Source organism: Gopherus evgoodei, chromosome 13 (genome assembly GCF_007399415.2).
Source record: "Gopherus evgoodei ecotype Sinaloan lineage chromosome 13, rGopEvg1_v1.p, whole genome shotgun sequence".
In the NCBI taxonomy this organism is placed as follows: domain Eukaryota; kingdom Metazoa; phylum Chordata; order Testudines; family Testudinidae; genus Gopherus; species Gopherus evgoodei.
In genome coordinates this window covers 32293439-32355455 of record NC_044334.1, presented here as the reverse complement: position 1 = coordinate 32355455, position 62017 = coordinate 32293439, and the positions used below count along the sequence as shown (strand labels likewise).

The 62017-nt window shown below is 52.2% G+C and overlaps 1 protein-coding gene across 2 annotated transcripts; it reads left to right on the top strand.

Annotated features, from left to right (window-relative positions):
• Positions 1-1357: 1357 nt before the first annotated feature.
• Positions 1358-37513, top strand: TBC1D10A (TBC1 domain family member 10A). 2 transcript variants are annotated; one of them, XM_030583122.1, is made up of 10 exons: positions 1472-1559; positions 10651-10811; positions 13293-13392; positions 22339-22446; positions 25132-25238; positions 26718-26832; positions 28825-28890; positions 30865-31054; positions 34004-34158; positions 35461-37513. In XM_030583122.1, exons 3-10 carry the CDS (start codon positions 13348-13350, stop codon positions 35839-35841), a joined length of 1167 nt encoding a protein of 388 aa, XP_030438982.1. In that variant the 5' UTR covers positions 1472-1559; positions 10651-10811; positions 13293-13347; the 3' UTR covers positions 35842-37513. The 2 variants fall into 2 exon arrangements, with proteins under 2 accessions (XP_030438980.1, XP_030438982.1); XM_030583120.1 differs by lacking the exon at positions 10651-10811 and having other exon boundaries at positions 1358-1559.
• The last annotated feature ends 24504 nt before the right edge of the window (positions 37514-62017 follow it).

Below are 62017 nucleotides of genomic sequence, written 5' to 3'. Positions count from 1 at the left end.
AACTCAGGAGCAAAACATGAGTCCACTAGGGATAAGGTGAAAGGAAGAGTCTCTCCAGAGTGCCATAAGATTTTGGTGGATCTGAGCATTGTTTCCCCTTAACACATCCCTGATTCCATCCCTTTCCTTCCCTGCCCTACTTTAACTATGCAGTTGTTGGAACTTCTGCTTTTCTTGGGGAGAAGTGGGAAATCCCCACCCCCTGATTTCCCTTGCACTACCTCCACTCCCCAGTGTTCAGACAGCAGTAAATCTTGCCAGTTTAGGGGGGCTAGGCTGTGAATGGCATTTCTGAACAGAGTAAATGGGCTGCCACAAGATGAGGTATTGTGTCTCACCCCCTCAAAGGCTAAAATTGCAGCCAGTGAAATCTCAAGTTCCCCTCCCCGGACAGATGTTTTATATTCCAACTGGAGCGCTGCTAAAGCCTCAGCTCAGCCTGCCTAGAGATAACAACATCACGTTACTGATGCAGGGCCTTCCCTCCGAGTATTTCACAGCACCTTCCAAACCCAAATACTCATTTAGCCTCGCAACAGCCAGGCCAGGCGGCCAGGTATTAGAACTAGTTCACCTGTAGGAACGCATAGCACAGTTAGTGGTGAGGGGCAGCATCCGGCTATCCTGACTCCTCGTCCTTTCCCCATCACCTTTCATGGCAGAGTGCCGGTCAGACCCTAGAATTCAGGGCTCAGCGACTAACAGCAGGTGTGGCTGATTTCCAGAGGTTTCCTTTTCAGAACGTATTGGTTTGTAAATGCTACTTCTGAAGTGTCAGGGGTGACGCCACTGGGTCCAACCCCAAACCATCAGAGCCAAGGAATTACCTCTCCCCATGCGGCCTCCAGTTTCAGCGGCTGCTCTCTTCCCCCGGCTGCTAAACAGCTGCCAGGTCCCACCCCAGAGGCGGCTGCATTTCAGCGGGGGATGAGAGAAGCTTTTCTGCAGGGGCCCCTGCGCCCCAGCCATTCACAGCCGCCCCCGCCCACGTGCCACCTCTCGCCCCCAGCCCTCGCTGCCAGCCGGGCCTACCCCGGCTGCTGGTGACGGAGAGGGGATGGAAGGTTTGTTGATTGACACCCAAATTAGTGAATGATTGGTGCGAGTCCCTCTGAGAGTGACCAATCAGAGTCCCGCAGAGGCGACCCTGCTCTCCTACTGGCTGGTAGTGGCTGAGGAGGCGTGTGCAGAGCGGGTCCGGCGAACCCGCCCCCTTAGTCGCCACCACCCAATGGGCACATCGGGGTGGGGCGCCGACTCCTCCGGGCCACGCCCATTGGCCGGGGGCTGGGGTGCTGCGGCGGCGGCCGGCGTGGAGCGGCGTCTCTCCGGCCGCGGAGGGCCGGGCCGGGGCCGGGCAGGGGGATGGCGAAGAGCCGCGGGGCGAATGGGCTGGGCGCGCCCGGGAGCCGCGAGAGCCTGGCCGGGGCCCCAGGGGAGGCGGGCGCCGGGGACGAGCTGAGCTCGCTGGGCTCCGACTCCGAGATCAACGGCGGCGGCGGGGAGCGGCGCGTGGACAAGTTCGGCTTCATCGTGGGCAGCCAGAGCGCCGAGGGGCCGTGAGTGCCGGGACCCCCCCCGGGCCGGGACACATACACACCCGGGGCGGTGTCCCCTCTCCCCATCCGGCCGGGACCCCCTCTCGCCCCCCTACCGGGCCGGGACACACACACACCCGGGGCGGTGTCCCCCCTCCCCATCCGGCCGGGTTCCCCCTCTCGCGCTCCCCCCCCCCGGGTCGGGACACCACCTCATCCTGCCAGGACCCCCCCCCCGGGCCGGGACACATACACACCCGGGGCGGTGTCCCGTCACCCCATCCGGCCGGGTTCCCCCTGTCGCTCCCCCCCCCCCCGGGCCGGGACCCCCCCTCTCGCCCCATCCGGCCGGGTCCCCCCTCTCCTCCGGGGCCGGGAGCCCCCCCATCCGGCCAGGAGACCCCCTCTTCCCCCTATCCGGCCGGAACCTCCCCTCATACTTCCAGGATTCTTCCAGGCCAGGACACATACACAAGTGGGGCCAGGCGCCCTGCATCCGGCCGGGACCCCCTCTCCCCCCTCCAGGGCCAGGACACCCTCTCATTCTGCCAGCACCCCCCTAGGCTGGGACATATACACACCTGGGGAGGGACCCCCCAGGGCAGGTCCCCCCTCTCACCCCATCCGGCCTGGACCCCCTCTCCCCCCTCCAGGGCCAGGACACCCCCTCATTCTGCCAGCACCCCCCCCCAGGCTGGAACATATACACACCTGGGGAGGGACCCCCCAGGGCAGGTCCCCCCTCTCACCCCATCCAGCCTGGACCCCCTCTCCCCCCTCCAGGGCCAGGACACCCCCTCATTCTGCCAGCACCCCCCCCCCAGGCTGGAACATATACACACCTGGGGAGGGACCCCCCAGGGCGGGTCCCCCCTCTCACCCCATCTGGCCGGGACCCCCTCTCCCCCCTCCAGGGCCAGGACACCCTCTCATTCTGCCAGCACCCCCCCCCAGGCTGGAACATATACACACCTGGGGAGGGACCCCCCAGGGTGGGTCCCCCCAGGGCCGGGAGCCCCTTCCCTGGGGGGTGCTCAAGGGGCAGGAGTCCCGGGATCACTCCTCCTCCCATCATCATGGGGATCCTCCTCTCCAGCGTGCAAAGGGGCCGCGAGTGCTGGGACTTCCTACTAGGGGGGAAAGGGTGCTGAAACCTTTGTAGAAGTGGGGGGCATCATTGCTGGAGCCAGGGGGCCATGCCCCCACTTTTTAACATGAGTGTTGTTTGGGGGAGGGACAGCGTTGGCCTCCCAAACTGGAAGCCTCGTGCAGGTGAGGAGTAGTACTTTGTGGTGGCAGAAGAGCTCTTCTCTCTCTTCTCCCCCCCCCCCCCCCCGTTCCGGCGCCATCCCCCTGAACGCCCCGCCCTCCCCCCGTCTCCACCCTACCAAATGCTGAGGAGCACAGTGCTGGTCCTGGGAGAAAACCCTTTCTGCCTCACCTGGTGGACCCCTACACCCTGCTCAGCCTCTGCCCCGAGGGAGACTACTGCGGGGAGCACTTTCCTGGACCTCAACAGGGCCCCCATGTTGCCCTCAGCATTGTCCTGGGGTGGTTCTAGGTGGGCCTTGCCGCTTGCACATGAGGGACCTCCTCTGTTCTTGGACACCCAAAGCCTGCCCATAACCTCAGGATACTCCCGCACAGGGAGTCACTCTCTGCTCTCTCTACTGCCTGCATGGCCCTGTGGCCAGGGCTCCTCCTGAGACCTGTTCCCTTTGGTCAGTAGGGAGAAGTCCCCTCGTGTGTGTGTAAGGGGTGGCGGGGGTCTAGGTCTGACCTGGGTTTGGGAAACTGGGATTCCCTCTGTTCCTGATCATGATAGGCAAGGGAGGGGATGTTGTCCCCAGTTGGCAGAGGCTGATGTTATTGTGGGGGTGTAACTTAGGAAGGGGCTTACCCGTCTGGGGGTGCGGAGCTCATGTCTGACTGGAGGCCGTGTAACCCTCAAGGGTGCAAGGGGGATAAGTGACCAGGAAGGGGGGGGGCATGTAACTGAAGAGTGGGAGGGTGGCTTATGTCTGGCAAGGTCTGATGTTGGAAGGGCCTGGTGCGAGGCTGAGACAGGCTCCAGGAGAAGGGGCTTGTCACCAAGGCTTTCTCTGGGTGGTGAAAGTGCATACAAATGCCTGCAAAGAAGAAGTCTGGAGCACGTAACAGGAGATAAGTGAGAGCCAGGGAAATAAACAACAACTTCTGGTATTTGGGGAGGGGTGGAGGAGCGTGAACCCCACCTGTCAGCTTTCTTGCCAGCGGAGTTGGGTGCTCCTGTGCTCTGGGTAGTGGAAAGGATCTTGGCTGTCTTGTGTCTCAAAGATTGTCCTGGCTTTATTTGAGCAGGGGGCTCTTGGGAGCTTGTCTCAGATCAGAGCACAATCCCAGGACCGACCAACTGACCGACCGACTAACTAACCAACCTGCTAACTTTCCTGTCTTGATTCCTATCCTGGTAAAGAGGGAGAGTGGGAAACAAAAGGAGTGTGGGGCAGACGGTAACATCTGTAACATGATTGCAGGTCCACAGGCAGCATGCTGTCTTTGGCAGCCCTGGTTTATAAAATGGGGAAGTAAAACATCAGTGTAGAGTGCATTGGAGGAAGCATGGATCCTATTAACTCTGCAGTGTGCGTCTGCAGGGCTGTTCTAGAGGCTGTCCCCGAGCAGAAAGGGAACAGCCCTTCTGCGCAGTTTTGGGCCCAGCTGCTTTTGAACTATAATTTGCTTCTAAGCACATTGTTTCCAGAAAAGAGACCGATGAACTGAAAGGAGTTAGGGCAGCACCAAATAAAAGTTCAGGGGGCTGAATGAGCTTGGCTGATTGCCCAATGGAAGTGACGGAAGCCCCAGCTGTTGGGATGCTTTAAAACTAGACTGGACAAAGCACTAACTTATGGGGAAACCTGCTGTAGGGATGAATCCGGCACTGCCCTTGCAGTGGTGTAATAGGTGCTTTCTATCTCCAATCTGGGTGCAGGGATTGGAAGAAGCTGATTGATTGCGGGTATCTGAGCTCTGTACTGGAGCGTTTGAATGGTCAGAGCATGGCCCCTGCGGTTCTGCTATGCAGCCCCTCTTAGCCCTCTGACAGAGAGCTTGAATCAAGCCTGACAATCATGCAGTAAGGCAGAGGTGGGCAGAGTACAGCCCACGGGCCACATCCAGGCTGGGGGGGGGTGGGGGGGGGGAGTCAGACTGTTTGAGGAGCCTTCTCTCCCCGGACTGCCATACAGTTTTGCAACCCCAGTGTGGCCCTCGGGCCAGAAAGTTTGCCCACCCCTGCTCTAAGGCAAGCAGTTTCCTTTAGCTGCACCTTGTATCAATGCAGCCCCTCATTCAGGGGAAATTCAGTGCAATTCCCAGTCTATGGGAGCCTCCCAGGACCTGCCTTGGGAGATAGCATGTCTAACCCAGGTGCTGTGAAACCAGCCTGCTGTGACCCCCATGCTGTGTCCTTAGAAGTTGTATGTTAGGGGCACTACCTTTAGGGGGTCTGGAGTTGGCTCATACTTGGCCTTTTGGGGCAGCTCCTTCAGACAAAGGATCCTGCTCAGAATGGATGCCAGCCACTTCCTCTGTTTTGGAGCTGGCGGTCCTGAGTGGATAGTTGCACTGTGAGGGTCAGTTCCTACCCCCACCCCCACCCCATCTTGGCAGTGTTTTCCTGAGGATGTGTCTCCCTCATACTTCTAACTCCATTGATGTTAGTGTTTCCTTGTCTATGGGCTGTTCCTTACTACTTGCATCTGGATAACTAGCTGCTTTACTTGGCCTTAAAAGGACTGAGTGGATCGCTCCATCTTGCTGAAGGAGCCTGTGTGATACTCTGCTGTTTTCCAGGAGGGACAATCTCTCATTTCTGACATATCAGAAATAAATAACTAATAATACTTTGCCCTTTTCTAGCACCTTTCACCTACTTTGCAAACACAACTTGCACCTTGACACTCCTGCAGGGCTGGTAGAATCACATGCATCACTCGGGCGGTGTTTTGCCAGCTTTTGTGACACTTTGTGCTTTTCTTAAATCCCCTGCTTCTGGGGTCATGTGATCACCTGAGAATCTCAGCTTTTGTTTTTTTAAATAAGACTCTAGGTTGCAGAGAAACTTCAAAAGCAGAAGACACAAAACCCCCACATATGTGCTATTTTTAAAATCTCCTGACTTTTGAGTGCTTAAGGCTGGCAGTGCTGCATGAGAGGTCTGGAGAACTAGGGCATAGACATTAAGTGTCTTGCCTGAAGTCACACAAGTGAGTCAGTAGGAGTCTGGAATTAGAATCCAGGTCCCTGAATGCTTTCACTGATGCAGAGGGGTCATGTCACTAACCTCCTTTAACAAAGACTTAAAGATCTTACATCTGGCATTGTGTAGGTGTGTGTGGATGTAGTTGGCTTAGCTGGGAGAGTACTTCTAGGAATCCATAGCTCAGCCACCTGTTAGCTCGCTCACCGCCAGTGCCATCCGATGGACTGATGTTTAATGTTTACGGTCAACATTTAAAGCATCCAGGAGGCTCTGCCTTTCCCTAAGGCTGGCTGCTGTTGCTAGCTGGCATAACAATGTAACACAGTGGCCCCCGTGGTTTGATGGAGTGAGCTTTAAGGCCGTGGTAACCACACGTCAACTGAATTTTTAGATCTAGCAATGCTGTTCTTGTCTTTACACGTAATAATGCTTTGCCCAGTTCCTTCAGTCTGAGGAATTCCAAGCCTTTTTCTAAACATAGATGGACTAAGCCACACATTGCCCCTGTGAAGTTGTATTGCTGTCTGACAATTCTGCAAACAGATGGTTTAACATGCCCAAGATCACAGAAGCAGGCGTAGACCCCAGGCATGTGACCCCATACCTGTGCTTTAACCATTAGATCGTCCATCCTTCCTTGCAAATGCTTTAAGAGAAATGTGAGACTTAGTGAAGCTCCAGCGATAGCTCTGTTGTGGCTGGTATTGTTGTGCAGACAGTGCTCCCAAGCGCACCCACGTTGCAGTGCAAAGAAGGGTCGAGCCTTGAAAAGATGGAATAGGAGAAGTTGGGAGATCAGCAAAGGCTGTGAAGGAGAAGGTGCTCACGGAGGAGGTTGGCCCTACGTGAGAGGATGGCGTGAACTCAGGGAGGGTCTTAACAGTAAAGTATTGGCCCTGCTGGAATAAGCTGGGAATAGAGGAGGCTTCTGTTAAATTTGTAAATAATTTCAAGGCCTGTGTGTTCCCCTTCTATCCATGATGGCAACCTCTGGCTACCTTGAGGCCTGTTTTGAATTCTGAGCACTAGATGGCTGTATATTTTTGGCCATAGTGTAATCGGGGAAAGTGTCCTGTCATCTGGTTTCCGTGGGTTCTGACTTCCTGTGATGGGAACGGAACATCTGTAGCTGTTAAAATAACCTCTGGCTCTTACAAGCAATCCAGAGGGGCTGCGGTAATGGGGAAGCAGACAGTCAATCCCAAGAAAGATTCCGCAAAGATTCAATCCCAAGAAAGATTCCGCAAGCTGACTCCCTGCCTGAACCCCCCCCCCCCGAACTCATGCAGCTGATCTACCACTAGGAAGTCTGGCTACTGAACTCTGACTTAGCTTTCTTCAGAAGCCGCTCAAACTTTGCCCAGCTGACAGCTTGCTGGCAGCCCAAAGGCTGCATTTAGTTTGTATAGAACAGGTTGGATTCTCTCCTGTTTAGCAGAGATGCACTCCATATCCCAGCGTGCAATGTGACCTCTGCTAATGGTGGAGTGTTGCAGGCTGCGGGCTACACCTCTCGTAGAGATGGAATGGCCCTGACTGCTGTAGAATGCTAAGGAATGTGCTCTGCCTGCCCCACTTTAATTGGAATCCGGTTTTGCAGCGTGATTGTTTCCAGAGTTATTTCTGTGGCAACACCCAGAGAAAGTGAGCCGGGCAGGATCTGTTAGTTGTGACCTCATTTGGGGCGGGAGTGGAAATTACAGCATGTTCCTCTAGCTGGCTACGTAGCTACCTGTGATCATAGCTACCTGTGATCGGCATCTCTGTAATTTGTGGGCATGAGATAAGCCGCTAGCAGCCCATTTGTTTTGAGCCGCTGTGCCGTTGCTGCTGATGGGGTGGCTAGTGGGTCAGCGAGAGGGCCGCTCTAGCCTGGCACAGAGTCAGCCGCTAGGGTGTCTGGTAAAGTTGTTTAACCACTTGGTGCGAGTGTATCCTTAGTACTCTGAACATGAGTGTAAAGTTCTCTAAAATGCCAAGCAGTGCAGTCTAGTGGGTACAGCTGGGAGTTGGGACCCTCAGTTCCTGTCCATGTTCTGCCGCAGATTCACTGTGGCTTGGGGAAACAGGCAGAGCAGTGATTTTCGCATCTGTAAAACGGAGGTGTGTGTGTCCTCTTGAGCAGTAAGGGCATGCCTAATACCCACACATCCTCCTCAAGCTGGTAATGGGGGGGGAAGGTCTCATGGGCTTTTTTTTTTTTTAAACAGCAGCCCATTAGATCCTTTCTCTCTTGTTAAGGGAATCCTGGCGCAATGCTGCTGTGAATTCAGTGTGCCTGGAGGAGGGTGTTCGTAGAATATCAGGGTTGGAAGGGACCTCGGGAGGTTGTTGGACTAAGAACCCCCTGTTCACAGCAGGACCAATTCCCAGACAGATTTTTACCCCAGTTCTCTAAATAGCCCTCTCAAGGATTGAACTCGCAACCCTGGATTTAGCAGGCCAATGCGCAAACCACTGAGCTATCCCTCTCCGATGTTAACTCATTGTTTAAAATCATCCTTGAGCCTGACCTCTGGCCATCAGTGTGCTCAGCGCTGTACCAGCTGCATCCAAGAACTTTCGGTCTGAGACAGTGATCGAGGCTGCTGAGTTGTATGAATCCCCATCAGAATCAGCTAGCCGTCAAGGAGTGCTTCTGCAGGTGACTGACATACCGGGAAGGTGCATGGGCGGCTCCAATAGCTCTGCCAGCTGGAGCCAAGGGAATTAGAAGTGCCTTGTGCTGGATCAGGCAGTGTGAGGCATCACCTCCTCTGAGAGGTACTACGTCCAGGATTTCGAGTTCCCTTCCCATGCGTCCTGGTGAGGGTAACTGGCATGCCTGATGCTCTGCTGGCTCTGGGCTTTACAATTCCCCCTCCAGGTGACCTGATCAGCAACACTGCTGCTGAGAACAGTCAGTAGGGCTGTTGTGACTCTGCCCATGGCTGATGGCATTCTCGCATGCACTTCCTGTTTCCATACAGGGCACTTTCTCTGCTTGTGGCACATGGCTGAATTCCAGTAACTGTTTTCTGTTAATCTGCTTCAGCTAATGCTCTGTTCTCCTGGTCCTTGGCCCTCCATTTGGTGCAGCCTTGGCCCTGTGTTCCTGACTTGCTGGGATTGTGGGTGAGAAAGGACTGATGTCAGTCCAGAGCTGTTTGTGTGTTAGTTTCTGGGCTAGGATACAGTAATCGAATGAGTTGGGAACAACTCATGGGGTCGTTATTTTGGGCTGGGGGATACGTGGGATTCATTGCTTCCTCCCCTTCAGATCCCCACCTGCAGCCTTTAGGACCGCTGGAGATGCTTCCTGCCTATCCTCAGTGCTGCTCCTTCAGTCAGTGTCGTTTGGGGGTGGTGGTGAGGGGCTCACTCCTCAGGGAAGGAGCTGCTGCCTCTGCAACATGCTGTGGGAGCAGCGAAACGGGACCCTGGGCTGGTTCATGGCAGCATTTCATGGACAGGCTCCTCTGCCATTCCAGTGCGTGCCGGTGAGAGGGGAGTGCCCTGGCCTGTAAAGGGAAGCGTGGCTCTGAGTAGTGTAATCCCTCTTGGAGGCGAGGGGAGCCCTTATGTGGGGCAGCGTTCAAGCCTCCAGGCTAGGAGTGGAAGAGCTCTTCAGTATGGAATGGAGGCTGGCACAGAGTCAGGGCAAAGGCTGATTCTTAAACCATCCAACCAACCACCTGCCAGGTCACACTGACCTGCCCTTTCTCATATGCCCATCCCCATGGAGTCCGGGCTGTGCAAGGACCCTTAGTTCTTTCCAGGAGCAAAGCTTCCCTCCCCCACAAATTAATGCTTTTTAAGAGAACTGTAATGGAGGTGGCTCACTTCCTCCTGTGCACCCAGCAGGAGGCTGCTGCCATGTGCAGGAGGCCCGGCAGTGAGGAGCTGACATTATACATGGCAAGGAGCACTTGCAGACACATTAGCCCAGGTCAGAGGCTTATGGTTCAGCTGGAGGGGCTCTTCTGTAGGGAGGGTTCCAGAGCTGCTGCCCTGTAATCTAGGCTTCCCCGTGCTGCATCCATGTGCAGGGCAGCTTCTAGAGCAGCAGGGAGGCAACTTTGCTGGGGGGTGATGGTTCTCGACAGTTCCTGAATGTCAGCTGGTATCAGGATGGGCTGTGGGAGGAACTTTGGGATCCCCTGGGCTGGTAGCTTGGGCAGCATGTGCTATATCATCCTGGTCCAGCAAAATATTGACATGCGTGTAGAACTTTAAACCTGTGGCCCCGTCCCATTGGTGCGGCTCCTCATGGTTGAAGTGCTGTGTACTGACGTGCTGGTGTCGGGGTCAGGCAGCCATGGAGAAGCAGATGCAAAGGCAGGAATCACTGAGTGCGCACAGCTGTGCCAGCTGCCTTTGGGGGACACCTGAGCCTTCCAAGGGGCCCAGCCTACAGAGCGTTCAGCAGCAGCTGCCAAGTCCTCCCCTCCCCTGCCCACCGTCCTGACCTTGTGTGGCGGGTTCCTTGTTGTGTGAGATGGGTCTGGACCCTGCACCCCCTTATGTGAGCTTGTGCCAGCTCCATAGACAGAGCCCAACTTCCTGAGCACACTCCTCACCCCTGGACTTCATTGGGTGCTGCGGGCCAGCTGGCCTGGATAACTGGGTTGAATCCCCAAGCTGGTCCAGGTGGACTCAGATGGCAGCTGGGAGCAGGGGTCACCCACCATCTCCGGGGTTGACCCTTCCTCTTCCATAGATGCCCCACTTGGATCAGCGATGCCATCTGTTGCTGTTTCAGGGGCCTGTCAGCAGGGCCCTGGGCTGGGTTGTGGTCACAGCACCACCCGCTGGATGGCTGGCTGAAGTGAGAGCCCACGGGATGAAGCTGTACGCCAGTGGTCCCCAACCTTTTTCATCTGACAGGAGCCAGATGACGAGCCACAGAGGACTGTGTCGGCGGACAAGCATCCACCGAAATGCCGCCGACAAGCTGAGCCAGGGTCTGTACGGCGCGAGGCAGAGGCACAGCCTGGTCATGATGGTTCTGCACTGAAAGCAGAAGTGAGGGTGTGACCATGGCTGTGGTGAGCGTGGTTCTTGCAGAAGGTTAAAGGGGGACATGCTCATTCCACACGGACTGGGACTGTAGCTGCTGGCTCTGCGTGGTGACCGAATTGCCTCCCTTCTGCCTGAACTTGTGTAGTATGAGGGCTAAATCAGACCTGGGCTGAACTCGGATTGTGCTGGTTTGAGGTTTCCAGTATCCGCTTTGTAGCTCAGTGCTATTAGGTGACACAGGCACTAGCATTTCGAGTGTCAGTACTGCACTGTATCGCTTGTAGGAAGCCATGTACTGTAATACTTGGTGATGGGGGAAGGCTGCATTACAGGCTGTGGTGGGCTGTCACTTTCCTGATGTGATTAAAAATCTCCCCCAGGGTATCGGAGCTGAATTTCTCATGACATGCTGCTTGTTCCCAGCCCAGCGCCTGCTGGGCTCCATCTTTCCTGAGTTGGTGGAGGTGCACACAGCTGTTAAAGGATGGTGCACGCCTGTGGCAAGGAGCCCGTGTGAAAGGCCTGTCTCCCCTCCGTTGCAGGTGCCATCCAAGTTGCATGTGGATTGCTCCTGTGGGCACAGCACAGGCCGTTCCTGGATGCAGGGTCTAACTCAATTTCTTGCCTCTCTGCGCTGTGGGTTGGTGCCAGTTCTTTAGCTTCCCGGGCTCAGGGCTTGTGCTGCACTGAGGGATGATATCTGAAGTGCTGGCTGGTCTCATTGGATGGGGGCTGGTCTGGGAGGAAGAGGGCTGTGGCTTTGCTTTACATCCAGTAAAAGTCTTCATACCGGTGGAGAGTGTAAAACCGCTGCCAAGTTCATGAGCGCTCAAGTCCATCTTGTCCCAAGCGCATCCTCTGAACCAGGGCTGATCTGCCATCGGATCCCAGGCCTGAGCCCAGATGTTGCTATTGCTCTGTAGGACAGTCTGGGGCTGGTGGGAGGTAGATCTCTGGCAGACCTGGACCCTGGCTTTGAAGCATCCCCTTGGCAGTACTTGAAGCTGTTAAGAGGGGGTTGGGGCGATGTCTGGAGCTGGCTTTGACTCCAACCCAGGCTCTTGAAATCCATCCCCCAAACGCAGGGATCAGAGGCAGTGCAGAAAATGACTGGTATTAATTGTAGAGGACCTGGAAGGCCTACTGAGCTGCCGAGGTCAGGATCTGGCTAGTGGCTCCCCGTGAGTAACACCCAGCTTGGGTAGACATGCACGCGCTAACTTGGATCCAGCTAGTGCACTAAAACCCGCAGTGTGACCACAGTGGTATGGGTGAAGGCTCGGGCTAACCACCCAAGTCCAGTCCCTATTGATGGTTAGCCTGGGCCACCGTGGCCACGTCACTGGTTTTAGAACACAGGCACAATCAAAGCTAGCACGTTCCTCTACCTGACCTGGGAATTGCGTCTCCCTGCTGCAGTGTAGATGCACCCTAAGAAGCTGGTGCTGCCGGTTGTCACTGGCTGCCAGTCTAGAGTCTGCTCGTGCAGCACCCTGCCGTGGTTTGTTCTTCAGAGCTCTGAAGTTAACGTTCCTGCCCAGTAGAACAGGGCAAGGGCTGCTGCCTGTGTCTGTATGCAGAGTGGCCCACATGCTCCAGGGTTCTGGAGTAGCTTAATGGCGCCTGTATCTTGTTCTTTCTCCTGCTTCTGGCTCAGGAACGAGACACTGACTTACATTGCTGCTGTTAAAGGTTTAGTACTTGGGGCCTAATCAGGCCTGGGCCCCCATTGTGTTAGCTGCTATATAAATCTGTCCAGACGCAGTGCCTGCCCTGCTTAGCTTACAGTCTGACTAGTGGCAGCTGTTCCCCCCCACCCCCCAGGCCATCGCTGGCCAGTGTCTCGCAGAGACACGGGGAGCTGGCTCGGGGTGAGTCAGGAAGGGTGTAAGGAGAGGAATGGGCAAGCCAGGCTGGTGTCATTGCTGGTGCGGTGGAGGTGGGGGGTTTGCAGGATGCAAGACTAGATAGGGAAGGGGCACCTGGGAGGGTTCTTGAAGGTGGGGCCAAGGCGCTGGCATCTCCAGTGGGGAAATGATGGGAGCTGGTGCAGGTGGCAGAGCAGCAGGCCGGGAAGAGGAACCTGCATGCAGACTGGAAGGATGAGGTGGAGCACCAGGGGTCAGGACAGAACAGCCTGGGCTGTAGGAATGCAGCAAAGTGTGATGCTGCCGGGCTGCAAGGAGAGGGCCAGGGGAGTCGAAGCTGAGCCCAGGTTAGAGGTCTGTGTCGTGAGCATGCAGAGTAGGAGGGTTGTATGCGAGGGGGATTCTCAGCAAGCACTTGTCCCAGGGAGCCTGGGCGAGTTAGAGCCATTCCCCGGGCGCTCCAGGTGGCAGCAGCAGCACGGGGGGATGAGGCGCATGGAGCAGGTGTTCTTGTAGGTGAAATCCTCTGAAAGGGGCTGCAGGCTCCCAGTTCCACTTGCTGTGACTGGAGCGATGCTAAATCCCAATTTGGTGGCTTTGCCCCATGTGACATGTTCTCTTCTCTCCCCCATCCCCTAGGCTGGAGGAGGTGCCACTGGAGGTGCTGAGGCAGAGGGAGTCCAAATGGCTGGATATGCTCAATAACTGGGACAAATGGATGGCCAAGAAGCACAAGAAGGTAAGTGCACCTGAAAGCTCCAGTGCTTTTCTCCCAGCTGTCCTGTAACCCTGGCTCTGGCAGCTCTCACTTTGGGGTGTTGGGACCCAGTGGGTCTGTGTAAATGCCCCCGGGACTGGGGGTTTCCTTCCTTGGTGTGAGTTCCCTCTGCCTAACCCTCTCCAGACCCTCAGCTGTGCTCATCCAAGCAGGGCGCTCAGAGGTGTGAGCAGAAGACAGATCGTGAGCTGACTCATCCTTGGAGCTGGGTAGGGAGTTTTCTCACAGGCCTCTCTCATTCAGGGAGAGAACAGTGGGGCTGGGTGGTGCCCTCTCTGCCTTTCTGGGAGCTGTTTGGCTTTAGCTGCCGTGGTGTCACTGTACTGGAGCAGCTAGTGGTGGGGCAGCTTGGCCTTAGCAGAGCCTCCTTTTCCCCCTCTGGGGGGTGTCCTAATGTGAAGGGGAGAGGGGCCTGGCCCACTTTGTTCCCATCTCCCCTAGGTCTTCAAAGGCAGAGTCCCACGTTCAGACATCAGCTCTGGGGAGCCGAGCCATGGCCCAGTCTTAGCATGGGGTTGGGGGGTGTGGGGGGAGAAGGGGAGCGTGCTTAAAGGTTAAAAGCAAAATTCCTTCCCAGTCTAACACCTGACTTAATCCTGAATGTTTGAAATCCACGTTTCCTCACTGATGCTGCTTGCTCCGCTGTGTGGTCTTCCCAGACAATGGAAATATACTAGTCAGTTTCACTTCTAGCTTTGTTCCCTGTGCCTGTGCTGAAATGTTTGCATTGCAAGTACAGAGCAATGGGAACACAAACTACGTTTCCATTGACACCTTTAATTTCATTGGCATCATGGGAATCTCAAACTCTGAGCTTTGTGTGTAATGTTTCCCTTTTGGACTTGAATGGACGTGGCTAAGGGCTTGGTGGCAGTATAGCCACTCACTGGCTGAACCCCTCTCAGAGGAGCCATTTCCTCTTGTGCCAGGGTCTGTTTTCTCATTACTAGGGGGGAATCAAACTTTTAAAAAATGAAAAACAGAACTGCAGAGTTCAGTGCAGTGTCTTGGCTAGGTCTGTGTCCGTACTGCTGCAGTGCCCAAAGGCTCAGTGACCATTGGAGCCCTGCTGAGCATCGCCCAGCTCAAACGCAGACTGGCTCTCTGCCCTGAAGTTAGATTCCTACGTTATCTCTATTTAGGTCAGTGAGGTTTCCCATAGGTTGCTAATCTATATCCATCCCTGTTACTGGGATCTAAGAGATGGGTTCTGTTGTTACTCATGGGCTGTACAAGGGCAAACCAGATTGTCTTAGTCTCCTTTTGCCCCTTGATAGCACAGTTCTGTCTGGAGTGCAGAACTCACCTGGCTCCTACTTGTTTCTCTGTTACCGTCCCTAATAAAACCAGATGCAGCTGAGGATGCTTCTGGCAGCATCTTTCCTAACTCTCGTGCTGTTCCTCTGAGCAGAGCAATCACTCATTCTACTGCTTGAGTGAAGTCCGCAGAGCTCCCAGGAGAAGGCAGGTGAGCAGGCCAGGCGAGCTCCTGGGCAATCAAACTGCTTTTGCTAAGGCCTCTTGCTAGTAACGCAGGTTCCAGCCCTGCAGTGGTGCCCCACCTGCATTCTCGCAAGCCTGAGAGACTGCTTGGTGCTTTCAGTCAAACCCTGGGCACAGTGCTGCAGAGATCCGCCCAGGGATCAGTCCTAGCTGCAAGGAGGAAGTCGAGTGTCCGGGGCTAGCAGTCAGGAGCAAGAGAGTCCTAGCTTGCTTCCAGGCTGAGAGCGGTTCTTTGGCCGCACCACAGCTGTCCAGTCTGTGCAAGGCTGTTCTGGGGTAACTCCCTTCATGCAGACCTCCCTATCCTGAAGCATCAGGACTGAACAGCTCTTATTATCTTTAGCTGCTGATGTCAATGGTCCCTTATCCTGGCCTGTTGAAATCCAACTGTGCACATGTTATGCTGTGCGTGCCTTGGGCTTCAGCATTCCCTTTCAGTGTCACCTCATTCTCACCTTGTGGGACTGGTTAAAGGGAAACGTGATCATACACTGACCATGTGCATTACATGTGTAAGGGTCCCCTCAAACCTCTCCAGACTAACCGATCAGCCCGGGCATTGTACATGAGCACTGCCTTCCTGTGCACTCTTCCAGGGTGGGACAGCCTGAAATGGACAAGTCCTACTGGAGAGTGAGTCCCATTGCTTTAGTCCAAAGCCTGCCCTCCCTTCTCATCCCAGATTTTTCTGCTGCATTTGGAGAAAACAGGCTGCTCAGTCTCTACACCATTCGCAGGCACCGAACTCTCCAAATCCTCTCTTCGATTTTGAGGTTGGGCAAGGGCAGTCGCACAGGCAGGTCTGAATTGAGCTCCCATTCCTTGCTTCTGCCTGACCTGTCCGTTCTACTGTTCCTCTGTACAGAGCAATCCAGGGAAGGGGAACTTCTAATGCTAGTGCCGTGAGATGATTGATTGGAGCCAGAGCATGAAGCCAACAGCCAGGCTCAGCATTTCTGGGTCTGCCGCAGCCCAGCGAAGTCACGTGTCTCCATGGAGCAAACACTTGTCCAGATCCCATTTCAAAGGACTGATAGATGATTGATAAACCCAGGGTCTCTGCTGGGAACGCCTCACTGGGCTTACGCAGAAGCCAATTCCCATCTGCACTGCCCCAGAATATGTGACACTTCCCCTCAAGCCGACCAAGAGGCTCTGACCTGTGTTCTATGAATAACAGAGGGCTGCCAGCACCTCTCGCTGAACGTTGGTGGCAGGACTAAGGCTGGGGGGGAGCAAGTCTGTTCCTGGGGTGGGGGCTTCCTGTAAAATCCCAGTACTGGAGCCCCTCACTGCTCTGCTTCTGGGCTTGCAGCCTTCTGTCAGGTGTGCGTAGAGTTGGGGGGTGGGGTGGGGAGTGCGAGTCACCGTCACCAAGACTTCCCTGCTGGCGTTAACCAGGATTCCCTGTCTCCGGGCATGCCAAGACTCCCTCCTGGGCCTATTCCTGCCCAGCCCTTCTCAGGTGCTCTGGAGACTCTGCTCAGCAGCACACCCCAAGCACCTGCACCCCTCACTTCTGCTTCTCCCTGCTCTTCCGTCCTGGTGGGCCCTCCAGACACACAGCTTTGGCACATTTCTTCGGCTTCACCTTCTCCCTGCTGTGCATCGCTTCCCACCTTGTCAGATTTTGCCCACCAGGTATTTGATCCAGAGCCCCCTCCTGTCTCTCACTGCCCCCAGAAAGGATCAGGACAGGTGACCCAGGGAGAGGTTCTCTTTCTGCAGATACTGCTTGAACACTGGAGTTAAAGTAACAAGTGAAACTGGCAAGACTTCTTCAGCAGTGATCCTGAGAAGGGAGGTTGGGCTGTTCCCGAGGGCACGTGCTGCAAAGGAGAAGGCGCTCTCCGGTGGCAGGGACAGGGCTTGCTGGTGCCTGATTGGTTGAGCGGTCAGGAAGGAGAGGGGCGCTGAGTTCTGCTGAGCAATCCCAGCAGGGGGTGATTTTGAACTGGCTCCTGGTCCGAATGGGGAAGCCGCGGACAGGCCCACGCTCTGTGGAAGAGGATGGCTGGTGGAGCTATGCACAGGTTGGAGTGGAGAGCTGGGACTCGGAGATCCTCACTGTGTGGGGCAGTGGGCTGAGGTCAGAGGAGGTGAAGGCCTAGCTTTGAGCTGGTAGCACTACTGAGGGATGGTGCAAGCAGGCGGCACTGGTGCTGGGAGATGTGGGAAGACAGTGCAAAGTTAGTGGCTGCCCACCAGTGTAGGACCCAGTGTGGTATGGAAACAGCAGGACTCTGAATGTTGCTTGTGCTTAAAATCCTGCCTGCCAAAATCAGTTCAGCCCTCGAGCCTGAGGCACAGTATCTGTGAAGCCTGGGATGCTGCAGCTCTGGCCTCGGCTCTTCCCATCCCTGGCACAAAGGGCTGCAGGGAATGAGCATTGAGGTGAGTCTTCATGGCCTAAAAATCTCAGGCATCTTGGCTGGGCTGCCATCCCCTCATGGCTGGGTTCGGCTCCCAGATTTGCATCCTCGTTCCCTGTGGTGCAGGGCTTGCGCCTGGGCCTTGTTCCCACTGTCCCCGTATGCAGCCTTGTGCCAGGGTGAAGGGAGCAGAGCTTGGCGCTGCCGGGCTGAGTAGAAGCCAGGGCACAGATAATCCATCAGCCTCTAGCTGTCTGAGCAGGGCCTGGCCCGGGTGCCACTTATCCAGTTGGATATCTGACCCGAAAGTGTTCTTGCTCCCAGCTCTGCTTCCTCCTTGCCTGTGAAACCAGTGGGAAGGGGACTGTGGCTTTAAAAGAAGCCGTCAGCGTTTCAGAGATGCCTGCTGCTCTGGGCGCTGTGCACCGTGCTTCCTGTTAGTGTGAAGGCTCTGCACTGCCCAGGGCCTTGCTCTGCTTGGGAGTTTTGTTCAGGCTGATTGTGTTGGAAGCTGCCCTGGCGCGTAGACCAGGAAGTGCTGTGTTTCCAGGAACACGGTTCTCACTTGGGGTGGGGGCTAGCATGTGCAGTTACTGCCCATTGTTGAGGAGTCTCAGCCATGTGGCCGTAAGCCAAAGCAGCTTCTGCTAGGCCAGATATGACTGGCCAGTAGCTCAGCAGCAAAACAGAACAGCGGCTTCTGTGCACTGGGAGAGGGGCTGAAAGCTGCAGGACCTCAAGCTTTGACTGGTGGCACTGGATACATGCAAGAGAAATCATCTCTGCCCCATAACTGAGGAGTAATATGTGCCATAGCGGTGAAGCAGCTCATGGAGAGGGCTGCTGGAGTTGCACCTGCCCTCTCCTCAGGTTCCTGTGTCTTGGGATTTCCTGGTTTCCCTTTGACACTAGTGTCCTCCTTACTGGGCTCTGAAAAGCACCCGTCTGTCTCTGGTGCTTCCCTGGGTGCCAGGTGGACAGATGACTGCAATTCTTAGAGTGAGAGTAAACAGGCCCATGTCCAGCTCGTTCTGATTATACGGAGGGGTCACTGGGTTCGGATTCTTCCTCTCACATAGCTGACTGCACCCTTCCAGTCCCCCCAGTATCAGTGGGACTGTGGGTGGTGCTGCGATTCCATCTTTATCTGCCTTCCCCCTATTGGAGATGTCCCCTGCCTGGCCAGTGGCGCATTGGGGTCTTTGGTAGAGGAGGTGTCTGCTGGGCTGATCAGCACAGCCTCAAACAGCTGGACTCCTGACGGAAGCAGCTGCTACAAAGTGACTGGACCATGCTGAGAGGTGCCCCTAAATCTACCCTGTGCACCCTGGCTGGGCCATAGCCAAGGGTTGCGTTCCATCTGCCGCCATCCCTGTCTCTTCCTAATCTCACTTTTGTGTACAGAGAAGCTGTTTCTAGCATCATTAAGTGTCAAGATCTGAGTGGCAGCTCAGGGCTTGGGTGAATAAGTCCTGGCTGGGAGCTTTGGGTGCTTCTAGGGCGCTGGGAGGCTGACAGGTCGGCTTTGGTAGCCCTAGTGGCAGATGTGTGGCAGGTTCCCGGCCAGCCCATTTACTGTAGGAGGGCTGAGTAAGGAAACATCAGGGCGTCTTCCTGCGTTGCCAGAGCTGCCTCCATGTGGCAGGGCTCCGGCAGGGTGACTGGAGCAGCCCCACTGCAATCCACTGACGGCCTCTTCCTTGATCTGAAGGGACCCCTGGGACCCTCCAGTCTGACCTAACACGTGCTGAGAACTGCCCTGAACGAAAGCCTGTCTGAACTGGAGTGGCTGTTGGAGAGGCTTCCAACACCTGTGGATTCTGCACTGTGGGCAGCTTTTAACCACACCCATTGGTGGATCGTTCCAGTGGTTAGTTACTCTCGCTGTTAAAAATTTGTGCCTTATTTTCCTGTCGGAATTTGTCTAGCTTCAGCGTCCAGACATTGGATCATATTATCCCTTCCTTTGCTGGCCTGCGGAGCCTGCTGTCCAATATCTGTTCCCCATGTAGGTGCTTAAACTGATCACGTCCCCCCTTACCTTTTTCTACGCTAAACACAGAGCTCCTGGGATCTGTTGCTCTAAGGTGTTTTCTAACCCTGCAGTCATTCTCAGGCTCTAAATTCATCAGGCTGAATAGCCCATTGGGCAGCGGTCTCTGTGCCTCAGCCTGTTTCCTGGCAGCCAGAGAGCGCTGCTGATTCTCCCCTTTGTGGGGAGGCAGGCAGCTGCCTCGTGATTTGGACTTTGGTCCCAACTGAACCAGGACCGGCGCTAGAGTTTTTCACGCCCTAGGCACACGGCCATTTCACTGCCCCGTGCGCCGCTCCCGCGGCTCTGGTGGAGCTGCTGCAGCCATTCCTGTGGAGGGTCCTCTGGTCCGCGGCTCCGATGAAGCTGCTGCAGCCATGCCTGCGGGAGGCCCACCGGAGCCACGGGAGCAGCCGACCGTCCGCAGGCATGCCTGCGGCAGCTCCACCGGAGTCGCGGACCAACGGACCCTCCGCAGGCACGGCTGCGGCAGCTCCACCAGAGCCGCCTGCTGCCTCCCTGGCAAAATGCCGCCCCCTGAAAATCCTGGCGCCCTAGGTGATTGCCTAGTTCGCCTCAGTGGAAGTGCCAGCCCTGAACTGAACATGTACATCCAAAAACTACTGCAGGTTGTGGATGTTTGATACAGTTGGCTGCTGTGGCGGCTGCTGCTACCCCTCAGGCCTGGCCTGGCCTGTGGATAGCAGGGGGTGTTGCAGCTGGTTAGATGGGAATGCACTGGCAGTGCTGGCATGGGAAGGGGTCTGTCACTGCTCTTGCCTGGCTCCAGCCACTGCCATTATGCTGCAGCCTTGACCTAGCCAAAGGATGTTCTGATGGAAATGCTCCCTTGTTCCTCTTGCACAGAGCTACTGGGAGTTATCTGGCTCCTACAAGACGGTCCAACTCAGCAGAGTCCTTTTTGGTACACCGTGCCCAGTTAACCTGTGGAATTCACTGCCACAGGATGTGGCCAAGAGCTTGGTAGATTCAGACACTCACTGGGGCAAGTGTCCGATCCTTATCTACTATTGCAGTACACAGGATAAGAGAGAAAAACCCTCATTCCAACTAGTAACTGATGGAGGTTGGGAAAAAACTTCCTGGGGAGACAGGTATTCCTGAACTGCCAGCTGGTGGGTTTTTGCACCTGCATCTTAAGTAGCTGGAGCTTTTCTGCTGTCAGGGTACTGGCCTAGATAGGTCTCAGGTCTGATGTGCTGTGGCAATTCCTAGGCTCCTAAGAGAGGGTCACTGGGGCCCTCCACCTCCTGGCTGCAAAGGTGGGCGTTGTGAACATGGGGGGAGTGGGGCTGATCATTTGAGCTCACCCAAACACTATGTTGGTTTGGGTGCACCAAAGCTATAGCAGAGTCAAGCTTCCCCTCCCCCAGTGGGGAGATGCTTCCTGCAACACTGCTGCCTCTCCTCCCTGGAGCGTGCCACCTCGTGCCCAGCAGCCTAGCCCTGGCTCAGCACTAGGGATGCAGGGAGAAGGCAGTGGGAAGCAGCAGCTTCCATATGCCTGGCTGCCTTCCACTCTTCCTCTGTGTGCAGGCACTCAGCTGTTCTCTGGCATTGCAGAGCTTGTAGGAAGGCTGTGAGGATCAGTGCGGGCAAGGAGTGAGGGAAGGGCTCTGTTTTGTTTCATAATACAAATCCCCGGCTGAGTCTTGCTGGGTGGCTGAGTCCTGGGGAGGGCTGATCCTGACCTAGACGCTGCTTTGTCTTGCTCCTGACGTGGACTGTGACACTGCAGCCATCCCCAGCTCCAGCTGCTGTCTCTGAACCTTTAAACTTTCCCCTGCACTGCCCAGAGGCAGCCGCCCCTTCCCGCAGCTGCAGGGAGCAGTTGAGGCTGAGGGGTTTGTATATTTGCATGGTTCCCTTGAAGTCATTAAGGAAGCCCTGGTGGCTCCATTCTGCCGGTGAATGGCCTGAATTGAATTCCAGGGGTTTCCTGTTAGCTTTGCTCATGGAGCAGGGAAGCAGCTCGTTATCCACCCTGACATTTCCCCCCATGGATGCTCCCAGAATGCAGATTCCAGATCCCCACCTCCTGGACTAAGAGGGCTGGAGCAGACCTTTAGCCACTGCTCAGCTGACTGCAAAAACAAAACTGCAACACAATCTTGTTCCTCTGGCTCCTGGCGTGAAATGGCAGCTCCCTCGGATTGCCTGGGCTTGCAGCAGCCAGGTCCGTCTCCCAAAGCTGAGGCCACATTCGGGAGCAGGGCTGGGGGGACCGAAGAGCCACCAAAGCAGTTGCCAGGCTGCCTGCAGGGGTTGAGGTCTTGCATCTCTGCTGGCACCCTGGGGCTGCATGGAACTGGGCTGATCATTCACACAGTGTGAGGGTTCGTAATGTGAACTGGTTCCTGGTGCTGCAGGAATTTTCCCCTAAGCTTCCCGAGCAACTCAAAGCCTTGACTGCGGCTGCGCCAAGCTGTGAGTTTGATCCCGTCTGAGTATTGGTGCAGGAGGGCGGGAGTGGTCTGGTTCTCCGTGTGCCTGAGGGTCACCCCATAGCGTGCTCTGAGCTGTACAGTGCCACTGTTGGCAAGATGCCAGTGTCGGCCAGCATTATGTCTGCATGCCCGTCCCATTGACTCTGTCAGGTGCTAGTCCAGCCTGGCCAGAACTTGGAGCCGGATGTAAACCCAGGCCCCTCATCTCAGTGCTCAGACAGGGCCTGTGGTGCCTCCCACAGAGCTGGAGAGCCAGCCTCGGCCTCTGCGCCACATTGCCTTCCGCTGCTCTCCAGTCCCCCTGCAGTGTGCCTCACTCGCTGTCCTGCTGTGCTCTGTTCAGTCAGTTGCTGCCTGTGGCCCAGAAGTGGCTGCCTTTTGGGTGACGTGAGCCTGTGAGCATCTAGCTAGTGAATCACTCTGGGGTGCCAGTTGCTGGATGATGTTAGATTGCTGCTCTCCTGTCTGTGGCTAGCCCCCACATTCATATCTGCCCACTGGGTTTCAGTGCCTGTCTCCCTTTGCCTTTCAGATCCGGCTGCGCTGCCAGAAGGGGATCCCACCCTCCCTGCGGGGCCGGGCCTGGCAGTACCTCTCGGGGGGCAAGGTCAAGCTGGAACAGAACGCTGGCAGGTTTGATGTAAGCAGCTCTCGTTTTCTCCTCTTCCTGTATGATCTGCAGCTCCCCAGAGGTTAGCGCTGCTGGTGCTGACTGCAAAATGAGCCCAAAGGACGTGCCCATGTGGGATGCTGCTGGTATCTAGGGAGGCCACCCTAACAGGGCTAACTAGATCTATTTTTAGTACTGTTGCCCATAGCAGCCCCAGTTGTGGCCCAGGACTGTGCCAGGTGCTGTACAGACACAGCCCCGAGGGACCCTACCCCAAAGAACTCAATGCGACTAGCCACCCACAAGTGCTCCCCGGCGCTCCCTCTATGCAGTGAAAGTTGCTCGGGAGGTGGGGCTAACTGGCAAACAAGCCCCTCCCCTTCGGAAAAGAGATGGGGGAGGGGGGGTTGGTCTCCCCTCCACCCCTTGCTGGGAACTACTGAAGCAAACCTGAAAGCCAGGGCTCTTCTTCCCCCCACTTCCCCATAATGCCAGCTGCCCTCCTGCTGGGCTGTGCTAATCCCTGGGTATGGATCACTTAACCCTGATCAGCGGGTGATACACATTCCAAGGGGATTAGCACAAGAAACTTGAATGGTGTGAAACAGCGATCAGAGCTGCTCTCAATGAAATCCACACTGCAGCTGTGTCTGCTGCAGGGATTACCTGCTGGGGAGCATTCAGCTGCCAGTCTGTGCTGGGTGACTCTTGCAGTGTGGACAGGTGGGTGCTGCAGTAGAAGATGAGACTGATCCCTCTAGGTCAGGGCTGAGGCCCACATTTGAAGCTGGGGGGCAGGAGGGGGCGCTTGCTGTGTGCTGTGCTTGGGCTGAGGCTAGCTAGGACTTCAGCCTCCGCTCCCTTCACCAGCTCAGAGGAGCAAGTGCTGGGTCTAGGTGTAGTTGTGGCTCCTGTGGCCACCGGCTTTGATAGGACAGGTGAGCTCCAGCCAGCCTTGCGAAGAGGCCTTCTCTCAAGTTTCCTGCTGCTGGTCTCCTCCAGTTCACCAGATTGGTGGCTCTGTTGGGGAAGCCCTGGCCCGTCACTAGAGAGTGGCAGCTGTGATGTGGGTAGTGGAGGCCCGGGGGCTGACGAGTGCAGAGGAGCTCCCAAGTGGAGCAAAGGCAACCTGAGCTGGCTGTCTCAGACTGGCCACGCAGGGCAGTTCTTGTTTATGGCTCACTTGCTTGGAGCTGTTCCCACAGCCCTTGAAGTCACAGCCCTTGACTTGCCAGGGCCTACGTGTGGGACATGGCCTGAAGAAAGAGCTGACACCACAACTGGGAGTGAGAAATGCCAAACCTCACCTCATGGAGTCAGGTTTCTGTAGCTGCCTCTGACTCAGCCTCTGTCACCCACCCGTAGGGGCTGCAGGGGAGGGGCCCGGGTGTCTGAGGTGTAGGGGAGTGAATGTGGATCTGAAAGGTCATCCCATCCCGGGTGTCTGAGGTGTGGGGGAGTGAATGCGGGTCTGAAAGGTCGGCCCATCCCGGGTGTCTGAGGTGTGGGGGAGTGAATGTGGATCTGAAAGGTCGGCCCATCCCGGGTGTCTGAGGTGTGGGGGAGTGAATGCGGGTCTGAAAGGTCGGCCCATCCCGGGTGTCTGAGGTGTGGGGGAGTGAATGCGGGTCTGAAAGGTCGGCCCATCCCGGGTGTCTGAGGTGTGGGGGAGTGAATGCGGGTCTGAAAGGTCGGCCCATCCCGGGTGTCTGAGGTGTGGGGGAGTGAATGCGGATCTGAAAGGTCGGCTCATCCCGGGTGTCTGAGGTGTGGGGGAGTGAATGCGGATCTGAAAGGTCGGCCCATCCCGGGTGTCTGAGGTGTGGGGGAGTGAATGCGGATCTGAAAGGTCGGCCCATCCCGGGTGTCTGAGGTGTGGGGGAGTGAATGCGGATCTGAAAGATCGTCCCATCCCAGCTGATAAGGGCTAGGGGGAATCCCTCGGATTGTGCAGCTGGAATGTATTCTCTCGTGGCTCCCCACACAGGTGCAAGGCAAGGCACTTGGGCACTGGGGTTCTTATCCTCTGACCCTATTTTGGGATGATCTAGGGAGGCGGAAGTTGGAGCTCGTTCAGGCTGTGCTGTGAGCAGCAACTGCAGGGCGCCAGGAGCCTCTCCCTGCTGGAGTTACACTTGAGAAGTTTCAGAACAGGCGGCCACCAAATACTGTGGTATTGCTGGCTGGGGCTGAGACGAGCCATTGACTGTAGGTCCTGGTGCACGCACAGGCTGCCCCAGCTCATACTGCCGCTGGCAGGTTGTAACTGCACTAAGATCAGGGCTGGCAGAATTGTTTGGTTTTGAGCATCTTTTTCAATGTTTATTGATTTTTAAATTTCACAGTTGCAGGGGATTATGGGAGCGTTAGTTATTTAGTGACAGGCACTGAGATTCAGAAAGTTAAATTTTATAAATGGTTAAAATACACATGTCAAGATATACAAAGTAAATACCCTTGATCAGTGCACACCTGTTTGCACTGTTCATTTGTAACAAGCCTCATTCAAAAGTCAAAATCACTGGGTCTGGTCTCTCAGGGTTTTTCTTACTCGCCTAGCTGTAGATTTCATCATCATCCATGGAAATGTTTTTCAGCGGTTTCATCCTGCCAAGCCGAACTATGACCTCACTGAGAGGTGAACATGATGTTTGAGGCCAGTGCGTGGTGAGCTCCCCCAGTATACTGTGGTTACTCATGTGTCCTCCTTCCTAGGAGCTGGATCTCTCGCCAGGGGACCCCAAGTGGCTGGATGTGATTGAGCGGGATCTCCACAGGCAGTTCCCATTCCATGAAATGTTTGTGTCTCGGGGAGGACATGGGTAAGAGTTCCACTCTCTGCCATGTGACTTGGTTGTTTGCAGCATCCATAGGGCCTGGTAGCTGAGGCTCTGGGCTGACCGCAGCTGAGCCAGGCTACCTGCAGATCAGCTCAGTAGAGCCTTGTTTACTCCCTTCTCCAATGTTGCATCTGCCTCTAGCAGCCAGCCCACCCTGGTGCTCAGACCCAGCAGTAGCGGACGTGGGCTGAGAGTTTAGGTGGGCCGGCCTCCCTCTATTGCTCATCACCTATTGCTGGTTGTCTAGCTCCATGTTGGCGCAGTCTTTGTGCAGGTCGCACTATTGCCCCTTGATGGGCCTGGGGAAAGGTCTTGCAGGAGGGACGCGATGGGGCTGGAGGACGTGGACATGTGATCAAACAGCAGAGGGAGGAGGAGCTGGCTATTCACATGAAGCATGGAGTGAAAGGGAGGTGTGTATGTAGCAATGGGAGAGGCCTCTCTGGGTTACCTGGTAACCAGGCATGTCCTGAGCTGTGTCCCTCTGTGCGGATAGCTGCAGGCCTGGGCACGTTGGCCAATAGAGCGTGACTCTGAGTAGCTGGCTGAGTCGTCTCCCAGGTCTCCATCACACCACTGCAAGGCAGATTCTCCCTCTCCCATCTGGAGAGGCGCCTGAGTCAGCATCTCCAGCCAGATCAGCGAGGGCTGGAGGCAGGTTGGTTGTAAGCCCCTTGATGAAACAGGAGTAACCTTGTTGAAGGGCTCCAGATCTGAGAGGGTGACGGGGCTAACAGCCTTGTACGCACCCAGTGAGAACAAGACACCGGAGCTCCTCTGGGAGCGTTGCTGATGAGATCAGAGCCTCAGTCTGGTTATCCGCATTGCAGTAGTGCCTGCATGGCCCTATTGCATATGTGCATACGAGCCCTATCTAAAGAGTTTAACCGTGGTGGGGAAATGCCAGGTGCCGGTGAGGTGACTGCCGTAAGCAGCAGTCCTTGCACTCCAGCTGCCTGGCTGGTGCAGGGCATTGCAGGTGTCAGGGCTTGGGCAGGTTCTGAGAAGAGTGGTGGAGCAGAATCCAGTGCAAAGCCTCATTGGGCTGTGATCTGCTGTGCCTGGAAGGCCCTCCGTGCTGAGGAACCATGCTGAGATGGACTGGAGTCATCTGGCTGGGCGAACTCAGGCTCTCAGCAGCATGGAACTGGTGTCCAACTGAATGAAAAGTGATTTTATACTGAGGTCGGCCTCTACTTTATTTGCTGCTGGGGATGGGGAGGTGTCCCCATGCAGGGCCCCAACCAAACAGTGTTTGCCTCTGGCTCCCGGGGCTCGAGTGGTGAGGTTCTAAGTAGATCTCTGTGTTCCTGGTACAGTGTGACTGCCCACCTATAGGCGCTGGGGCATGGTGCCCTTCCTGGGCGCAAGCGCCTACAGGTGGGAGATCAGACACCACCCCCTGTGCCTCCTGTCCATGTCCCTGCTCCCCGTTGCTCAGTGGGTGCTGTTTCTCTGCAGGCAGCAAGACTTGTTGCGGGTGCTGAAGGCCTACACGCTGCACCGGCCAGAGGAGGGCTACTGCCAGGCCCAGGCTCCCGTCGCAGCAGTGTTGCTCATGCACATGCCCGCCGAGGTACTGACTGCACACCACCTCCCACAAGACCATGAGGGCCAGGGGAGGGCTCTGACACACCCACCCAGCCTCCAGGGACGCAGGCCCAGAGCATGGCCCATCCCCCTGCCCTGTTGGTACCGGTTCCGCCTTGCGCTGGGAAGATCCCAGTTAGCTCCCTGGAGGTGGTCAAGGAGGCTGGGGGTGGAGCAGCTGTGAGGGAGTGAGGAGGGGTCCCTGCTTTCTTTCTGCCCCAGGGATGATCTGCTGCCTGTAGTGATCTCTGATCCCAGGGAGAGCATCTTCTAGCACAGCAGAGCCTGGCCCTCCTTGCATGCTCCCTGGACAGATTGTCCCGAGGGCTGGGTTGGCTGGTGTCTGGTGTAATGGCAGGTAGCGATGCTCCAGCGGGATCTGACCTGTGCTAAGGAGAGGCGATCTCTTGTCCTCTCTGGAGACTCCAGCCCTCCAGCAAGGGGGCTGGGAAGGGCCCGAGGACCTGGCTGTGTTTGGAGACTGCAGGGCTGACACCCCCAAGGAGGAGAGGCAGAGCAAGGGGCCCTGGCAGCAAACCCAAGCGAGTGGGGCCTTCCCTGGGGTGCTGGTTGTGCCTAGAAGTAGGAGTTGCAGGGGAAAGGAGCTCTCGTAATGGGGGGTTACCCTCATTTTCAGCCCAAGGGGTGGAGTAGCCGCCTAGGGGGTTCGCCAGGGACTGCAGGACCCTGTGCCAGTAGGGGATGGGCTGTTGGGTCTCCCCAACTTTTGATTGTGGTGGAGGAGCTGCTGTAGCTGCCTTGTCTGTTCTCAGCGGGTGGAAACCCAAACACGTCTGGCCTCTGCAGACAACCTTGCTTGCATGTGGATTGGCCTGCAGCCAGCCAGCCTGGGGCACCAGCGAGTGGTGGCTATCTCACTGGGTGCTGACTGTAGATCCTCCTCTCCCCAGTAATGTGTGCCAGGGCTGGCTGGTGACTGCTCAGGCTGAGCTAAGGAGACGGCGTGTAGGGCTTGTTCCTTTCTCCACAGAAAGGACCCCCCTGGCCCCAATCCCTCCCGTTTGTTAAGCGGATGGCCTGGCCAGTGCTCAGTTGAACAGGCAGAGAGAGAGCCCCCCCACAGAGGTATCAGAAGTGCCGTGTGCTCCGCGCCCTGGAGGGTATGGAGTCAGCCTAGGGGAACCCTAAAGCAGGCATCCCACAGGCATTGGTTCTGGCTTATGCTCTGCCGCGTCTCCCCACTCCTGAGAATGACAGGGGCTTTGTCTGCCTTCCGGGGGATGGGGCTTCCCTGCACCAGAGACATCATCATTCCTCCCCCTGCTCTGGGTTATGGCAGTGTGGCATAATGGCTCATGTGCTGGCCTGGGACTCAGACCTGGGTTCTGTGCCCAGCTCTGCTGCTGGGTGACCTTGGGCAAGACCTTTCCCCTCTGTAGAATGGGGATAGTGAGCCTGACCTCCGTGAGGTGCTGGGGTTCGGCTGGTAACAACCGCTAGTGGAGAGCTGGGATTAATAAACTCCTCCTGGAGCGCGGCCACGTGTGTGTCTGGGCTGCACAGCATGGGGCACAGCCTTGAACTTCCTGGGGCTCTGTCCCCTGAGCCCTTCTCATCTCAGACAGGTCCCCGCCACGTCACTGACCAGCCTGGTGTGCTCAACCCGGGCTCCCACTGATGGGTAGGAGCTGGGTGCCCAGCCCTCTGCAAACCGGGAATGAGGTGCCTCTGGGCAGGCCTGGCAGAGGGATGGTGAGGGCCCGGGGGCAGCTTGCTGCATGGCCGCAGGGAAGGGGGCAGGCTGGCCCTGCTTTGAGGCACAGCAGTACAGCTACACAGAAGCAGGGTGCCCCTAGGGCTGTTTCCCCTTGCTGGGCCCCATGGCTTGGGATGAGCAGCGCTGGCAAGCGGGGGGCCTGGGGCTGCACTGACAGCAGAGAGTGCAGGGAGGGCATCTCCAGCAGGGCTGCAGCGCGCGCCGCCCTGTGCTGCACTGACGGCCCGTTCCCTCCTGCAGCAAGCCTTCTGGTGCCTGGTGCAGATCTGCGAGAAGTACCTCCCCGGCTACTACAGCGAGAAGCTGGTGAGTGAGTGAGGGTGGGTGGGAGGGAGAGGTCCCTCTGAGCCTGCTCCCCAGAAAGCAGCTGGTAGCTGCCTGGGTCAGTAGGAGGAGGACAGTTGGCTTCCTCTGCCTGCGATAGTCACCAGGGGCTGCAGGTGGACACGGTCTACCAGAGCAGAGCCCGGAGAGAGTCGAGTGCGGAGGCTCTGTAGCAAAGGGCCTGTTGGGCCACCTGCTCCAGAGGGAGGGTGGCCGCAGGGTTAGGCCCTGGGCTGGCAGACGGGTGTTCAGTCCCCAGCTCTGCGGGACTGTTGCTGGGCCTCGGTTCTTCCCTGTACCCTGGGGATGCTGCTTCCTTGGCCCTGCCTTGCCAGGCTGTGTGCAGAGGCTGTTCTGCACAGGTGCCTCAGGTGGTGCTGAGCTGCGTGTCGGGTTAGTCCAGAAAGGGCCTGTCCTGGATGGATCAGAGAGGCAGGTGGATGCTTCAGCCTCCAAAACCAGCTCTGTGGCTAGGCCGGGAGCAGCTGCTCCATGGCCAGCACGGGGGTGTCTAGAGCACCCATGGAGAGCTGCTTTGGGTTTTTCCATGGCCTGTCAGAAGCCTGTGGCTTAGAATGTCCAGCCTGGGGCAGTGATTGCACATTGGGGAGGTGGCTCGTGGGGGTGGGGGAGCCAGGTCCCGTGTGCTCGCAGTAGCTGATCTATGTGTGTAGCTGCAGCAGAGCGTGAATCCCATTCTCACATACTGAGATTTTGTCTGACACAGCAGAAGGCTCTGTTCACAGGCTCCCATTTCTCCCCCTCCCCAAACAGAAGTCCTGCCAGTCCCCTCCCACCACACGTGGCCCTGGCTACCTCACTTAGACTGCATTGCTACCGTGGGCAGGGCCACGGGCTTGCACCAGAGCCTCTTAGCAAGGACTGGCTTGTCTGCTGGAGTCCAAACCCCTTCTATCCTCCCCCTTCCCATTCTGCAGTATCTGCTCCCGCTAGAAGGGCAGCGTGTTCCCCATATGCATCAGGAGTGGGTCACTCCAAGGAGAGGGAGGGGAGTTGCAGGGGGACTGGGGTTTCCCAGTGTGTTTCTGCACTGGTGGGACACGCCTCTGGCTGGGCAGCCCTGGAGACCGAGCTCCAGCAGCCATGTAGAGTGGACTAGGAAGGATGGCCATGGACTGGGACTCTGTAGCTCTGGGTCCAATTTCTGGCTCTACTGGATGCCCGCTGACCATAGCAAGTTGCTCACCCCCCCGCCTCTGTTCCCTCCTGTACAATGTGGGTGATGCTGACCCAGCTGCGGGGTGCATGTGAACCTGGGCCAGTGGTTCTCCAACGTTGTCTTGGCAGCCCCTTTCACACAGCAAGCCTCTGAGTGCGTCCACCTCCCTTCTAAATTAAAAATGCATTTTTATATTTAACACTAGTTTACATGCTAAACTTATAAACTTCTTGTTTAAACTTAATTTACCTTTTCTCACCACTTTTAAATTAAAACTAAAATACATTTTTATTGAATAGTTATAAGCACAAATTATTTTTTTTAACTAGTTACTGTGTTAATGCTGGAGGGATGCAAAGAAACTTAATATCACTTTCCCCAGCAGACTTAGTGCCCCATTGCCACCCTTACTTCTGTGCTGCTGCTGGTGGCATGCTGCCTTCACAGCTGTTCGCATCTTCCTCTTGGCACTTGGGGTCAGCCCCAAATACCCAGCCTCTGGCTCAGCAGCCTGTCAGGATCCCAGCTGGAGAGGGTGAGAAATGCAAAGCCCAGTAACTTGGAGCATGGTAGCACCACCGTAGCCAGCTGCGAGCTGGTGCACTTGGCCCTGCCTCTCCCGTTGGGTTGTCGCTGGCGGATGGCAGCTGTTTGGCTGTGTCTTGGTGACCATGTGTGTGTGGATGGCAGGTGGGCACTGTTTGGAAGGGATGGCCCATCCCTGGTGCGCCCCAGCAGCACCTCTCCCCTCCCATAATCTGCCGCTCTCCCTGCAGGAGGCCATCCAGCTGGATGGGGAGATCCTCTTCTCACTGCTGCACCGGTTCGCACCCCTGGCTTACAAGCACTTGAGCAAGCAGAAGATCGACCCCATCCTGTACATGACGGAGTGGTTCATGTGTGCCTTCTCCAGGACCCTGCCATGGAGCTCCGTGCTGCGTGTCTGGGACATGTTCTTCTGTGAAGGTAGCGCACGGGGCCCCCGGGTTGCTCTGTGCTCCTGGGGTGGAGCCTTCCAGACTGGGACCTAGCTTGGGGGCATCTGGGGGACTTGCCAGCCTGGCCCCCAGTTCAGCTGTCTGCACTGAAGAGAGCCATGCTCTCATGGCCCCGACGTAGCATTCTAACCCATTGGGCCTGGTTCTGTTCCTGCCTCTGCCACTGGCTGCCTCTCCGCCTCAGTTTCTCCGTCTGTAACCAAATACTCAGAGATCTTTGGCTCCAGAAGTGGAAATGATGAAACCAACACACCTGCTCAGCTGGCCTGTGCTGGCAGGTGACAATGCAGTGGGAGCTGCTTTCTGGCAGGTTCAGCTGGGCCACAGCTGCTCTTTGGTCTCACTCCTGGAAGGACCGGAGCCTCTGTCCAGGAACAAACTGGATTGGCTGTTTAACGTGGGGATACAGAACACTAGTGCTGGGCATTGCCCATGCTGGACAGGGCCGGAGGAGGAGCAGGATCCCACGTACTCCATCCACCAGCATCCCAGGCCCTTCCTGTCCCCATGACACTGAGGATCTTTGTTCCAAAAGGCTGGGCTCTCGCCTTCCCCCGTCACCCTGAGCGCTGGGGAGCAGAGAGTTCCCTCCTCAGGGTCCCTGGAGTTGGTACTGTGGCCTGGCTGAGCTGCCTTGTGAACTCATCCCTGCCGGGGCTGGCTCATCGCTGTGTCTGCTCTCTGTCAGGGCTGCATGGGAGCTCTGGTTTGTTCTGGCCGCATCCTCCAGCTCTGGTGCTCACGGGCAGCTGTGGAGAGCCGTCTCTCTGGAAGCAGTGACCCCAAGTCTGGCCGCTGGGTAGGAGATGCAGGGCCCCTCATCCTCAAAGGGCTCCCCAGGGAGGCAGAGGTGAACATTCACCATGGCCAAGGTCTGACTGGGCCCAACGTGATGCATGTCCAGACTTGCTCCACTCCCTCCTGCCCCTGCTGCCAGCCTGGCTCCCTGCACCAGGTTCACTGTGCTCTCCACACTGCCCCCTCTTCACTTGGAGCTGAAGCTTGAGAATGACGTAGGCGGCCACAAGTCTGTCTCCCTCCCTCTGCTGAGGGCTCTAGCTGCGCACCCCCCTCCAGAGAGGGCTCTGAATATGCCCTTTGTCTTCACGCTGCTGCTGCTAAGCCGTGCCCTTGGGCTAAGCTTGGGGGGCCCTGACCCTCCTTCGGGGAGACATCAGTGGAGAGACCCCTGTTAGGACAGGAGGGTGATGCCTGTGGGGAGAGCGAGGCGTTCACGCCTGAGCTGAGTCAATGATCAGTGCCCTCCTGTGGAACACAGGCCCTAGAACTCCCCCGAAATAACGCCTGTTCGAACTAGAGCAGATTCCATAGCTCCACGTCCAGTCTGGCTGACAAACATCGCCTGCGATGGTGCATCTGCCCCAGCCCTGGATGAGTCGTGCTGGTTTATTATCCTCTCTGTGTACCTAAAAAACCTGCCAGGGCTGCCCCTGTTCGAGGGCATTGGCACTGCAGGAGGGTTCTCCGTCTGTCAGAGCCCAGGAAAACAACCAGCTCTGAGCACCTGCTGGTGCTTTCTGCCTCCGAGTGATAATTACTGGGCAGAGGTGCTGCAGCTTCCCTGCTCGTTTGTGGACGGGGTGTGCAGCAGGACTGGATTGTGGCCTACGGCTGGTAGGGAGGTGTGGGGGGGCCATGCTGTGGCTGGGTATAGCTTGGCATGGATGGATCTGAAAGGCAGTCCCCAGCACAGAGGCTGTGTCTGAGCTGTGTGAGAAGTAGAAGATGGGGTCAGTCTGAGCTGTGGTTACCCAACCCTGAGCCTGCCATGAGGGTTACCAGGGCACGATTTGGCCTTGCTCCCCAGGCAGGCTGTGTCCTGGCCATGTGTTTCAGTAGGGGTTGGGTGTGTGTTGGGGAGGCAGTATGGTGCAGTGGATAGAGCACTGGATTGCAAGGAGTGAGGTCGTTTCTGCTCCTGCCTTGCTGTGACCTTGGGCTCTTCAGTTCCCCTGGATCCTCTTCCTGCCTCGCCTGTTCAGATCATCACTTCTCCAGGGCAGGGATTGTCTCTGGCTGTGTCTCATGTCCAGCGCCATGGGGCCTTGATCTCAGCTGGGGTCTCTGTACAGGCTGGCTTCAGACTGCCCAAAGGAGCTACCGGGGGGAGAGCGCTGGCAGGTGTAGAGGAGGCAGCCAAGGAGCCAGCTCTCTGACAAACAGTATTTCAAAGCACACCACTAGGTTGCTACTTCAAGCTGGAGCTAAATTTGGGGGCAGCTCCCGTGTAATCTCAGCTGGGCCCTGGGGGTGCTTGTCTCTTGCACCTCTGCAGATCAAGATTCTGAGAAGAGATGATTTTCCTGGCAGCAGTGCCTGGGAAGATGCATTGGGCACTGGGCTCCAGGCTGCCAGGCGATCTGGTTGATACTTGGGCTAATGTAGCACAGGACAGGGGAGCCATTGGAAGAAGGGTGCTGCCCTGCAGCCTGCTCTTGGGGGATTGTGTCCATGAAGCAGTTGCTGGTAATTCCTTGTTTCCAGCTGGGACCAGGCTGGTGTCAGGTCACTAGCAAGACATTGGTTTGGGACTCAGGGCCCACACGTCACTCCTATGGCAAATGGGGCAGTGGGCCGGGTAAATTTTAGGTTTGGGAGTTGGTGGGAGAGAGGAGGGGAGCAATCATTGAATCTTCCCCTCCTATCTAAGCCTTTGTGTCTCTGGCTCTGAGAAACCTCCTGCCAGCCATAAACCCCAGACTGCCCATTGGCGAGCATGGGGGCAGCTCAGAGGGTCACTGCCCTAAACTGTCACTGTTGTACTCACTGTCCCCTTCAGAGTGTCCTGTCCCAGCATGCCATGCTGCAGCCTGTGGAGGCTATTGGAGGCTGACGGCAGCTGGCCGAGCGCTGGGGCTGTGCGGGTGCTAACCAGCAGGCGGCTCTGCTCTTCCAGGGGTGAAGATCCTGTTCCGGGTCGGCCTGGTGCTGCTGAAACACACGCTCGGCTCCTCCGAGAAGCTCAAGTCCTGCCAGGGGCAATACGAGACCATGGAGAGGCTGAGGGCGCTGAACCCCAAGATCATGCAAGAGGCCTTCCTGGTGCAGGAGGTGAGGAGATGGGTGTTGGGGTGGAGGTGGGGTCCCAGGCTGCCCTGGCACATGCATGTCCACAGTTGGCAGCTCACCAGCCCTCTCCCCCTCACAGCGGTAACTGGATGGGAACCAGCTGCAGTCAGCATAGCCTGAGCTTTTCATCCAGTGATCAAAGCCCGGCACCGCCTGCCTGGCGTTCGGCACTCGTGTTCCCTCAAATGGAAGTGGGCTGGGGTGTAGAGAGGGCTTTAGGGATTGATGCGGGGCTGGGGTGTCTCACTCCCAGTGCACCTTGTTGCTGCTCTCCCCTCTGTCTGTTGCTCCAGCAGGCAAGGGAGCTCCCTAATGGGGGCAAACATCCCACATCCTTCCCTGGCAGATGGGCAGCTCCTGGCTTGGGGGATCTACCAGTTCCTGGGGACAGTGACTATGCTGCTGCCCCAGGCTGCTCTGCAGCATTTCCCAGGTGGGGCCGTAAATAGCTGAACGCTCCCTGGGGTGGGCACTTGGCTCAGATCCCCCAGCCCCAGGAAAGTAGCTTTGGGGGTGAGATCATCTTCCTGCAGAGCCCCTTCTGGAGGGTCCCTGGGCTGGAGGCAGGTGCTGCTCGGTATGGGAGAGCCCTGGTTGCGGGAGGGGCCCTGGGCTCTGCTGTGAAGAGCTTTCAGGAACCCCAGACTTAGAAGCAAGTTCAAATCCAACGGCTCCCCCTGGCCCCCGGGCACTGAGTGAGGCAGCTGTGTTCAGTGCAGTGCTGCCCTCTGCTGGTGAAGGCCTGGCTAACAAGCAGGTCCTCTATCAGGGTACTGCAGGCCTTCCAGGGAAACCATGAACTATGTGGATGCTGGTCCAGGAGCAGCAGAAGGTCTCTAACAATGTGGGGGGGGGAGGGGGGACCAGTGCCCAAACTGTGCCCCTGCCCTCGTGCTGCCCTACTCCCCGTCACTTGCCATTATGGCCAGTAAAATGTGGGAGGCCCATGGCCTCCTGAGCTCTCCCCCGCCCCCATTCCAGTGGCCTTATGCTGGTCCCTTAAGGGAAACCCCACAACTAATAGGGAGGAGACAAGAGGGCCCAAGAGAGGTCACATGTTCTTAGGCTAATGTACTGATCGCCTGTTCGATCACAGCAACCAAGTCTCTTGAACTGCACAGCGTGGGTCGCTGACAGTCCAGCTGGAAGGTCTGAGTTTCTGTTGGGTTTCCCATGGGGCTGTGATTGCTCCCTCGGGAGACAGCTGTGCTGGCAGCTCCCAGTTCTGGCCTGACCTGCTGGTTGGCCGGGCAGGGGCTTGACGAGCGTGTGCTGTCCCCACAGATCATAGAGCTGCCGGTGACAGAGCGGCACATTGAGCGGGAGCACTTGATCCAGCTGAAAAAGTGGAAGGAGAGCCACGGGGAGCTGCAGTGCAGGTCTCCCCCACGCCTGCACGGCGCCAAAGCCATCAGCGACTCGGAGCCACATTCCCGCAAGGCGCTGGACCCTTCGCCCTCCATCCTCCTGCCCCCCGGCCAGGTGCTCCCACTCAAGGGCCGCAAGAACAAGGAGAAGAAACGAGACCAAGGAAAAGTCAGGCCGGCCAATGGCCCCATCCCTGAGGAAAACGGAGCCCAGGCCTTCGTTGAGCCTGGGGCATCCCCGCATCACCAGTCCAAGGACAGCCTGAGCTCCTGCGAGAGCGAGGACACCTACTTGTAATGGAGTCACAGCACGTTCTGGCTCCACGGTGGCAGAGCACCCAGGGCTGCCACCCCTGCGCCTGAGAGGCCAACTAGTTGGGCCTAGACTCAGGATTGATTCCCTGCTGCAGCCAAAGTGGGGAGAGGGCCTCTCTCTCCTGCTACTCTGAGTGCCAGGGGGAGGAGCCTTATCTGTGGGAGTTAAGGTTTTATTTTGTTTGGCTGCAGCTGATTTGCAGAGCAGAGACCAGGGGAGCCGAGCTGTGCCTGGGGGGACCATTCAGACCCGTTGGCAAAGGGCTGTGATCGTGCGTCTGCCCGAGGTCTGAATGAGTCTCTTCTTTCCATTGGGAGGCTCAAAGCCCCATTCCCAGGAAAGGCCTGGGGCCTGGCTGGCTGTTCTAGCAGGGGCTGGCTGATGTTTGAAATAAGCTGATGAACCGACCTGAGGCAGAGCAGGGGGCAGAATCGATGATCTCCCAGCCCAGGTGGCTTCTTTCCATGTTGAACTTCCCTCTGAGGATCCCAGCTGCTGTCTTGGCTGGGCCAATCCTCTGTCGCTGAGTGGGTTGGAGCAGTGTGTACTCAGCAGTCGTGGAGGAGCATCTTAGGCTCAGCTGCTACACATGCTTGGCCTGAGTTGTGGAGGAAGAGTTGAGCTGTTCTCTCTTGCCCCAGCCAGTGCTGCAGGAGTGTCTCTGTATTGCCCAATGGGGGTGGCTCTCTTGGCCAGAACGCGGCAGATTCCAAACTGACGCTGTATTGGGCAGGGGGTGAAGGAGGAAATGACCTGACTTTCCCACCCCACCCTGCTCCTCCATTTCTACAGGGGGGGTGTAGTAAGCTGCACCTGAGCATTTATTTTGGACTTTCTGTACTGCAGCGAGCCTATTTATTTGTCTGTGTAGCATAACTGTGTCAATATATAGGGAAAGGTCAGATCTGCCCCAGTGGGCTCCTGCAGATTCTGGGCTGGGGACAAAGTCTGCATGAGGCAGGGCTGGCCCTGGCTGCTCAGGACCTGGGTGAAAGCGCTGCTTGCAGGGGACTGAGTTGAGCCTGCTGCTTTGGGTTTGCAGGGGCAGCCCTTCCTGGGGCTGTTTGCCAAGGTAAATGAGGCCTCCTGGAGCACGCGTTGTCTGATTAAAGCTGGTGCTAGGCCTGCCCTGAATGCTGGGAGAACAGGTATATTCTGGGATTAATCCAGATGTGGATTAATGTGCACCTCCTAAATGGGGGTGCAGCCTGCAGATCCCAGACTGCACTGCTCCCTCGATCTACGAAGTCTCTGGCATATTGCATTAGTCACTGCAGGTTGTGCTGCTCACCAAAGAGGGCAGTGTTAGCTGATTCTGGGGCAGCCTCGGGTGGATTGAAGTTGGGGAACCCCAGATATTGATGGCAAAGGTGAAAGGGAAGGAGGGTCTGTTTTCCAGCTTGCATCACAGTCCTGGGGCAAGTTAGGAATCCTTCCCTCTTCTTCTGGGCACCTCTTCACTCAGTCTTACCCTCTCTGCAGACTGCCCCCTGTGAGTGGAAGGGATCTGACTGGAGGGACTTCTCCTTGCTCATCCCAACTATGCTGGGCAACGTGCCCATGTGGGTGAGACTGTGTTAAATAAATCAGTGAATTAAGCTGCAATGTTTTTGTACAGAGAATCAATAAAGCAGATTGTGTAAAGAAGGCGTGTGCTGCTGGGAGTGGGGTTCTCTGCCTCCCTCGAGTGAGGAGCCTGGGGTGCAGTCCATCCCCTACCTTGGGATCCAGGGGCATTAATTCACCTGGCACAGCGACTGCTTTCACTTCAGCTTTGTCAGAGCTCAAACAACTGGCCACAACGTCTCTGCATAAAGCCCTTCCTTAAGCCCCAGCAGGAAGAGCTTGTTGCAAGTCTTGGATACTTACACACTAGTTAATTGTTGCACCAGGGGGTGTCGGAGCCCAGCAGGGACATGGGCCTAGCCAGGACTCCCCAGCAATTCCATGGCTGCTCCATGTTTGGACCTCACATTTCAAATGCTCCAGAGGTCCCTTGTCCCCATGATCTTCCATTTATTATAATCTCATGTCCCACTTGATTGTGGCTGCCTCTGGGGCTGTGCAAGGCAGGAGCAAAGTTACGGGAGAGCAGCCAGAAGGGTAGCGTTGTGTCGGAGTCATGCTGGGGTGCCATCACTTCAAAGGCAATTCCTGCGAATGTCAGAAACGAGGAGGGGGCTGATCTGGGAACAGAGGGTGGTTGGAGCTTTGTGTCCGTTCCTTGCTGCTCTCTGACTAGAGCCCTGAAAGTCTCGGCGGGGGGGTAGTGAGGTCTGATTATTGTCCTTGTTACTCTAGACATCATTCTCCCTCTGTCCTTTTCCTGGTGAAGCTGGTCACTTCTGGCCTGCTGATACAGCTGGGCCATTACACAGAGACTGATTCAGCCAGGGCCTCCAGCAGAACAGGAACTGGTACCCAAGGTTTAGGCTAGTGCCCTAACCACTGGGCTATCCTTCCTCCTCAGCAGGGCAATTCTAGCTAGCCTGCCCTGGGCAGAGCAGGCAGCTTGGCTCGGGAGTGCGTGCTGCTCTGGGATCTTCAACCAGCTGGTTCCACCAAGCACTTCTGGAGGCTTCCTAAATTCCAGTGGCTGCAGTACACCTTGGCCACTACAGGCCTCCACTCCACTGCCTCAGCAAGCAGGATCTAGTGCTGCCTGGAGTTCTTGGCCACTGGGCCCCCAGCTCCTCTGCTGAGGATAAATTCAGGGCAAAGGTCTTGGGGGTCAGAGAGGCAGGTGTGTCAGCAAAAGCAGGGTGGTCCTGCAGCCTGGCTTCTGCTTGGGAAACTGGGAGTGGAGGGGACAGGAGCATGTGCTTTCCTGCTGCAGAGCTATAGGCAGCACCCCCTTAGCTCAGTCAGCAGCCAGACTCCTGTGAGGGTGGTTTCTGGACCTGGCTTGTGCTTCTCAACTAGAGGCTGGCAGGGGTGGGCTGGGGATTGGCAGGAATCTGGCACCGAAGAAGCTAAGCTGTAAGATGGGCCAGGGCCCACGTACTCTGTAAACCAGCTCCTGCCCTGGATGAGAACAGCTTTACCCTGCGTGATGCTAGGCTAAAGCCTGACCAGGATGCTGGCCAGTTTACCACAGTGAGGCCAGTGCCGTGACCAGGTTGGTAAAGGAGCTGGGCTCAGAGACACCTAGGGCCACCATAGGTGTTTTCCAGCATAGCCCTAGGAAACAACTTGCAAGCTGCATCCCACTAATGAGAATTGATCCACACAGTGGGGGTGAACCTACAGCAGAAGAGAGAGCTGGGGGTTGGGGGAGATCCCTCTTCTGGGTCAGGAGGAAAGAAGCTGGTGTTTCTACATAGCCAGCTCTGTTATGGGATGTGGTGTTCCTACACTCAGCAATACTCCAGGCAGGGCCGACTGCCTCGAGGGAGCAGCTGACGAGCAATTCAACGTTAGTTCTGTACAGTGTGAATACAGTCCCTCTTTTCCTCCAGCTCCTGCTCCTTACATTTAACCAAGTACTTCAACCACACTTTCCACCTTCATCCAGTACGGGGTAAGGGATAACTTGGCTTCATTGGGCAGCCTGTATCTCTGTGTTCCTTTATTTCCATACACAGGCTTGTAGCTATTTGAGGGGAGGGAATTCCTGACCTGCTGTGAGCAGGATCACTGGTAGAGTATCTGCTTCTGGTAGAGTATCTTTGATCCCCTCAACACCGTTCTCCCACTCTTCTGGGTTTGGTTCCACAAGCACCTTTACACAGGAAAAGATCTGTCCCCTCTCGTAAGATTTCTGATGGTGTCTTATTCCCAGGCTTTTCCAACAAACAATACAGTTTTGGTTGAAGACAGCTGTGCATGGTGACTTTAGTGCAACAGAACTTGTTCTCCTGGCTCAGCAATGGCGGGTCTGGCTCACCCTTTGACCAACATTGTCTTAGTTTTGCTGTTTTACTGGTCTGTAGTAGAACACCTCAGTGGATACTGTTTTGTTCTACCAAAACTGGTGATCTGGGATCTCTGACCACCATGTAGCCTTGCTGGACCTTTCCCAGTACTAGTCTGAGATGTAGTATAATGTAAAATGGTAAAAGTTCTCTGTTCCAATCTTTATTTCTAGAAGAGCTAAGTGTTTTGAGAGGTGTCCTGTTCTGATGTTCAGCCTCGTGGCATGAGGCCAGTCTTTGTGGAACATTATTCTCCAGTAAAAAGGCCTGAAGGTCCTTGGACGCAATTGGAAAGCCACTGTCACGGACACAGAGTTTATGGCGCTTATGTCTGTGCGCAAGGTAGTTGTTAATGGCAGCAGAAGTCCCCTTTCTCCCAGAGACAGTCCCTGCCACTGTGACTAATAGGCAATTGCACCAGTAAATGAGCCTTCATGGGAATGCCCCAAAGATCAAAGGAGAGTTCTTCCCAGCAGGCTAGCAGCATTTCTTTTGGTTCTGGTTCTGGCCATGCTCTAGGGCCTATTAAACGATGTGATGGACTATGGTGCCATTGGCTATGTTCTAGGTCCCTTTGTGACCTATTAAAACCCACCGAATGACTGGCAGATATGCTTGTGGAGCAGATGTCCCAAACTTGTATGAGTGCGGGTCACAAAACTGGTCATCTCGTTGACCTGGGGTGATAGCTTAACTTGGTGGAAACCACATTTTAAATCAAGCTTATTACAAATATTTGGCCAATTTCTATTCTGCAGGATGTCTTCAGTTCTGAGAATTGACTGTGTCTCCCTGCTTATGGTTTCATTAGCCTCCAGGCCTGTCAACACCAAAACAGACCCCTCAGCCTATTGGCACTACCATGAGTGGTGACAGCCAGGTTGTTGGTCCTTCTACCCATTTTATGATTTTTTCCAGGTTAGTTTGTCCTCAGGAGCTTCCCTTTAAGCTGTATCAAAGCCTGCATGTGCCCTGTGCTACTGTTTCATACTGGGTCCACGTACTTTCCTGACCTCTGAAAACACTCCTTAAATTCCTCTTCTGTAGCCCTTGAATTTCCATCCCAGATATGGATTTGGCTCTCGTTTTCCAGCTCAGCAAAGCAATTCCTTTCCCTTGCAGTCCAAGGAATTCTGTCTGGTGTGGATTTTTTTTTTCCAGACTTAATGTGTGTTTGGAATTTCCCAAGGATAGGCAAAGCTTTCTTGGGGCCCTACAGCTCATTTTTAATGATCTCTCAGTTGCAGTTGTTTCTCTGTCACCTTTTAAGGTCTTCCCTGGCTGCTGGTCTAATAATATTACAGGCAGGGCCTCCATCAGTAAGTATGTGCAACTGTGTAGACCTCACTGCTCACTGAAACATTTTCTGCCTCAGCGTCTCTCTTGTCTCTCGTTTCAATTTACATTCATCAGCTGATGACTCCACCATCACATACACGTGCACTTTTCCCAGTTTTATTTCTGCAGAGAACTGCAGTGTCCTGTCTTTCCACAGACATGGCAGATTTTCCCTTGGCCAGTTTTGGCTTGTGGGCTCTTTTCTGCCACATGTGCAATAATTGTGTTGTCCTGGAATAGTCAGATCCTGCTGTGATGCTTCCTGGGGGGTATCCAGGTCTGTGCCTATGTTAGGACTCAGGTTCCAAAACCCCTAATACACTGTTAACCCTTCAGAATACCTACACACCCCCCTCTACTTGCTGCCACCACACAAATGTGCAATCTTAACTGACCATTGGTAAGAGTTAATAATGGATTATTTCAGATAGTTTGAAATGCTAGTGTTGAAGGCTCTTACACAAAGTAAGAGGGAAGGTGCTCTTATGGATTGGTAACTGGTTAAAAGATAGGAAACAAAGGGTAGGAATAAATGGTCAGTTCTCAGAATGGAGTAAGGTAAATAGGAGTGTCCCCCAGGGGTCTGTACTGAGACCAGTCCTATTCAATATATTCATAAACTATCTGGAAAAAGGGGTAAACACTGAGGTGGCAAAATTTGCAGATGATACAAAATTACTAAAGAGTTAAGTCCAAGGCAGACTGCAAAGAGCTACAAACAGATCTCTCAAAACTGGGTGAGTGGGCAACAATGTGGCAGATGAAATCCAATGTTGATAAATGCAAAGTAATGCACACTGGAAAACATCCCAACTATACATATAAAATGATGGGGTCTAAATTAGCTGTTACCACTCAGGAAAGATCTTGGAGTCACTGTAGATAGTTCTCTGAAAACATCCACTCACTGTGCAGCAACAATGAAAAAAGCAAACAGAATGCTGGGAATAATTAAGAAAGGGATAGATAATAGGACAGAAAATATCATGTTGCCTCTATATAAATCCATGGTGCACCCATATCTTGAATACTGTGTGCAGATGTGGTTGTCCCATTTCAAAAAAAGTATACTGGAATTGGAAAAGGTTCAGAAAAAGGGCAACAAAAATGATTAGGGGTACGGAATGGCTTCCGTATGAGGAGAAAGTAGTAAGACTGGGACTATACAGCTTGAAAAAAAGACTGCTAAGATATGATTGAGGTCTATAAAACCATGACTGGTGTAGAGAAAGTAGATAAAGAAGTGTTGTTTACTACTTCTCACAACACAAGAGGTAGGGGATCACCAAAGGAAATTAATAGGCAACAGGTTTAAAACAAATAAAAGAGAGTATTTCTTCACACACACAGTCAACCTGTGGAACTCCTTGTCAGAAGATGTCGTGAAGGCCAAGACCATAATGGGGTTAAAAAAAGAATTAGATAAATTCATGGAGGATCGGTCCATCAATGGCTATTAGCCAGGATGGGCAAGGATGGTGTCCCTAGCCTCTGTTTGCCAGAAGCTGGGAATGAGCAACAGGGGATAGATCACTTGATGATTACCTGCTCTGTTCATTCCTTCTGGGGCACCTGGCATTGGCCACTGTTCTGATGTTCTTATGAAGCAAGATGGTTAGTGTGTGTTGGGTAGATTTTCAGTTGATTCATAGATTCCAAGTTCAGAAGGGACAACTGTCCGCATCTAATCTGCTCTCCTGTATAGCACAGGCTGGTTATGGTCAGATTTAAGGATTTAAATGAGTGTTTGGCGAGTGTGTGTGTGTGGGGTATGTTTATTTGTTTTACTGTATAAAGTGGAAATGCTTTATTCTAGAGTTTATCATCTGAGAACTGTTTTAATATTTTTTGCAGTGTGTTGGATGTGACACACCAAGGAAGTACATGGCTTTGTTTTGTCACTAGTTGATTTTTAGTCAGAGTTAAAGTTGTAGCTTTTGTGGGGTTGTGGTTGGGGATAAGGAAATGTGGAGGTCGCAAAATTGTGGTTGTAGTTAGTAAGGGATGACTGAAGACTTAACTAGCAAGGCCATGCCTATGCTGGGGTGAAACTCTTACAGAGCTGGGAGTGAAGGGAAAACAGCTGATTGGCTGGATCGGCTGTCAATCATCCAGATAGGCAGAACTTCTCCATAAAGGATTCTGGGTAGAGAAGTCAGTTGTAGGGAGAGTCAGAGTTGTAGGGGAAAGGGTATCATAGGAGGTGTCAGAGTGATGTTGTCAATGTATTAACTGTGGGTGTAGTAGGAAGAAAACATCTGACAACAATGGGATTAATTTTTTAAAAGACTCTTGAGGCTTTTGAAATCCCTCCAGTCTGGGTCTTGGTGCCTCATTGGACAAAGGTGACCTTACTGCTGCACTCTGCCCAATGTCTTTTTCCTGGTGCCTTTTGCAGGGTGGGGCATTGGGAGGGAAGGACTATCATTTGAGCAGCTGGGCCTAACTTTCTCTTTGAGGAGCCTCTACACATTCCCACTCTTGGAGCAGGTGGTCCAGAGTAGAGATCGTCTGGAAGAGCTTCAATTAGAGGTGGGTGTGATGGGTTCCACCCGGGGTGCCACCTGGAACTGGGGTACCACTCAGCCTGGCTGACCCACCAGCCAGGGCTCCCTTTACACTGTACTGCTGTGACAAGCCCCCACCAGCACACATACAGGTAGGGGGACACCCAGCTGCCGCTACACACAGATGCTCAGATCACCTCTGCATGGGAAGGCTCAGCTAAGGCACCTCCCAGTTCCTAAGGCATGCATGCCCCTCTGGAGTGTAAACCCAAAATTATACTATCATGGGCTTCACAGAAAACTGTACAGTGTAAGCTCATAAAATTTGCCCTTTCCTTCAATGTGGAGAGAGAGATGCAACAACTTTCCATCCCAAGTTATAATTTCCACACACTAGTATTAGACAAAACAAAAACAAATCTATTAACTACAAAAGATAGATTATAAGTGATAGCAAACAGATCAAAGCAGATTACCTAGCAAATAAATAAAACCACACGCTGAACTTAACACATTAGATAGATAGGATATGAATTAGCAAATTCTCACCCTGAGTGATTAAACAGGCTGGCAGATTCTAAAGGCACAAGCTGCCTTGGCTTTTCAGCTTGGGATTCCCAGGTTTTCATATACAGGCTAGAAATCCCTCTAGCCTGAGACCATCACTTCCCATAGTTCAGTCTTTGTTTCTCAGGAGTTTCCAGGTGTGCTATTGTAGGGGGAGTGAAATCCCATCATATTGTCATTGTCCCCCTTGTATATCTTCTTCCCACTTGCTGCAGAGCTGTTTTGCTGTGACCTGGGTCAAACAGTCCTATTGTGTAGTGCTGTCTCTGAGAGGTTTCTGTTGCACACAGTTCCTGGGGTTATCCTGATGCTTGTGTGCATTTTCTCAATAAGCCATTAACATTGTTTGGCCTTTTTGCTATTGTACCTGAAAGGCTGCTTGTGGGTGTTTTCAACCTCACAACGTGTTTCAGTAACACATACGTAGCCAAACTTCATAACTTCACATACGATGGTAACACACAATACAATGAGATATTACTGTCAGCAGGTCAAGACTTATAGAATGATACCTCACAAGGCAGACTTTGTACAAAATGTGTCCTAATTACATGATAGTGGTGAATATTGGGGTGCCAGGATGTCACACTGGGTAACCTTCATTTATCATTTTCACCAAGCTGGCTCATTAAACTATGCAGAGCTACCCCCCGGTGAGAGCAAGACCTGCACAAACTGAACTGTCATAGGAGAAGGAGGAGGTAGAAGTTCCTTTCCTCATAATAAGCTGTCATGGTACAATTCCCCACTCTGAACCTTAGCGTCTAAAAGATGGGGTACCAGCATGAATTCCTCTAAGCTCAATTACCAGCTTAGAAACTGTAGCGCTGCCACCAACCAGGAATTCCAGTGCCTGGTACACTCTGGTCCCCCTAAAACCTTGCCCAGGGACCCCCAAGAGGGTTTACTTTCCTTGTGTTAAGATCCAGAGGGGGATCTTACAAGGAAAGTAAACCCTTTCCCTCACCGTTGCCTCTCCCAGCCTTCCCTTCCCTGGGTTACCCTGGAAGATCACTGTGATTCAAACTCCTTGAATCACAAAACAGAGAGGACAATTCACCTTCCTCCCTCCTTCTCTTTCCCCCTCCCAGACTCTTCCTGAGAGAAAGTAATCCTGGCACAGAGAGAAATCAGCCGCTCTCTCCCTCTTCCCTCCTTTCTCCCCACCAATTCCCTGGTGAATCCAGACCCAGTCCCCTGGGGTCTCACCAGAATAAAAAAACAATCAGGTTCTTAAACAAGAAAAGCTTTTAATTAAAGAAAAAACAGTAAAAATTATCTTTGTAAATTAAAAAAAAAATGGAATACATACAGGGTCTTTCAGCTATAGACACTGGGAACACCCTCCCAGCCTAAGTATACAAAGTACAAATTAAAATCTTTTCAGCAAAATACCAATTTGAACTCCTTCCAGCCAAATACACATTTGACCTCCTTCAGCCAAATACACATTTGCAAATAAAGAAAACAAACATAACCCTAACTCGCCTTATCTACCTAGTACTTACTAGTCTGAACTTATAAGAGCCTGTATTGGAGAGATTGGAGAGAAACCTGGCTGCACGTCTGGTCCCTCTGAGCCCCCAAAGTGAACAAGAACCAAACACTAACAGCACACACAAAAACTTCCCTCCCTCAAGTTTTGAAAGTATCCTGTCCTCTGATTGGTCCTTTGGTCAGGTGACAGCCAGGCTCACTGTTCTTGTTAACTCTTTCCAGGCAAAGAGATATGAAGCACTTCTGTTCCATTAACTCTTACTTATCTGTTTATGACAGGCCCCCCAAATCGCTGACAGTGTGGAACCACACTGGCAGTGATTTCTCCCTAGAACTCTAGAATAAACAGATTAATAAACACCTGCACCTTTACATATGCTACTAATTATGTACAACTACAAAATTCTTCACATTACAAGGACAATTTTTAACCAGTTGATGTTAGGGAACTTTCACGGGAGAGTGCATCAACTTCTTGATCTGTTGCCGCTGCAGTTGTTTCTGGGTTTTGGAGAGGGTTACCTCTCCCATGCCACCGTTACTTTTCCCTTCATCGTAGACACCGTCAGGCCACTCGGCGTCATCTCCTCCCTGGGCTGTGAACTGACAAACCTGTAAGTCTCTGGAATAAAAGGGCTTGAGAGAATTAACGTGGTACAATCTGGGCTTTAGGGAGGAATTGGGAAACGCTATGAGGTAGTTAACAGCTCCCAGGTGCTCTTGGACCGTGAATGGCCCTTCTCATGATGCTTTCATTTTATGGGCCTGTTGTGCCTTTAAGACCATAACCTGGTTTCCTACTTTGAAGGAATGCTCTCTGGTATGTCTATCATACCAGGCCTTTTGCTCTTTGTGAGCATCCTTTAGGTTTTCTTTAGCAAGGGCTAAAGAGTGTCGAAGGGTGTTCTGTAGGTTGCTTACAAAGTCCAGAATGTTAGTTCCTGGAGTGGGTATAAACCCCTCCCATTGCTGCTTCACCAACTGTAATGGCCCCTTAACCTTGTGGCCATACACAAGCTCAAACGGTGAGAACCCTAAACTGGGATGTGGTACAGCCCTGTAAGCAAAGAGCAACTGCTGCAACACTAGATCCCAGTCATTGGAGTGTTCGTTCACGAATTTACATATCATGGCCCCCAAAGTTCCATTAAACCTTTCCACCAGGCCATTGGTTTGATGGTGGTACGGGGCGGCAACTAAGTGATTCACCCCATGAGTTTCCCACAGTTCTTTCATGGTCCCTGCAAGGAAATTAGTTCCTGAATCCATAAGGATATCGGAGGGCCAACCTACCCTGGCAAAAATGTCTGTTAGGGCCTGGCACACAGTTTTAGCCCTAGTGTTGCGTAGAGCTACTGCTTCTGGCCATCGGGTAGCAAAGTCTACGAAAGTCAATTGTTAAGATAAGTTCCTGTCTGCATCCTAAAAGACTTGCCCATACTGGTATTGCCCTGGCCTCTTCGTCAGTCAGTGTTAAAGGCATTCTGAACTATATGCATTTCCTCACCTTTTGGGGGCGAAGCCAGACTTTCAGGCACCTGCTCCCCTACTTGGTATAAACTTTGCTTGTACCAATCAGAAACGAACACACACAGTTTTTGGGCCCCGTCCCCTATGACACTTCTATGATGTCATAGTGGGTATTTTAGGCTGGTCTGCCATGTGCAGGCAGAAGAGGAGAAAGAAAAACGAATCCTATGTACCTTGTACACAACCGTAACCGAGCCTGATCACCTTGAAGCCTCTCTCAGCTCACATGTTTTAAGCAGAGTTTCTACGTTTGCCGGTCGTTATGAGTTGGTTTGTATTCGTAAGTATTGGTTATTACTAAATGCTGTATCTGTGTTTATAAATATTGTTTAATAGTAAATACTTTAGCCATTGTATGTTTTAAGTTCCATTAACCCTATTAGCTAATCATACGCTGCTTCCCTACCCCTTGTAACTATCCCCAATAAAACTTTTAATTAAATTAATTTTAGTTGTGTGCGTGCCTGCAGTTTGCATCGTGACCTAGACCCTCCTTGCATCCCTTACCTATACAGTCTATTGCCACGTGCAGCCTGGTAAATAACAGCTCTGCATTTTTCTTTCACCCCTAAAAGTACGTGGCAATCTACATGGCGTCACGAACAGGATGCACGGAGGTTGGGCCATGCCCGTGGCACACTGCAGATCGCGCAGATAATGAAACTGAACAGTTCCAACATTTGCAGTTTCACCTTCTTACTAGCCAAAATTCGACTAATCCAAAAATAGAATGGATCTGTTCTCTTGGCTCGGGCAAAACTCTAAAAGGTTATACTGTACCATTAATCTTGGCAGATATGGGATACCTCCTTCAGTACCACCCGAGCTTTAGGAGTCAGCCAGCCGATTGTTCCCTGCAGCCTCAGTGCATGGAGACTGTGGAAAACCTTGGTGCTGCAGATCCCTCTCAACTTTGGAGAGAATGTAGCCGCATTATAAAAAATCTGGAGGCACCGTTTCCAAATTAATTCCCCCACCTCGGGTAATACCTGCTGATCCGGCACATAAATTATTATGCCAAATGATAAAAGAATTAAATTTGATTAAGAAAACCAAAAAATTGCGACCCGATGAATATAAATCTGAGGATGTTTCCACCGTCCTGTTTAGCATGATATGCAAGGCCCTCGATCTATGTTCTGTCCTCCATGGAGGCACAATGTTTGCAGCTAAACAGGCAGCCCCAGGCTCTCCTAAAGGTAATAATGAGAAGAAGACAGAAAAGGTAGAACCCATCACTACCCCCCCCAAGTCCCTCTTGGAAAATTTTTCCACCCCCATATGAAGCTCCTAAAACTCCTCTGTATCCAGCTCTGCCAACAGCCCCAGAATTTGCAGAATCTGAAACCGTAGCAGAAGCTTTGCCTATTGCAATAACTAAAACTAAAATAGATGCACAAACAGGCAACACCATGCAGGTTACTGAACTGTGAACACATACTAAGGCCGAAGTTAAAGAGTTTTTAAAGGAAACGCAACGAAAAGCCGACGAGGCACCCATGGTTTGGGTCGGGTGGCTAGCCTTAGAACACGGAGCAGAATTGGTGGACCGCGAGGAGGCCGGCACCTTAGCCGAAACGGCCAATTGGGCACAAGGCTTCCCGGATCACGCTTTATTAAATAATCGCATTTGGCCACTTACCACCCCAGCAGCTGCCATTTTAGCAATGAAAGGCAGTTTTAAAGGATTATATATCCCTCCGGGAACTCTAGTTACTCCACATGATCTAATATGGGCAATTGCAGGAGCTTCCATAGCCCTGTGGGATCCAATACAAAATCCACTTAATTTAACTATTCAACAGCAATTGGTGGCCACACCCTTTATACAAGTTACTGATCCCACCCAAATTCCTGTCTCAGCAGAGGCGGTTAATTTGGCATTAGAAGCTGCCCCTGGAGCTGACACCGGTGCCATGCTGCACTTGCATGCGGCCGTTCGCAGACCCATCTTAACGTTATTTGAAGAGGTTAGTAAAATTAAGTTGTTACTGCCACCCCCGCCTGTTGTTCTCCTAGTTGATTTGCCACCAAAAAACCCTCCAAAAAGTCAGTTTAATCCCCAAAAATATCCTGAGCGAACTAAAGCTGAACGGGCCCTATTTGGCTTCCTTCTTAACAAAGGGATCCCCAAAGAAGCCCTGCGTAAAATGTCAGACCAAGAGCAGCAAAATGTAGCCGAACAGCTAGGCTGGAAAAATTGGGAGGACTATGTTAGGACAAAAAACGAATAGGGGCCTGATGCTGCCCGGCCTAAATTAAAGATCCCACCAATGAACACCCATACGCCACCCTGTTTGTTAACGATGACACCCCCACTTCCTTTTTATTAGACACTGGAGCTCAAATTAGCGTTATTGAGCCTAACGTTCCCCACTGTCCTACTGGCTCCTTTATGTTTGTTCAAGGTCTCAATGCAGTACAAGAAAAACCCGTGGTTTGGGTTAAAATTGCCCACGGAAAATACCTAAGAAAAATAAAAGTCTTGTTGGGATCAAAAAATCTGCTAGGTGTCTCAGATATTAAAAAATTTAAACTGAATGATCAAATTCTGCAAGCCCTCCCTATAACCGTAGGCGATCATTCCCCCTATGCCCCCAAAGTAGTTAACTCCCAGCCATGGAAATTTTCCCCTATTCCCACAAAATCCGAACGGCTTCCCCTTATTGAAGCTTTGCTCACTCAGCTTCTAGAAGAAAAAAAAATAGAAAGGGTCACTGCATCCACCTTTCTGTCCGCGGGTTGGGGTATTCCCAAGCCCAGCGATCCCTCTAAATATCGCCTTGTCATTGATTACAGACAAGCTAACAGCCGTGTAAAGCCTATCGCATTTTCCAGCTCTGCCACCATTCCCGAAATACAGCGGCAACTAAGCGATGCAAGTAATCAGTGGGCATGTACTCTTGATTTAAAAGATATGTTTTACCAAATCCCACTCCAGGACACACAAGGAATCTTAAACTTTGCTTTTAAGGGCGTCCAATATAAATGGAAAGTTTGCCCACAGGGGTTCTGTAATTCTCCTGCACTTGCATCGTCCCATCTCAATATCACGTTACAAAAGGTAAAACCCCTACAAGATGTGTATGTGCTAACCTATGTAGATGACATTGTCATTTGTGGGCCCAATCCACAAGCAGTTCAAAGTACCACCCAAATGATAATTGATGCATTAGAAGCAGATGGGTGGCAAATTAACAAAACAAAGAGCCAGCAATTCTCATTCTTGGGACTCCAATTCACTCCCACCATTCACACCCAAGCCCCAGCCAGTGTATTAGACCCTTGGACAGAAGCCCCTCCACAAAATAAACGAGAGCTTCAGCAGCTATTAGGTCTCCTTAATTATCACCGCCAATATATGCCGGCACAGCTAATTTTTAACCTAGAAATCCTACAAAGCTCTCTCTCTTCTAAACGCTCCCGAGAAGTATGGAACGCATCAGCACAACAAAGCTTAGAGAAACTAGCTGGCTGGTTCGCCTCTAACTCCCACCTCGCCCGTTTTAATTCCCAAGAACCCCTCAACATCAATTTGTTTATTACAAAACACCATGTAGGGTTCACTGTACTGCAACATGGTAATGCTATTTACAATTGGGCCCATCGCCTGTCTGGACCCCAGTACAACTATGGTCTAGTGGGAAAAATGCTACTGGCTGCATCCAGTGCGCATCACTGGTCCCAACTCCCTATCCCAGGCACCCTGTCTGGACCATGTGTTCATTTAATCCCATGGCTTACAAGTACCCCTCCACCCGAGTTTCATGGCACTACTCACATCTGGCAGCTTCTATGTTTCCAGGTTGAGGTAGCTTGGCAGACATGGACCCTAACTCCCAGCGATAACATCTTAGCCCCCCCCTTCACCAACCATTATGCATTGAAGTAAAATATGATCCCTGGGTTGTGTCTGACGGGGGCACCTCACCACCCCCTAGGGCAGGAGTTCTTTATTCCATATGTAATCACTTTAATGTGCAGTTGCTGCCCCCCTCCTGCTCTGCACAAGAATGCAAGGTGCAGGGCGTTCTTTTAGCTGCCCAACATGTTGCTGATGCCCACTCTGCCAACAAGCAAGTTGTTTTAGGTATCGATTCTCAATTTTGTTTAGACATTTTAATTGAGCAAGCCTCTCCCTCAGCTTTTGTTAAAATGTGGGACCAAATTTTTGCCCTAATTCGTAAATTCTCTCACCCTTGGTTCGTTACGCACTGTCCCTCCCATCGACCAGACTCTAAGCCCCTGCATTCCAGTCTTGATCAAAGAATGAGAGAGGTCTCCCAAGTTCATATGGCAAATCCCGCCGTACAGGCAGACCCGCTGTTGCGCTGGCTCCATGAAGAATGGGGACAGTTACCACCCACAAAATTGTACGGCCTGTTATCTAGCTTTTCTAACCAAAAGCCTGACATTAGCCGCAGTCAGTGTGAGCTCATTGTTCAGTCCTGCTTGCAGTGTGTGCAGGTAAAAACTATTAATCGTCCCCGATATGAGCGCTCTGCATACGCTGCAGAACACTTTGCCCCAGGTAGTACGTGGCAAGTTGACTTAATAGGACCCTTGCCAGGTGCTCGTCGTTTTCCAAAAGCCTTAGTTACTGTCAATCTGGGGTCTCGACAAACCTTTTGTGTTCCTCTTAATAAAACCAATGCTGCTTCTGTCGCTGTGGCTCTTAAGCAAACAGCAGCTGCCTGGGGCACTCCCACTGAAGTCCAAGCAGATGGTGGACCACCCTTTACCAGCAAAAGCATTGAACAGCTCATTTTCGGATGGGGGGCTTCCCCTCACATCCATACTAAATATCATCCTCAAAGCAATGGTGTGGTAGAGCGAAAAATCACAGTCCTTAAAACTATGTTGCTAACAGCAAACCCAACCCTGGTTTTAAAAACTGGAGCTCATTTTTACCCCAGGTACTTATCGCACTCAACAAAAGTTACTCTTGCTGGCCTCACATTTCACCTACACCTAAGCCGCCTTGGTCCCCCATGTTTAACACTGGCCAACTGGTTTGGCTTACAGAACCCCAAGTCTCTGGCCATCGAAAACCTATAAAAACCACCATTCTCCGGGCCGGCAAGTACCCTAACACCTACTTAGTGGCTACAGGTACCGCCAGTAACAAGCTAGTTCATCATAACTGGCTCAGCAAATGTAGTTCTTAATAAACAAACTAATGCCCCTGAGCAGGGCTCCTATTATTCTGTTTTACAGGTTATACTGCCCTTCCTCACAACATCTTTGCCCACGGAACCCTTAGGAGAAGGTGGACTACAAACATGGTTCGCCGCCTACTGGGTGCAGGAGGTCAGCGGAAACCAGTCCCTGTCAGCGCTGAATCCAGAAGATTGTCTTGTTTGCTCTACTCAGTTCTCACCTAAATATCCATTACCCTTTCAATTTGTACCAATAGTTTATAATTTTTCTTCATTTAATTTGTCTAATGTAAATTGTTCTTCCCCCTATGTGCAGTGGGCTGCTTCTAGTGTTTGGAATAATTGTTCTTCACAATTTAATTATTATGTGTTTCCAGTTCTTAATGCTTCAGGTCGAAGTGATCATAGCTTTCCTTTAATTGATAGTATTAGAGTTCCAGCATCTCATTGTTGGGTTTTTGTTGGTAATAGTTTAACCCCAGCCCCTACTTGGGTGGGTACTTATTCTAATTGTTCTATGTGGCGTTTCTCTTATGCTAATACCTCCCTAACTAAACCCACCCTTACTTACACCTACCCCCCTCCCCTTAATTGTTCTTATCGTCTTAATTATAACATTCTTTTTGGAACCTTTTATACCTCCATAACACATACGTATCTGTTGCATGCCCAGCATATGCATCATGCTGAGGCTGCATGTATCAATCTTGCATCCAGCTTTTTCTCCGTGAATAATTATAGGTGGAGCCATACCACAATTTCTTCCTTAAGACCCGGTCATTTTTGGATTTGTGGTAATGTCGCATTTGCTGTGCTTCCTCCCAACCCCTGGGGTATATGCACCATTGGCACCCTGTATCTACAGGGGGAGGTATTTATACCTTGCCATCTAGCCACTGACACCGTCGTAATACCCACTCATTTTGGACTCGTTTGCAAACAGCAGCTTCCTCCCTCGCCTCCTCTGTTGTTAGTTTTAACCCTGTCGGTTATATGATGTTACGTGATCAAGTGCTGTTTCAATCCCTTGCTATTGAAATGCTTGCTAATACTACGGCCAAAGGCCTCTCCTTAGTTAATCAGCAGTTAAATTCCCTTGTTCAGTATAGTATTCAAAATAGATTAATGATTCAATATTTGTTACAATCTCCCTCATTTTGTACTAAATTTGCTGAAGTATATCCCGAGTTTGCTGATAAATGTTGTGTTTCTTTGCCTTCTATTTCTCCTAATTTGTCCTCAATTGTTAAAGACCTGCAAATGTTGAGCTCTACTGTCAAAGAGTCACGAGAGTCCTTCCAGTTTTGGTCATGGCTCGATTGATTTGGCCTTGCGCCCTACAAATCCTATTTCCAATCCCTGTTTGTGTCCCTTCTGGTTGGGCTCACTCTTCTCTGTCTTGGATGTGCCTTCATTAAAGCCTGCATTCACAAGTTTGTTGCCTTGGCCTACATCGCTTCCACCCCCAAAGCGCATCCCCTCGTAGGTGGGAATGAGGAGTCGGACTCGGAAGTTTAGGTTTTCGGCCAAACTATTTTGGCCAGGGCACGGGGGCATGTTAAGATAAGTTCCTGTCTGCATCCTAAAAGACTTGCCCATACCGGTATTGCCCTGGCCTCTTCCTTTGTCAGTCAGTGTTAAAGGCATTCTGAACTATATGCATTTCCTCACCTTTTGGGGGCGAAGCCAGACTTTCAGGCACCTGCTCCCCTACTTGGTGTAAACTTTGCTTGTACCAATCAGAAACGAACACAGTTTTTGGGCCCCGTCACCTATGACACTTCTATGATGTCATAGTGGGTATTATAGGCTGGTCTGCCATGTGCAGGCAGAAGAGGAGAAAGGAAAAACGAATCCTGTGTACCTTGTACACACCCGTAACCAAGCCTGATCACCTCGAAGCCTCTCTCAGCTCACGTGTTTTAAGCAGAGTTTCTACATTTGCCGGTCGTTATGAGTTGGTTTGTATTCGTAAGTATTGGTTATTACTAAATGCTGCATCTTTGTTTATAAATATTGTTTAATAGTAAATACTTTAGCCATTGTATGTTTTAAGTTCCATTAACCCTATTAGCTAATCATACGCTGCTTCCCTACCCCTTGTAACTATCCCCAATAAAACTTTTAATTAATTAATTTTAGTTGTGTGCGTGCCTGCAGTTTGCATCGTGACCCAGAACCTCCTTGCATCCCTTACCTATACAGTCTATTGCCACGTGCAGCCTGGTAAATAATAGCTCTGCATTTTTCTTTCGCCCCTAAAAGTACGTGGCAATCTACGTCAATATGTACTGCTTTCCTCTGGGTGTCTTTTTTGAGAAAGGACCCAGACTATCCACAGCTACTTGCTGAAATGGGACCTCTATTATGGGGAGTGGCTGGAGAGGGGCCTTGACCTGGTCTTGGGGCTTTCCCACTTTTTGGCACACCTCACAAGACCGGACATACTTGGCAACATCCTTGCCCATCCCCTCCCAGTGGAAGGACTTCCCCAATCTGTCTTTGGTTCTGTTCACCCCAGCATGGCCACTGGGATGATCATGGGCCAAGCTTAAGAGCTTCCCCCGGTACTTAGTTGGAACCACCAACTGTTTTTGTGGATGCCAGTCTTCTCCGTGTCCACCAGAAAGAGTCTCCTTATATAAAAGCCCTTGTTCTATAACAAACCGGAATCGGTTAGAAGAGCTGAGAGGCGGTGGAGTGCTCCGTGCCGCCGCCCAAGCTTTCTGAAGATTGTCATCTGCTTCCTGCTCAGTCTGGAACTGTTTCCTGGAGGCTGGAGACACCAGTTCTTCCTTAGACTGTGGACTTGGGCTTGGTCCCTCTGGAAGCGATGTAGGTGATGAGGTTGTTTTCGTGGCTGGTGAACTGCTCTCCGCTGGTGCACCAGGTGGTATTTCAGGCTCTGGCTGAGCCTCTTGGGTCTGGTTGTCTGCTGTTTCTGCCAGTTCAGACTCGCTGGCGCCCTCTGGCGTTGGGGTTGAAGATGCGTTTGCAAGTGCTGGCATCAGTGCTGGCAATGGTTCTGGTGCTGGTTGCATTTCCAGGTCCGGGTCCGGGTCTGGAAGTACTGTGGCTGTTGCAGTCATTGGCAGGGGATCTGGGTCCACTACCTCTGTCTGGGTCTCTGCTAACACAGACGGGGCCCCTGTGGACGGCTCAGGAACAGGGATGGGTCTGGAAGCTTGCCTGGATTGGCTGCGGGTAACCATTCCCACCCTCTTGGCCCACTTTACCTGGTTGGCCAAGTCTTCCCTCAGTAGCATGGGGATGTGATAATTGTCGTAGACTGCAAATGACCACATTCCTGACCAGCCTTTGTACTGGACAGGCAGTTTAGCTGTAGGCAAGTTTACCGCTTGGGACATGAAGGGGAAAATTGTCACTTGAGCCTTTGGGTTGATGAATTTGGGGTCCACCAAGGATTGGTGGATAGCTGACACTTGTGCCCCCGTGTCTCTCCATGCGATAACCTTCTTTCCGCCCACTCTCAAAATGTCCCTTCGCTCCGAGGGTATTTGAGAGGCATTTGGGCCTGGGGATCTTTGGAGTGATGGAAATGTAATGAACTGCACTCTGTTGGGGTTCTTGGGGCAGTTGGCCTTTATATGTCCCAGTTCATTACACTTGAAGCATCTTCCAGCTGACTGGTCACTTGGCCGAGGTGGGTTACTGGAGATTGGTGAGGTGAGAGAATAGGGCGTCGGCGGCTTTCCTTGGGTTGTAGGTGGGGTCCTGGGTTGCCCTTGGTGATAGGGTTTATTGTCGGTGTGCCCCCTGGGTATTCACGCCCCTTGACAGTAGCTTTTTTCTTTTCTGCCACTTCCATCCATTTGGCTCCAATCTCCCCCGCCTCAGTTACCGTTTTGGGCTTCCCATCTAGGATGTACCTTTCTATTTCTTCAGGAACACCATCTAAGAACTGCTCCATTTGTATCAGGAGGTGCAGCTCATCCAGATTGTTCCTGATATCCAGGCTTCATAATTCTTTGCAATGTAGTAGGCGTGTTGGGGGAATGACACATCTGGTTTCCATTTTAGGGCTCTGAACTGCCGATGGGCATGTTCAGGTGTTATCCCCATTCTGTATCTGGCCTTGGTTTGAAAAAGTTTATAATCATTCATTTTCTCCTTAGGCATTTCAGCCGCCACCTCTGCTAAGGGTCCACTGAGCTGTGGCCTTGGCTCTATCATGTACTGGTCTTCAGGGATGCTGTACCCAAGGCAGGCTCTTTCAAAATTTTCTAAGAAGGCCTCAGTGTCATCACCTGCTTTGTAGGTGGGAAATTTCTTGGGATGTGGAACCATAATTGGTGAAGGATTGTTAGGATTGGCTGGAGCATGCTGCCTAGCCTGTGCTAATTCCAGTTCATGCTTTCTCTCTTTTTCCCTCTCTTCACTTTGTTTTTGCTGCTTTTCCATATCTCGTTGGTGGGCCGCATCTTTTGCTTCTTGTTCTCTTTTGTGGGCTGCCAGTTTGATTTTTTCTTCTCTTTCTTTCAGCTCCACCTCTTTTTCTTTGATTTGCTTCTCTGCCTCCATTTTTGCCTTGGAAGTCATGGTTCCTGTTTTCTTGTGTTGGGGTGCCCTCTGCTGGTTTATTGTCTGAACTGGTGTTCCTCTGCTGCTTTCTCTGTTGCCTTCTTTGGGTTGCTTAGCAACAGAGTCTTTTTTTTTTTTAACTCCTTCTACCAACTATTCCCGACAGAGTTAGAAAGAAAAAAAAAACATTCATTTGCAAATGTGTTTTGCTGGTGTATGGTGACTCACAACTGGAGTCCCTTTGTTTAACAAAGATCCTTGTTAAACTCTAATGCCTCTGCCTTCAGGCAGTCTCTCTGCACAACCAGAAAGGAGAAAAGGAAAAAAATTTCTGGCTGTTTGTTTATTTTTAAAAACTCTCTCTCCTGCTTACAAACAGCTAGCAGAGAGAAAAGAGAGAGAAAAAAATCCTACTGGCTTTTGCTTCTAAACCCAAACCTCTCAGTCTGCCTGCAGATAGCTAGCAGGGAGAGAAATAAAAACCTCACTGGCTTTTGGATTCTATGTTATCTATCTATCCCACCGCTGCCACCATGTCATGGTATAATTCCCCACTCTGAACCTTAGCATCCAAAAGATGGGGTACCAGCATGAATTCCTCTAAGCTCAATTACCAGATTAGAAACTGTAGCGCTGCCACCAACCAGGAATTCCAGTGCCTGGTACACTCTGGTCCCCCTAAAACCTTGCCCGGGGACCCCCAAGACCAAGACCCTCTGGATCTTAACACAAGGAAAGTAAACCCTTTCCCCCTGTTGTCTCTCCCAGGCTTCCCCTCCCTGGGTTACCCTGGAAGATCACTGTGTGATTCAAACTCCTTGAATCACAAAACAGAGAGGACAATACACCTTCCTCCGTCCTTCTCTTTCCCCCTCCCAGACTCTTCCTGAGAGAAAGTAATCCTGGCACAGAGAGAAATCAGCCTCTCTCTCCCTCTTCCCTCCTTTCTCCCCCACCAATTCCCTGGTGAATCCAGACCCAGTCCCCTGGGGTCTCACCAGAATAAAAAAACAATCAGGTTCTTAAACAAGAAAAGCTTTTAATTAAAGAAAGAAAAACAGTAAAAATTATCTTTGTAAATTAAAAAAAAATGGAATAGGTACAGGGTCTTTCAGCTATAGACAATGGGAATACCCTCCCAGTCTAAGTATACAAGTACAAATTAAAATCTTTTCAGCAAAATACCAATTTGAACTCCTTCCAGCCAAATACACATTTGAACTTCTTCCAACCAAATACACATTTGCAAATAAAGAAAACAAACATAAGCCTAACTCGCTTTATCTACCTAGTACTCACTAGTCTGAATTTATAAGAGCCTGTATTGGAGAGATTGGAGAGAAACCTGGTTGCACATCTGATCCCTCTGAGCCCCCAGAGTGAACAACAACCAAAACTAACAGCACACACAAAAACTTCCCTCCCTCAAGATTTGAAAGTATCCTGTCCCCTGATAGGTCCTCTGGTCAGGTGACAGCCAGGCTCACTGAACTTGTTAACCCTTTCCAGGCAAAGAGATACGAAGCACTTCTGTTCTATTAACTCTTCCTTATCTGTTTATGACATAAGCAGTGATGACGGGTTCAGTGAACTGAAGAGACCACTACTAGCAAGTGGACTGGAGGGCAGCTGGAATTTTAAGCAGTGCTTTGTTATGATTTGTACATTGGTAGCACATTGCTTAAACAGACGTTGTGAGGCTGGGTGTGCATGTTGCTGTGCAACATGGGAGTTTGCAGGGGTGGTATGGTGTGTATGTGGTTTCCTGTGTTCTGAGGTGGGGCCTGTGCATCTCTCGGTAGCTGTGGGAGGTAAGATGTGGGGGTCTGTCATGGTATAATTCCCCACTCTGAACCTTAGCATCCAAAAGATGGGGTACCAGCATGAATTCCTCTAAGTTCAATTACCAGCTTAGAACCTGTAGGGCTGCCACCAACCAGGAATTCCAGTGCCTTGTACACTCTGGTCCCCCCAAAACCTTGCCCGGGGACCCCCAAGACCCAGACCCTCTGGATCTTAACACAAGGAAAGTAAACCCTTTCCCTCACCGTTGGCTCTCCCAGGCTTCCCCTCCCCTGGGTTACCCTGGAAGACCACTGTGATTCAAACCCCTTGAATCTTGAAACAGAGAGGAAAATGCACCTTCCCCTTCCTTCTCTCTCCCCCTCCCAGACTCTCTCTGAGAGAGAAAGTAATCCTAACACAGAGAGAAAATAACCTTTCTCTCCCTCTTCCCTCCTTTCTCCCCACCAATTCCCTGGTGGCTCCAGACCCAGTCCCCTGGGGTCTCACCAGAATAAAAAAACAATCAGGTTCTTAAACAAGAAAAGCTTTTAATTAAGGAGGGAAAAACAGTAAAAATTATCTTTGTAAATTTAAGATGGAATATGTTACAGGGTCTTTCAGCTATAGACACTGGGAATACCCTCCCAGCCTAAGTATACAAGTACAAATTAAAATCCTTTCAGCAAAACACAAAGTTGAATTCCTTTCAGCCAAATACACATTTGCAAATCAAGAAAGCAAATATAAAGACTAATTCACCTTCTATCTAGTACTTACTGTTTAGAACATAAGAACCTGTATCAGAGAGATTGGAGAGAAACCTGGTTGCACGTCTGGTCGCTCTCAGAACCCAGAGAGAACAACAACCAACACTAACAGCACACACACAAACTTCCCTCCCTCAAGATTTGAAAGTATCCTGCCCCCTGATTGGTCCTCTGGTCAGGTGACAGCCAGGCTCACTGATCTTGTTAACACTTTACAGGCAAAAGAGACATGAAGTACTCCTGTTCTGTTAACCCTTAACTATCTGTTTATGACAGTCTTAAAGCCAGATATGTCTTTTGCCCCCACTACTCCCCTTGGAAGGCTGTTCCAGAACTTCACTACTCTGATGGTTAGAAACCATCATCTAATTTCAAGTCTAAACTTCCTAGTGTCCAGTTTATATCCATTTGTTCTTGTGTCCACATTGCTACTAAGCTTAAATAATTCCTCTCCTTCCCTAATATTTATCCCTCTGATATATTTATAAAGAGCAATCATATCCCCCCTCAACCTTCTTTTGGGTAGGCTAAACAAGCCAAGCTCTTTGAGTCTCCTTTCATAAGACAGGTTTTCCATTCCTCGGATCATCCTAGTAGCCTGTCTCTGAACCTGTTCCAGTTTGAATTCATCCTTCTTAAACATGGGAGACCAGAACTGTACACAGTATTCCAGATGAGGTCTCACCAGTGCCTTGTACAACGGTACTAACACCTCCTTATCTTTGCTGGAAATACCTTGCCTGATGCATCCTAAAACCGCATTAGCTTTTTTAACGGCCATATCACGTTGGCCGCTCATAGTCATCCTGTGATCAACCAATACTTCGAGGCCATTCTCCTCCTCCATTACTTCCAGCTGATGTGCCACCAATTTATAACTAAAATTTGTTATTAATTCCTAAATGCATGACCTTGCACTTTTCACTATTAAATTTCATCCTATTACTATTACTCCAGTTTACAAGTATGATCTTCTTGTATGATATCCCGGTCCTTCTCTATGTTAGCAATACCTTCCAGCTTCGTGTCATCCGCAAACTTTATTAGCACATTCCCACTTTTTGTGTGAAGGTCAGTAATAAAAAGATTAAATAAGACTGGTCCCAAAACTGATCCCTGAGGAACTCCACTAGTAACCTCCTTCCAGCCTGACAATTCACTTTTCAGTATGACCCATTGTAGTCTCCCCTTTAACCAATTCCTTATCCACCTTTCAATTTTTATGTTGATCCCCATCTTTTCCAATTTAGCTAATAATTCCCCATGTGGAACCCTGTCAAATGCCTGACTGAAATGGAGGTAAATTAGATCCACTGCATTTCCTTTGTCTAACAAATCTGTTACCTTCTCAAAGAAGGAGATCAGGTTGGTTTGGCACGATCTACCTTTTGTAAAACCATGTTGTATTTTGTCCCAATTATTCTTTTACATAGAGACTGTCCGGTTTGGCCAATGGACATGGCAGAAGGACATTGCTGGCACATGATGGCGTATATCACATTAGTAGATGTGCGGGTGAACGAGCCTCTGATAGTGCGGCTGATGTGATTAGGTCCTCTGATGGTGTCCCCTGAATAGATATGTGGACAGAGTTGGCAACAGGCTTTGTTGCAAAGATAGGTTCCTGGGTTAGTGTTTTTGTTGTGTGGTCTGTGGTTGCTGGTGACTGTTTGCTGAACTGAACTCAACTGAATTGCTCAAATAAATTTGTTAATCTCTAAGGTGCCACAAGTACTCCTGTTCGTTTTGCAGATACAGACTAACACGGCTGCTACTCAGAAACTTCTCTTACTGTGACAGTCTGAGGCCCTGTTCTTAGGCTAAGTAAGGCCTTTGGCTAAGCAGCAGAGGCAGCCATAAACTGGGAAGTGAATGGTCACATCCTCTGTCATAAACAGATTGTTAAGGGTTAATGTCTCTTGTACCTGTAAAGGGTTACAAGCAGGGAACGGGACACCTGACCAGAAGACCAATCAGAAGACAAGATACTTTTAAATTTGGGCGGAGGGAAGCTTTTGTGTGTGTTCTTTGTCCATTGTGGGTTCTTCTCTCGGAGGGTCTGAGAGAGACCAGACATTACTACAGCCTATCTAAGTTTCTTTTCTAATAGTAAGTAAAAACAGGCAGTTTAGGTTTTTTTATTGTTTTACTCTATTTGCAATTGTGGATCTGGCTGGTTAACTTTTATATGTGTAGTTGCTAGGAATATTTTGATTTGTATTGGTACTGGGGGGAAAGTCTCTTTCTGGTGTCTGTAAGCTATAGGACCCTGTAATATTTACATCTTGAAGTTACAGAGATCATTCTTTACTTTTTCCTTTCTTTTATTAAAAGGTTTCTTTTTAGAGAACCTGACTGATTTTTTTTCTTGTCTCCCTTGTTTTATTCCAGGGGATTGGGATAACTCACCAGGACGGTAGGGGAGACGGGAGGGGGAGAGATAGAATCTCTCTCTGTTTTCCTTGAATATGTTTGCCTCTGTGTGGAAGGGAAGGGAGATGCTTCTCTGTATGGTGATTTAGAGGTTGGATCAGTATCTCTCAGGATAGCCC

Bases quoted from the DNA above. Each gene is read 5' to 3' on its own strand.
- TBC1D10A (XM_030583120.1), top strand. From the start codon at position 1,366: ATGGCGAAGAGCCGCGGGGCGAATGGGCTGGGCGCGCCCGGGAGCCGC. The intron at 26,833-28,824 runs GTACTGACTGCA...TCCCTCCTGCAG, and splicing joins TCATGCACATGCCCGCCGAG to CAAGCCTTCTGGTGCCTGGT. The intron at 31,055-34,003 runs GTAGCGCACGGG...CTGCTCTTCCAG, and splicing joins GGACATGTTCTTCTGTGAAG to GGGTGAAGATCCTGTTCCGG.